This window comes from Mauremys mutica, chromosome 9 (genome assembly GCF_020497125.1).
Source record: "Mauremys mutica isolate MM-2020 ecotype Southern chromosome 9, ASM2049712v1, whole genome shotgun sequence".
In the NCBI taxonomy this organism is placed as follows: Eukaryota; Metazoa; Chordata; order Testudines; family Geoemydidae; genus Mauremys; species Mauremys mutica.
Genome location: NC_059080.1, coordinates 78126731 through 78198607, shown reverse-complemented (window position 1 = coordinate 78198607; position 71877 = coordinate 78126731). Strand labels below are relative to the sequence as shown.

The 71877-nt window shown below is 43.0% G+C and overlaps 2 protein-coding genes and 2 long non-coding RNA genes across 6 annotated transcripts in view; 2 read left to right on the top strand and 2 right to left on the bottom strand.

Moving 5' to 3' along the window:
• Window positions 1-2825, bottom strand: part of LOC123377189 — a 7182-nt gene extending 4357 nt beyond the window's left edge. The window contains exon 1 of the long non-coding RNA XR_006582120.1: window positions 2699-2825. This is a non-coding gene — a long non-coding RNA (uncharacterized LOC123377189). The remainder of the gene's footprint in view (window positions 1-2698) is intronic.
• A 15118-nt stretch (window positions 2826-17943) lies between these two features.
• On the top strand, window positions 17944-31537 carry CLRN1 (clarin 1). 3 transcript variants are annotated; one of them, XM_045031156.1, is made up of 4 exons: window positions 17944-18196; window positions 27607-27647; window positions 29274-29372; window positions 29506-29665. In XM_045031156.1, the coding sequence occupies exons 1-4, from the start codon at window positions 17944-17946 to the stop codon at window positions 29527-29529; spliced, it is 417 nt and encodes a 138-aa protein (XP_044887091.1). In that variant the 3' UTR covers window positions 29530-29665. The 3 variants fall into 3 exon arrangements, with proteins under 3 accessions (XP_044887091.1, XP_044887090.1, XP_044887089.1); XM_045031155.1 differs by lacking the exon at window positions 29274-29372 and having other exon boundaries at window positions 27607-27786; window positions 29506-31537; XM_045031154.1 differs by lacking the exon at window positions 29274-29372 and having other exon boundaries at window positions 27607-27786; window positions 29455-31537.
• An 11979-nt stretch (window positions 31538-43516) lies between these two features.
• On the bottom strand, window positions 43517-55063 carry LOC123377354. Its single transcript, XR_006582185.1, has 3 exons — window positions 53014-55063; window positions 44661-44755; window positions 43517-43708 (listed from the first exon to the last, which is right to left on the bottom strand). It is a non-coding gene; the product is annotated as an uncharacterized LOC123377354 (long non-coding RNA).
• Window positions 45038-68025, top strand: MINDY4B (MINDY family member 4B). Its single transcript, XM_045030155.1, has 11 exons — window positions 45038-45202; window positions 45723-45899; window positions 48187-48306; window positions 50898-50992; window positions 54076-54241; window positions 54693-54758; window positions 55402-55472; window positions 56296-56368; window positions 58685-58858; window positions 65412-65592; window positions 67533-68025. The coding sequence occupies exons 1-11, from the start codon at window positions 45104-45106 to the stop codon at window positions 67670-67672; spliced, it is 1362 nt and encodes a 453-aa protein (XP_044886090.1). The 5' UTR covers window positions 45038-45103; the 3' UTR covers window positions 67673-68025.
• The last annotated feature ends 3852 nt before the right edge of the window (window positions 68026-71877 follow it).

Here is a 71877-nt window from a genome sequence, read left to right as displayed (position 1 = left end):
TAAACATCTGAAAACAAAGACACACGTAATTACTACTTTTTATGAGTACTGCTTGGCTGCCTTTAATTTTAGTTCAGTTGTTCAGGTCCTGAGAGTCAGGCTTTGCTGCAGCAGAAGCCCACTAGGCACAGCAGAGAAGAGAGGGCATCTCAGATACAGCTCCCCAATTCCCCACCTGGCTCCACCCTGGCCCTGACATACATTAGAGCAGCTAGTGGTGGCTCTTCTCTATTTCGTATGCTGTTATCAGCTTCATCAGCACTACTCCTCCTAATGCTAGTGAAAATGTAGGAAAAAGCCTTCCCTCATATTCAGTTGAATAAGTTCTCCATTCATGGTCAGCCACCTTTGCATATCACCATTGTATGTGCTTTTTTTGATAGGGGCAAGCTAGGCAGAGATATTTATTTCATTCATTCTGATTTAAACACACACACACACACAATCAGTTGCTCTAAGAGCACAGATGGTACACACATTTACAAAGGGTACAGAAAAGATATTAAATCCCCTGAATAAAGAGGTCTAACTCAAAGTTATCTATTAGCATTGAGCTACATCACTGATATCTTCCAGTGCGGAGAAAACAAGGAATTTCAAAACCACCAGGCCTGAGTTGATGATTTTGCACAATGGGTCTCTAAATTGGGAAACAATATGGAATAATAGACAGCTAAATCTATTCAGTGCAGAGCCACTTCTCCTAAGGAATGAGAGAAGTAAGCTGGTGCTTGTGACACTGCACCCCATATTATTCACAGTGATATTATATATATGATATGATTATGGCATAATTATAATGTATTTTATGCAAGATAAGTCATGTGAGGTGTCATTGGAAAAGTTATGATTTGCTGAATATGACTATCCTATATGTATGCATAGATCATTTTTGTATCTGAAGTTATGAATATTGACTATGTATCTGTATTTCAAATGTAGTTACACTTGGGTAATGCCCACTAGACAAGATGCTTTCAGTCTAGATAGTGAGTGGGTAAGGGCCTATTCAGGGCAATGGCCCATTAAGAAAAAACAATAGGCCCCAGGAGAAGCTTATCTCCCACCTGGGGAGCCTTCCTGTGAATGCTACAGGCAGCCTCCAAGTAATGGCTGCTATGACTCTACAAGGACATATGATGAGACCGCATGTCTCTAGACTCCATCTTGGGATGTCAGTATTTTTCCACAGACTGATCTGGGAACCAAGCATTGGGAACAAAGGGTTCCTGCCATATGCTAAAGCTATATAAGGCAGGGAGTGGCATCATCTGGTGTTCTTCGCTCCCCACACAAGAAGACTCCTGCAAACACCTGAGGAACAAAGACTGAACTGGGGGAAGTGCTGGATCCAGGCTAAAGGGATTTTTAGGCTGTGAATGGAACACCTGGGGATTCCAAACTGTAAAGCAAGTGCAGTTGGCCCCTTAGGAGTCTGCAGCCTGCTTGTATCAGCTCATCTATTTAGTATATTAAGCTTAGTTTGCATTTTTTTTATTTGCTAGGTAATCTGCTTTGATCTGTTTGCCATCACTTAAAATCTCTTTTGTAGTTAAACACATTTGTTTTTGCTTTATCTAAAAATCAGTGAGTTGGAGTGAAATGTGTTTTAATCATAACTCAGGGGCAAAAGGCCGTTGCATATTCCTCTCCACACTGACAGAGGGGGCAAATTTTATGAGTTTACACTGTACAATTCCCTGTGCAAGATGGTATAATTCTGGGTTTATACTCCAGGTGGGGGGGGGGCCCTGAAGAGCTGGGAGTAGCCTTCCCAGGCAGGGGCTGATCAGAGAGCCTGCTTGTAACTGCAGCTGGGTGTGCCCCTACCTGTATGTTTGTTGGTGAAAGCATAGGCTGGAGGGCTTTGCAGCTTGTCACAACAGTGCATTGTGAGAGGGAGCCCAGGCTGGTGGGGCCGAAGGCTCAGTAGTATCCCAGTTCTAGGTGGCACCCCGCAGGGAACCAATCACAGTACCTACATTTAATAATGGGTACTCAAAAAAAAAAAAAAAAAAATCACTGCAAGTAAAAACCTAAGGATAAATCCTGACCCCAGCAATAACCTCTTTGTACCACTATGGCTACAGAGTTGCCCTAAACAGCCAACTGGGAATTCCCCCAAACAAAGTGCAAAGTGAAACAGTTAACTGAGTTCCAGGGTATCAGAATAAGTGGTAGCAAAATCAATACACAATATATGATCTTAAACATCAGGTGTATTTGACCATTGTAAATTAATTGAACCAAAATCATGTAGGTTAGTATTTCAAACTCCCAACAGTATCATTTTAAACACACAGTTCTCATGAACCAAGTTCTGCTTTCGAATACATCATTGACTACAGTGTAGACAATTGCAGAATTTAGCCTCAAGGCCTCCAGAAATTTAGAGCCCTCCCCTCCCCCAAACATAGCAGGGTGGTGTTACAGTAAACAATCTTCTGCCTTTAATGCTCATGTCCTTCAAGTATAAACATAAAACCCATTACCATCCATAGCCTTTCATTATAAACAACATTGCAGAGTAACATTAAATCATCACATTGCTTGGCAAGCATGGGCTCCCTGGCCTATCTCCCCAGCCCAGAGAGGATTGATACTACAGAGTCTGATTCAGGCTCTTTTTCTCAGGGATTCAACTTTACTTCTTCTAAACAACTAACATACATTCAGAATATCAATCATTCTTTCCCACCTAATCCAGGGCCCTCTTCAGGGGAATCTCTCTTCCCTGCAGGTTCTCACACTACCAGGCACTTGTTTGAACCAGTCTGTTACTGGATCCCATCTTCTTACTATAGCTTTACCAAAAGACTTTCCCCCAGAAACCCTCTAATCCCAGCAACTCTTTATCCTGGTTTTTACAATCACCTGATTCCTAGCTAATCAGTCTCAACTGAGAGATGGCTGATCCATCACATACTAGGCTGGGCCCAACTCCCCTTAAATTACCAGCCACTATGTAGCAGCTAGTTTGGTTCAAAGTGGCATAGCAGAAACCTGATTTAGAGAGAAATTACTGCTCACAAAATTGTACCTTTTTAGGTTTAGGCTCCATGAAATTGCCTCACCTGACAGATTTAATAAAGATTTAGTAATTTAATTAGTACATTCTAAGCTTGAATGACCTACCTACTGTGTCAGTGTGAAATTTCATTCAAAAAGAGGAGAGGTGACCAGAATTCTACAATAGCTTGCAGATGCCCTCAATTTTAATGTGGCCTCTAGCCCACAGAGAATATAGATCCCGGCATGCAATGTTTGGTCTTGAGCTGAGTGGAAGGACATTATTAATGGAGACACAGTAAAAATAAAAAGGTGACTAATTGGCTTTATCTTATCCAAACTAGGAGTCAATGACGTTCCTGGCAAGTTTCCAGATAAAACATGCTTTTCCCTCACCAAGGATACTTAATAAAGCATATAGAAGAGAGATGAAAAGTAGAAGTCCCTATTAATAGCAACTCAAGAGCTGAATTCTGATCAGGAATCAAAGAGAATCTGCATTGCCATACTCTGTTTCTTGCCAGAGGAATGCTTGCATGACACTGCCAGAAACTTCATCTGCAATCTTAAGAATGCAGAATACAGGTGATCATTAGAAGGGTGCTTTTGCTTCATGTCCCAACTTACTGAGTACAGTACACCTGTTCAAAGAGTGAGTAAGTTTAAGAATGATCAGGCATGATTCTCCTCTCAGTTATACTGGGGTATGTGAGAGATGAATCCAGTCCTTGGTGTCAGTTTAAATTATTCCCTTTCCATGGAAACCATGACCTGGAAGGAGAATGAAAAGTTTTTGTTTTTTTTTCACCCGAGCGGGGTTGATAGTGTTGGTGTCACTAGGCATAAATCTAGGTAACTCGGGAGGATGGCTTTGGGCCTATGTGACCCAAAGTACCTTTATGTAAAGTGCTTTTGTTAGCCTTACTAAACTTTTGTAACCTTTTGTGTTATGTGCTAATTGCTGGCAGTGGCAAGGTTGCTTGATACTAGATGTAGCCAATACTAAATAAGATAGGCGGAAAGCAGGTGCTGTAATTAAAGTTATATGCATGAGAACGTAGCCCCCACGGTGGGAAAGTACAGATAACTGATCACAGAAAAGTTGCTAACGAGCTAAAGTGGTTTTTTGCCAAGTATGACTTAACTGCTTCATGTGATTGCTATTGCAAAGTGTATTTGCTGCATGGGAATGAAAGGTGGGGGGAGAGGAGGAGTGTGGGGGTGATGGGAATGCTTAGCTGAAGTTATGTATAAAGAGAGGGAAACCGCTTGTATCGGTGTGCAGGATTTGAGATTGCTGTCTCCCTTGCACCTTATCTGGGCTCAAATAAACCTGGTTTTTGCTTCTCCACCTTGGTGTGTTTATTGGCGAAGCACACCGGCCAACGAACCACTGTTGCTGTCGCCTTGGGCCTCTGTGCCGGCAACAGTTTTGGCGTCCCTGGGTGGGCTCGAGGCAAAATTGTGCCTTGCCCGGACTCCTCCACTGGCGGCAGACGATGGTCACAGCCAGGGGTGAGCTGCAGACGGTTCGCAACGGTTCACGCGAACCGTTTGCTAAAGTTCTCTGTCCGGCGTCTAATTTTAGCAAACAGTTCGCGCGAACAGTTGCAAATTCTGCCTCCACCTCCTGCCATGAAGCTCCTCCTTGCTTCTCCTCCCCCACGGCTTCCCGCGAATCAGCTGTTCGCGCGGGAAGCCTGGGAGGGCTGAGAAGCAGGCAGGCTTCCCCGGCCCAGGAAGATGACCCTAAGGTAGGAAACGGGGGCATGTGCCCCGGCCGGTCCCTGGCCGCGGCCCGTCCCCGACTCCCCCCAAACCCCTCCCCGGCCGCCCGGCTCCGGCCGCACCCCCCCCCCGCCCTGCCGTGCCCCCACCTACCGTCCCCGGGTCCCCGCCCGACCCTCCCTGGCCGCGTCCCCCCCCCCCGCGTTCCCGGGCGCGACCCTGCCCGGCCCCCCCCGCCCCGGGTCCCCGCCCGACCCTCCCTGGCCGCGTCCTCCCCCCCCCCGCGGTCCCGGCCCCGCGTTCGCGGCCGTTCGCGGCCCTGCCCGGCCCCCCCCCGGCCCCGGGTCCCCGCCCGACCCTCACCGGCCTCCCTGGCCGCGTCCCCCCCCCCGCATTCCTGGCCGCGACCCTGCCCGGGCACCCGCCCCCCCGGGTCCCCGCCCAACCCTCCCTGGCCGCATCCCCCCCCCCGCGGCCCTGCCTGCCCCCCCCCTCCCCGGGTCCCCGCCCGACCCTCCCTGGCCGCGTCCTCCCCCCCCCCGCGTTCCCGGCCGCCCGGCTCCGGCCGCACCCCCCCCCGGCCCTGCCGTGCCCCCACCTACCGGGATGCTCGGCTCTGGACACGGCCCCCCACCTCCAGCCCGGCCTGGCCCCGTGGCTCCAGCCGCCCCTGCTGTTTTGCCAGGGGGCCGGGCTCCGGCAGCGCGTGGCGGCGGCCCCGGCTGCCCGGCTCCAGCTCTGGCCGCAGCCCTCCCTGGCTCCACCCGGCCAGCCACCTGGCTCCGGCCGCTGGGCTCCCGCCGCATCCTCCGGCCGCGCGACTCCTGTCCTGGCCCGGCCACGTCCAGGCAGCGCGGTAAGGGGGCAGGGAGGGGGTGTTGGAGAGAGGGTAGGGGAGTTTGGGGGTGGGGGGGTCAGAGGGCAGAGAACAGGGGGATTGAATGGGGGCAAGGGTCCCGGGGAGCAGTCAGGAAAGAGCAGGGTTGGATGAGGTGGTGGGGGCACTCAGGGACAGAGAGAAGGGGTAGTTGTATGGGGTAGGGGTTCTGGGGGGCCATTGAGAATGAGAGGAGGGGTTGGGTGGGGCGGCAAGGGGTTAGTCAGGGGACAGGGAAGGGGGGGATGGGTCAGGGTCCCGGGGGAGGGTGTCAAGGAACATGAGGGTTGGATGGGGCACGACACCCCCCCCCGGAGGGGGGGGGGAAGGAGGGAACCCGTTGTTAAAATTTTGGAGGGAGGAGGGAACCCGTTGTTAAAAATTTGGCAGCTCATCACTGGTCACAGCCAACGCCCGGCGCGCACCGGTGCCTTTACCGGGGGCCTCGGCAGAGACGCGTCAGGCTGACCTTGGAGGACACAACGGTGCAACGCGCTCAGATAGTGGAGAAGCAGCTGCGGGCGACGGTGAGGAACCGGTCCTGTGGATAAGGTAGGAACAGTCCAGTGCTGTTAACCTTTTGTTTGCCTGTTAAGACCTGGGGACGCCCAGTGCCTTCCCATAGGTATGGGGCAGGAACAGAGTACAGGCAGGGTATGGTGTACACCCTTAGAATGCATTCTGATGAATTGGAGAGTGTTTGAATCAGATCCATTGACTAAAAGCAAACTGAAAAGGTTTTGTACAGTAGACTGGCCTCAGTATCAGCTAGAGAGCCAGGAAAGGTGGCCACCGGAAGGATCACTTAATTACAACACGATCCTTCAATTACTCCTGTTTTGTCAGCGAACAGGTAGCTTCTGAAGCTGTTTGTATGTAGAGCTCTTGTAAAAATCCCTCATCATATGCCCCAGAGCTGCACTGGGAGGAGAACTGTCCGTGGGAACGTCTGTCTCTGCTGGGCTCATGCCATTTGAATTTATTGACTGTGCAGCAAGATAAAATGCATCGTGGTAATAGGAAATAATGGTCTTGGTGTGTGTGTGTGTGTATACCAGTGTGAGTGTCTCTCCTGTGTAAGTGCCCTGTAGGGAGAGATCCATAGTTTATGTGCCGCTAGCGGGGACAGGGCACCCTCTGTGTGTGTGTAAGTGGAAAATGGGGGAGGGACAGTCTAAACATTTTTACCTCACCCCCTAAGGGTACCCCAGTATGTTACATGTACGTACATTATGGTCCTGAAACCTGCAGGTATTTAGAGAATTGGAATTTTTATATCTAAACAATGTCCATTAGAAGGTATCTTCAATCTAGATAAGATCATACATCTCAGAGGAGCTTTTAATCACAAAGAAAAGCCTCTGACACAGTGTGAGCAATTTGTCTAGGAACGGGTTAATTTGAAACTCGGCTAACCCCAGAGATAAGGAGAAAGCTGCTCTGTGTACAAGGTCAAGAATCAGTACAGACTATGTTAAGTACAAAAAAAAAAAAAAGGGAAAAAAACTGCTTTCAGCCCCAGCTGGTTGTGGAAAATAGAGACAGAGGCTAACCAAAGGCAATACAAGTTACAGAACTGAGATTGCATTTGCAAAGCTTAACGGTTCAGTGAGATCCAACAGTTTTTGCAACTCCGAAGCCGGACAGGCAGCTGACCTGAACTGGAATCTCTGAAAGAGATGCCGCAGGAAAGTCCAGGGTGTAAAAGAACAGCCCTCCCAAGAGCGGAAGCATGTTGGAAATTCTGGGAAAAGCTGTATACAGGATAATCTTTCGTCCACCTATTCCCCTTCTCTGAATGTTATATACAGACATGAACAGTCTGGACATGTGTGAGTATTAAAGTGGCTTAAGGCTTGGGGCATTCATGTTCTTCCTGAGTGATGTGGGAGTGTTCCCAACACTCTCCATTGTTGTTTTATTATTTTTAATGAAGCTTTACAATTTGGTTATATGGTGTCCCCCCCCCCCCCACCGTCCTGCAGTGTCAGTTTGATCACCTGACATGAGGAATTGATTGGTAACAGAAATTTGTCACAGTTTGGTGAGCAATAGAGAATGGGGGAGCCCTGCAGAATTTACACCATCTATCTGTTTTGCCCTTGTTATTTTATGTTTGCTTTGTTTGGTATTGTTGGTGTTATATGTTGAGGATTGTATGATTAAAGGTGTGCCCACTCTCAGCCGCAGTAAGTCTGAGAACTGGAGGGGGGTTTAGCATTCCTCTCTCGACCCTGGTTGACCGGGAAGGGTGGCAGGTGGATCTACCCCCAGTTGTAGCAGGACTGGGCAATAAAGTGGTTGGAGAAAAGGGAGGACCCGGGTAGTCTTGTAAGTAAAAATGTTTTAGGGAAAAGACCAGAAGGGTGGGGGCTAGTTGTGAAGCCCACCCTCCTAGCTAAACTGGTAGTGGAACAAGTTTGTGTCCAGGACAGGAACGGTTCAGCGAGAAAAGCAGGATCGGGCCCAGGCGGGCAGGCAACAGACAGAGATTGGAGAACAGGCTGGAACAAGTAAGTGATTTAAGGCAAAGTGCAAAGTTAACTCTATAGTTGCTAAAGGGAACAGCAGTTGAACTTTGTAAGAACACATACAAGAAAATATGGGGTAATTCCCCTGTGTTGTCTGAAATCAATAAAGGTATTTGTATATTTTAAGTAATGATTGACTGCCCAGAAGGGGTAGACCTCTGTTTTTGTCTTTCAGATAATCAAAGAAAATTAATGCCAGCTGCACAGCATTCAATATACCATGCATTTACTAATGGAGTAAAGAATTAAGTTTTGTGTTCTATGTTCTGTCTTGTGGTGTTTGTCTTGTGGCCAGAATTGTTGTGTTTTAATATTTTCATGGGATGGTCTGGTTTAAAATCAAGTGAAAGGGTTGGATTAAAATGCAGATACTTGTTTTGTTCAACTTAGAATACAAAGTGTTTGGATACATCAGGAAAAATGTGATATGCTAAAGTCTAGTACATTTCCTTAAGAGAAAGAAAAACTTTATTGGCCAAATCTGTTAATTGAAAGTTTTTAAATTGATTGTTTAATTAAAGTTATTAAAATTTGCATATTAACAGTCTTTGGAAGCAAGGACATGAAGAGTTAACCCACTTCCCATATTGTGCATGGGATCCTTCTGGCTACCTCAGACTTCTAGCCAGCCGGCTGGGGATGGTGGAAAGCTATTGGACTAGAGGTTATATTAAGTGAACTTCTCAAAGTGGGTGTGCTTGTCCTGGCTTGTTGTTCTAAAGCTCTGTAATAAGGTTAATTTAGTAAAAGGGTATATGTGGCATACATTAAATAATAAGTGTATGTGTTCATTGTTAACAAAAGGTGTATAAATAAAAAGTAAAAGTTTCCTTTGTAGGTTAAAAGAAGCCAAAAAGGGGGGCTTGAATATACCCAAGCAGCTGTAAAATCTGCAAAGACACTAATGCAATGTGTTAGGTTTCTTTTCTCACAGGTAAAAAAGCACTATCCGAAGACCCTAGCAGCCCCACTACTCCTTGGAACCAGAAGACAGGATCAATGTAAAGGCCCACCAGCGAAAGACTGCTTTGGCTCCATATTGGAACGGCCCTTATTAAGTCCTGCTGACTACCAACACCGCTGTGATGTGCCAAAGACTGACTGCCTGGACCCATGATTCTTACTGCAAAAAGACCCCTCCACCTCAGAAGAATTTTTCTACTGATGATTAGCCTATTCCTTTTTCTAGTTCTATTGTGCTTCTGGACAGCAGGGAAAAAGGACAAGGTGACGTGCTGGTTAAACCTCTCCCTTGTCCACGGACAAATTTACTGTGCCTTTGAATTTTTCTAAAAGAAGCAAAACCATTACAGGGTGATGTACTCGTAATTCCTCCCCTGTAGAATGCTGAACTACAACTGTTTGGGGAAAGGAGAAGAAACACTCACTCCACTGACATTGCCAAAGTCCAGGAATTCCTGACCAGAAAGGACATTGAGAACTGACCCTGGTGCAGAAACAAAGAATTACACACTGGCAGGAAAAAAACTTGTGGGACCCATGTTTGGGAATGTGGTATTAATTGGATTTTGGGGTTTATTCTACAGGCTGCGCCCTGTGTTTTGGATAAATCCTTCAGTATGTATTGCCCTCCCTAATTGGATTTTGAATGACATTGCCTTTATTCAGTTTTCAGATCACTTTTACATACCCAGATTGCTCACAAGGGGCTGCCATTAGATTAGCACAACAAAGAGCCTGGGTTATTTCCTCTGGAAAAAGAGGAAATTGGGCAGATCCCTGTGGGCTGGGGCTAACAGTGTAACAGCCATTTGGAATATTCTTAAAGGCCAAGAACATGATAAGAAATTGGGCCAACCAGAAAGGGCCACTAGCCTTATTTCTGAAGTTCAGCTAACCCAAGTATAGGCTGGAGTTGGTGAGTTACATGTCATTTCCACCCTTAGTTCTATAACCCAGAAGTTACTGACAGAGATGGTATTGAATATCACTGAGGCTGGGAAGGTATTGCAGTGGGATCTAGTATGTTTAGAAATTCAGGATTTCCTGAATGACCAGCTGATGGCCATTCAGAGTGATCTTGAGCACCAGATTTGACCCACTGCCCTTACAGACATATCAGGAGTACCATCTGATCTGTGGTCATGAAGACATACTTGGACACTTTCTGGGTGGAAGTGTGGACATTCACAGTGCTCCTTCCAAGCATATGGACCGGTTAGGGTGGGTGTGGGCTCCCACATACCGAATCCTGCTGGGTCCATGGGGAGCATGCATATGGGACTGAATTATTCACCGAGACATCTGGGAAATTAAACCACTTGGTATACCTACCTGATTTATAGTCAGTGCCCCAATCCCTTAGTTGTTAAATGAACATTCCACTCTTTTGTCCATGCGTTCATTCTTGGGTTGGGGTGACTAAGCTCAAAAGAGCAGTTGTACATATTTCTGCAAAGCTTCATTGTTTTTTGTCTTTAAAGTTTGAGAAGACTCAGCCAAAAGTTTGTTGAGTATTCTCAAAGGGGGGAGTTGTTGGTGTCACTAGGCATAAATCTAGGTAACTCGGGAGGATGGCTTTGGGCCTATGTGACCCAAAGTACCTTTATGTAAAGTGCTTTTGTTAGCCTTACTAAACTTTTGTAACCTTTTGTGTTATGTGCTAATTGCTGGCAGTGGCAAGGTTGCTTGATACTAGATGTAGCCAATACTAAATAAGATAGGCGGAAAGCAGGTGCTGTAATTAAAGTTATATGCATGAGAACGTAGCCCCCACGGTGGGAAAGTACAGATAACTGATCACAGAAAAGTTGCTAACGAGCTAAAGTGGTTTTTTGCCAAGTATGACTTAACTGCTTCATGTGATTGCTATTGCAAAGTGTATTTGCTGCATGGGAATGAAAGGTGGGGGGAGAGGAGGAGTGTGGGGGTGATGGGAATGCTTAGCTGAAGTTATGTATAAAGAGAGGGAAACCGCTTGTATCGGTGTGCAGGATTTGAGATTGCTGTCTCCCTTGCACCTTATCTGGGCTCAAATAAACCTGGTTTTTGCTTCTCCACCTTGGTGTGTTTATTGGCGAAGCACACCGGGCAACGAACCACTGTTGCTGTCGCCTCGGGCCTCTGTGCCGGCAACAATAGTGTTCAGCACTTTGCAGAATCAAGCACACAGATCCTCAAAGGATATAGGCACCTAACTTCTGTTGAAATCAATGACACACCTTTAAAGAAATAACAATGGTTTGTGAAGATAAATGCATATATCCATAGCAGGAAATCAATGCCATGGAGAGAGAGGTGATTAGCTGACTGTACATCCAGCAAAAAAAAGGCATTGTACCATAGCAGAATACAATGGCTCACTGCAATGCACTGCCAGGTGCTGCTACACTATTGACAACGGGAGCACAGGAGGCCTACCCATGCTCCTTTTTGCTCAGATTACTTTTCACATCCCTGATTACCATGGTGCAGGTCCTGACTCATAGATGCATAGTTGCTTGCACACTCCTGTGGCTTTTTGCAAGATATCCCCTCCCCCTGCATAATGCTGTCCTATGCCCTTTTTCTTCCCCATGCATCAGCTCAGACAAGCGTAGGATCTAGCCTAGGACCTAATCTGAAAGGGCTTCATTTATGCCTCTCTTAATGAAGGAATGAAATCATGGAATAATGAAATAGTCTTCTGCTATAGAATATAATCTGTACACTGCATAGCTAAATCCGACTGCCTAGGGTACTAAAATTTGAAGGACAGTATATCCAGTTTCTCTCCTTCCCCATGCAGTACAGGACTTAATCGAATTTTCTTCATGTCTGCAACAAACCTACATACAAAGTCATATACCCTGGAACTCAATTGCAGAGGACACAACAAATGCTACACCAGAACAACACCACCTAGCTCTGACCCTTTAGGTAAAGTCTCTTAGAGATAGATGCATACACTTCCACAATAAATATTTATCTGTGTCCTGTAGATGTTGCTAACAGGATAACACACCACTTCTCTTTGGCATTCACACACATACCCCACTGTTCATGACCTCCATATGTTATGAAGTACAATGCATCATGCAACGTAAGAGGGGGAAGAGCCAGGTAATAGTTATTGATTGTGCTGTGAAATGTGTGCATTGCATGCAGCGATGGTTGAGTCTGAGCTAGATCCTATACTCTTAGTTCACCAAACATTCTCATTAAACTCAAGGAAAGCAGGCCATAAACTAGTCAGCATGACTCAGATGCTCAAAAGGTATTTAGGAGCTTAAGGCCTTGTCGATATTACAAATGCTTTGCCAGTATTGTACTGATATGGCTATATCAACAGAGCCTGCCTAGTGCGCATATGCCAACAGAAGGAGTCTCTGTCGACATAGTAACACCACCTCCCCCTGCATGAGGGAGTGGGGGGGGAGAGAGGCCACGAGATTGCTGGCATAGCTATGTTGGGGGGGGGAGCAGTGTTTTTTTTCCCCTGAGCAACATAGCTATGCTGACAACATTTTGTAATGTAGATTTGGCCTCATTCCCATTTAAATGAATGGAAGTAAAGCAACTAAATAGTTTGGAGGATCTGGGCCTGTCTAAACAGCACATATGAATAAAGCCTGATGCTACAAATATTTTCGCTCATGCTTAGGGTTACAACTGTGAGCAACCCCACTGAAGAAATACATGTTCAGTAGCAAGTGCTTGCAGCAATGGGCCTAAATCTCTGAAAGCTTCCCACAGCTGTGACATAATTCAGTAACAAGAAATATTAACAGTACCAACCTGCAGCTCCTGACGCCTTGTCACCAAAGAAAAGCTCGGGAAAGGTCACAAAGAAAAGAGGTACCTGAATAATACTAATAATGAGAACAGAACCCCACCCCACCAGCCTCAAACTGTCTGTTTATTGTTATAATTCTTCAAATTTGAAAACCATAAAAAAATACTCTTTTACCCACCTGTTAGTATAGGCAAAAGGTCAGGTCAGCACTGAATTGCCTCAAAGCACATTCATTCTTCTAAACTTACATCACATCATGGGGCTTATATTTGAAAATGTATTGTTTTAGATATAGTATAACTTCACTAACCTCAGTGATTTGCAGTGGGTCTCTGTCATGAGGTGTCTACACTGTGGCCATGGGGAAGCGAGGAAAGGGTTAATCTCCATCTTTGTAAAGGACAAGACTGTCACTCCCCCTATGTGAGCATGTAGGGGAGTAAGGAAGCATTAGAAAGCCTGCTTCTTTCCCATGCCAGGACTATGCATATCTACATCATTCTGCAGAGTTGCTACTCTGCCTCCTGTACAGGCAGGCTGGGAGTGGGTGGAGCCTTGGCTCTACCCCCAGACTAGTGCATGGGCCAGTGCACAGTATGTATCTATCTATCCAGCCATGGCTTTTGCATGGGCCGGTGCTGCTGAGCAGGTTCAGACAGAGAAATAATCTGTGCAATCAGTATAATTTCCTTCCCTCCTGCAGCCAGGAAGGAACCAACAACTGGATTATGACTCTCTGGTTCTGCTCCGGCCTGGGAGAGCACAACTGGGCACTGTCCTTTGCTCTGGTCTTGCAGAGAAGCCACTATTTATATTTAGCCCTCAAACTGTTATTGTGAGGAACTTCAGCTACTCTTGTAATGGAACAGGAGTATTTAGTTAATTGAGCAAACTTCCCTAGGCACCCATTTTGGGGGGCCTTCAGAGGGCATAAGGAGGCCCACCCGCTTTCTGCCCCATTTGCCCCAGTGTGTGCATCATTGGGAGTATGACAGGAGCATCTGCACCGGATGGAGGTTTTTGCAAGATGTGGGCTGACAAGTTGACACTGACAGTGGTTCTTTGTGAAAGCGTGTGGTGCCCAAGGCCCCTCTGCTCCCGTCAATGTTAGGCTGACTCCACGAAAAAAATGTACCTCACTTGTTTATCTGAGCAATTGCAGGTTAGTCTGAGTTACTTATGAAAAGACTGTACCAGTAGATGTCTTGCAGCCTATTTTCTAAGAACAATGAGGGTTTATTGGTAACATCACTTGCATTTGGGTATAAAATCTTGAGTGATATATAGGGAGACACAAAGATATCTATGTGAATTAGAGAGGGCAGGTGTGTGATACATGGATTAGCAAGGCTCTACTGTATCTTTCAGTCAAAAGCATTTCAGTTAAGATAGCCCAGTATACAGGGCAGGATTTGGACAAGTGCTCAGCATTAGCCCAACTCTGCTCCCATTTGGAATCAACAGGAGTTTTACCATTGCCTTTGATGGGAGCAGAGCACTTTTGAAAAATCCCACCCTTAATTGCCAATGGCCAGATTTCAATATCCTTTTTCCTTCAAAATACAGTGAGTACTCAGTAGTCCTATTAAAGTTGATGGAACTACTCATGGAGTAAGCTGCCACTTCATGGAAGTAAGGATATCAGAATATGACCCTAAATTAGTTGGAAACTTAACCTGAGTAAAGAGTTTGTGCCTAGCACAATGAGGTCCCTGTTCTTGTTGAGGTCTCTAAACATTATTTCAAAAGAATTGTTAAATTAATGAAATAATAATAATACTTCAGACCTTTACTTTTGTGAGTAGTGTCATGGACTTCAACGACGCTATTCATGGACCATTCAGGACTGCTTGCATGAACAAGAGTTTGCAGGATTGGGCCTCAAGTTCTCAGAGACCTGAAAAGTTAATATCTGCCTCATATACCAGAAGATTTATTGTATTTATTTAGATTTATAAATATGCTAAAAGGAAACTATCCATACACTCTAGTCCTCCTTGACATACTTTAAAAATATATTCTAAATACAGTGATTTTAAAAACAACACAGCATAAATCCGCTTCCCCATCAAACAATCCCCACCCTTATGGTTAAAAGGACCTAATTTTCCTTTCAGTCACATACTGCTATAGCAGTATAGCTTCACTGACTTAACAGAGGTCACTCCTAAATCACACTTGCGTAAAAGCTGAATTAGGCCAGCAGAGTACAAACCAAGTGTGGCTAAATTTAAGATTATAGGCAAGATTCCCCACTCTTACTCATGCTGAGAAGCCTCTCTGAAATCATGAGTCTTGAGCCTGACTGTTGCGGGGCGACGACTCACTGGCGCAGCGCCTCCTGAGGGCCATCTCAGGAATTACCTCTTGCCAGCCCGCAGCGCCCTCTGCAGGCTAGTGTCTTGCCTGCTGCTGGCCCCATGTCCCGCCCAGACCCCGGTGCCCTTTGCCTAGGGGTTCTGCCCACCACAGTACCCCCTTGCTCTGGGCCTCCCCTCCCAGGAGAACCCCCAACCTTCTAAACCCACCTTACCTCAGTGGCTACTACCAGTCATCATCTAGCCCCCGCTTCCTGGGGCCGACTGCAGTCTGTAAACCGCTCATCACTGGCAAGTGGGTTAGGACCTCCTGCCTTTGCCTATCTGCCCCTCTGCAGCCCTAGTACCTATTTGGCCCTTTTTGCAAGGCCTGCAGTCTGGGGCTTTTCCTGGCTGGAGCTCCCCAGCTCCCTCTGCCCTTCCCCAGCACTGCTCCACCTCAGGTGCCCTGCTCAGCTCCCAGGCAGCCAGGTCCTTCTCTCTCAAAAAGCTAGAGAGAGAATGTGGCTCTTAGCTTCTGGCCTACTGCCCTCTTATAAAGGCCAGCTGGACCCTGATTAAGCTGGCCACAGCCGTGGCTGCTTTCCCCATCAGCCTCCCTTTTCCCAGCTGCTTTAACCCCTTCATGGCCAGAGCAGGGTGACCACCCCACTACATTGACCCTGAGAGTTTATTTGTTTTAGATATTTTTTAAATTAAACACTAAAAAAATGAGTGCCAGACTCTGATACTCTGGCTCATGAGGAATAATATTTTACTCCACAAGTAACACTATGGACGTAATGGAACTCTCTGTGGAGTAAGGTACTACTCAAAATGAGAAAGGGGATCAGAATCTAGCCTTATCAAATACAATTCCCACAGGTAAGGGCTTTCCGTTAACAGGTGGTGCTGTAGACCAGCCCTGAATGCTAACCATACCACAGTAAATTGATCTAACTTACACAACTTCAGTTACATGAATAACGTAACTGAAGTCGACATTGTTAAATCCACTTACCACGGTGGCTACACTGCGCTATATCAATGGGAGAGCATCTCCCATCAACTTCCCTCACATTTCTCGGGGAGGTGGAGTACACAAATTGATGGGAGAGTGCTCTCCCATCAATTTAGGGTGTCTTCACCAGACCCACTAAATCAACACTTGCTGCATCGATTGTAGCAGTGCCGATCTACTGGCAAGTGTAGACATACCCTCAGTTCTTTCATTTTTAAGCTACATGCTTTCTTTCAAATGATTCCCAGGAGTTTTTGTTTTGTGTGGTTTCTGTGCTGTTGTACTTGTGATGTTTGTGTAATATGTTACCTGGAAGAGTTCAGGGTATTCCTCATAACCAAGAATTTTCAAAAACACGTATGCATTTAGTGCAGAGTATAGTAGAAGTCTGATTCTAATGATAAAGCAGTGCGCCATCTCTTGGTTACATCTACTATCACAACCATGAGCAAAGGTTTATTTAAATTTAAACCATACAGAAGACTATCCTATTTTAGGTCTTTTTGATGCACAAACTTGTACCAGTTTAACTAAAAAGTCTTGTTTTAAATCCAGTTACTTAAACCTGTGCAAGAATTAATGTAATGGATTTAGCTTAAGTTAGTAAGGAATCAGTTTAAGCTTAATTGATATAAGGTGCTCTTAAACAAATTTAAGAGTGTCCATCCAAAGGGTTTGCACTGAGTTAATTAAATCCATTTCTAAACTGGTTTGGTTAAACTGGTGCAACTTTTTAGTATAGACAAGGCCTAGTGTTTTACAAAGAGTGTTGAGATGGCAAGTAGTCAACCATCCCAGGTTACTCACCTATGCATCTGGTCCTATCTGAGGCCCTGATCTGGTAAACACATAAGAACATGCACATAATAAATGTATGCATATGAGTAGTCCCACTGACTTCAACTCACATGCACAAAAAACTAGGCATATGCATAAGTGTTTGCAGAATTAGGTCCTAACTACATAACTGCTATGAATAACATTACTGTATAAGAGTAAAACAAATGGAAATTATTTCCTTATATCTAAAACCCAAATTCAAATATATATTGGTCCAAAATCCACCAACAGGCTGGCATCCAGCCACGTATTTTAAACAAAGTACTATTTAGCAAAACACACTAGCCCTGTTGTAAAGGAGATCTTGATGGGGAAAAGGACATTCCACCTAGGATTTCTGTCTCAGTCTCTGGTTCTCTGTACTGCACACGGAATAGTGAAACAATCAGAAATGCTATATGTTGCTAGTTTTCAGAGTTATCACCGGAAAATTAAAACCACCTACAGAAGTTAACTTTTGGACGGCTGATAACGTCACCTGGCAACCAAACCTATTTCTGTAATTTTCAGCTCACCCAGTCAGACAAAGGAGGAAGAAGAGGAGAAACATTCATCAAATTACACAGAGGATTCCATCTGTTATCTTAAACCTTTGTTATCAAGTAACACAGAGGATATGCTGAAAAACACTTTGCAAACAGTTTTATTTTACAGCTTTTTTTTAAGTGTTTGTATATAAATTAGGATTATATAGGGGGAAAGAGAAAAAAGAATTAAAAGCTTCTTTGCCGGGAGATTACTTAGCATTATAGCAGCATACTAGTACTATGAGGGGATGGGCTATCACTCAGTTGAAACTCCAGTTTTCGGGTTGGATAGTATGTCTGCTTTGCTGATGTGATGAAGATAGTTTTGCTCTCTTATTAAGTTTTGTTCCTTCCCTAGAAAGGACTTTGCAAGCAGCCATGCCAGCCCAACAGAAGAAAGTCATATTTTGCATAGCTGGGGTGTTAAGCTTTGCTTGTGCTCTAGGCATTGCAGCAGCTGTCGGAACTCAGTTATGGATCAAAGGAACAATACTGTGCAAAACTGGAGCTCTGCTTGTCAATGCTACAGGACCAGAACTGGAGAAGTTTATTGGTGAAATTCAGTATGGGCTTTTCTATGGGGAGCGTGTTAGACAATGTGGGCTAGGAGGGAGACCTTTTCGATTTTCATGTAAGTAACAATGACATTTGAATTATTTAATACCTTAGTGCATACTACCATGATAATGAGCAGACAAATGCTTCAGTGTGTTCTTATTTACTTAAGAGTTTTAACGAGTGTGAAATATTCTATGATAAAATGGTATTATTTCTGAAGTGTGTCCAACTTAACATTTAAACTACCTTATTACTAATATTAGTTACGATATTAGTGACAATTTCAATGCACCTGTACTATGGTTTATTACAACAAATAGCTATGTCCCCCTACTTTTTTGTTGCTTTGAGAGAATGATTTTGTTGTCTTTTTTATGTTCTATTGTGAAATCAACAGCAGTAAGGTAACAGCAGCCCTATTAGAAAGCCAGTGTAAAGCCTCATTTACTGCTTTTGAAGAACATAGCAGCAAAAACTAACAATCTGCTGCATTAATTGGGAAAACATACTGGGTTTATGCTAGTAGCTGTTCAATTAATTGACCTGCAAATTGAATTGGGTATCTGACAGATACAGAGTTTAATGGAAGGAGATTGTTAGAAATTGTTTTGATTTACATGCAATATTCATAACCTGTTCATCTTCAAGGATAAAATGAATAAATTGATCAAGTGAACATACAGTTTATATATAGCAACATCTTAAATGGATAATAACAAATGGAGCTTTGTTTTATGTATGTATCTCACAATATGCCACATGAAATTATTATTACAAAAGACAATTTGGAAGCAGTCTTCTGAAACAGTACTAGTAAATTACTTGCATGAATCATCTGTGATGAAGTAAGGTTACCAGATTATGCATCAGAAAAGATTTACTATATACTATTTTTGCAGAGGTAGTAAACCAAATTCATTTAGTTTACTGTTAAACTTTGATATGTCTAAATTCCTTAATGGGTCTATTTAAGACAGTTCTCTTTATTACTTTCCTGGCTGTCACAATATGCTGATGTTCTACCCTGCAGGTTACAGTTTGGGATGAATTTTCAGAGCATTCTACTAAATCCCAAAGAATTAGGTTTCATCTGTAGATATTATTATGAACTGCAAATGATAATGCAGATAGCACAACAGAGCACTGACTGTATTTAGTTCATGTTCATTAAGGTAATGGAGTTGTTAAGACTGGTTAAGGATAAAGCTGGGAATCACATGGTTGGGGTGGGGGGGGGGGGGTTGTCTCCCCAGCAGTTTGGGATTATGTGAAGCACTAATGAGTTTTGGCAAAAGTTCCAGCAGAGAGCCTGATTCTGCAATGCTTACACTGAGGAGAATTTACTTAGACAAGTAGTTCTACTGGCTTTCACTCAAATAGGGACTACTAAGCATGAGTAAGGGTTGCAGAACTGGGCCCTGAGTTATTAGAACACTTGCATTGTCCTCATATTGTAAAGCAAAATGGTTATAATACATTTTCCTAGCCTAGGCTGGCTGGGTTTATGGAACTAGTCATTACCAAAATGATTTACTAGTCTGTTCTGAACTGGTCACTTCTAATCTATCACTTCTGCTTCTATACAAAGAGAAATTATGAATCTGCTCTTAATAGGTTTGTAATGATTTATAATAATACATCAAAAGATCTGAAAGTGCTTTATTAAAGTGGAGTTTAGAGCTAGAAAAATACTGCATCAAATTTTCCATAAATAGGTACTCCCATTTTAAATGAATTTTCTCCCTTGTTGTACTTGCACTCTGAGGGGTTTTTTTATTTTTTTTATTTTGCAAGGAAGACAAAGGCGTTTTCTTAATTCACATTAGAAAATCTGGGTTAGCTAACATGCATTAAAATAGCAGCAAAGACGCAGAAACTTGTTTTTTAGCTTAAATTAGCAACTTGTGTTCAACCCCTGACTCCCCTACAGGCTTTAACTCAAGATGCTGTTGGCCAAGTTAAAAATCGAGTTGCTGTGCTTTTACTGCTATTTTAACCTGAGTTAGCTCTCTTGGGTTAGCTAATGTGAGTTAAGAACTCACCTTTTTATTTTGCACTGGAGATATACCCTTTGGATGAGCTTTCTGGGACCATTCATTCAAACGAACTTTGGTGAATATTTATGGCAGTAAACATTAATTTCAAAGTTGCATTCACCAGAATGTTATTCTTCACACCTACAAGTAACTGCACCCAGAAGTGCATGCATGCACATCCAATCGATGAACAGAAACAATACTAGGTGAGGTATGTAACTAATCATAGCTAAACACAGTGTGGAATGTTAAAAATTGAGCGCTGGATGATCCATCCACAGTGAACTATGTGATCATTCCACATGGGAAAAATATTCTTTAAAAATTCATCAAATACATTTGAGTAATGAATAAATATGAGGAAATTGCAATGTTTGCACATATTTCATAAGCAAAAAAGAGGCTGCGCTGAGAATAATACAAGTAACTCTGGCAAATATTATCATCCCCATTTTACAAATGGAGAAAATGAGATACAAAGATTCAGGATTCTGATTCAGGGATGCACCCATTTTCCTGAGGAAGGGCCCTTAACCATGTACTTAAAGTTTAAGCATATACTTCACTGCTTTCCAGAACTGGGGTCTAAGTGACTTATTCAATAACATAAAACATAAAACAAATCAGTAGAGAGTCAGGACTCCTAGCTCTCATTTCCCTAAGTGAACCACTAGTATATGCTGCCTTCCTTTTATCTAAATTAAATATGTCGCATTGCATTGTTATTTGAATAGATTTTCCCCTTGTATTACAAACCCATTGTAAATCCTATTTACATGCCCAGGAATATTTCATTGTAGCGTCCTCAGAAGAGAATACCAGGAAGTGATTACTGGCCCTAGTGTACATCTGTAGAATCCTGCTAGGATGACCTGCTGCAATCAGGTTACAGCATAAATCTTATAAAGACATCCCTTTGGAAAATCAGTCACTAAAGCATTTTTCTCTGTGTGAACTTTCACAGAGAGCGGATGACGGAGGAGTTAATGTTCCCTTTACAAATAACTCAGATTATTTTTTAATTAGCTGAAAGAGCAAATGCATGTGACTTTTGTGTTTAAATATGATAAGGTATCTTAATATCTGCATCTGAGGAAGGATTTCACCTGCACAGAGCCCAATTACTGAGATACATTAGTAGACATTCTCCATATCTGTGGGAATACACACAGAGTCTACACAAATTCTCTCTGGAAGTCATTATAAATGTCCCGGGAAGTAGTATGATATATGTGTCCACAGTTTAATGAACTGAAGTACACTGTAACACCTCTGAGAAGAAACAGTCTGGAAAATAGGTTAAATGATTTAGTTCTATGTTTGTTCCCATTAAATGTTCCCTACTGACCACTATATCTCTTTTAATTGTAAAATGAATTTGGTCTTCCAGCAAACCCCGTTAGGCTGGGAAAAGTCTTCTGCTTCATTTACTCTGGCTGATTCTCATCAGTTTCTGGGTCGGCAGTTCATTTTCTAAAGGTCATTGGCATTCATACCTAGCACACAAATTCATTCATTATAATGAAGAAATGTTTTTCTTTCAATACAACATCACTGCTGAATTTAATTTTTCCTGATATGTCACCTATACAATTTTAAAATTCTAGATGTAGCTGTAAAGGGAAACAGCGAATATAATGCAGCTGTATGTTTACTTAAAATAAACATTGATCTTATTAAGTTTGCAGTATTGTACTTTATCCCAAAACATTCACTAGTGCTGAAAGACTTAATTCTGGAGAACCTTATTTGTGATAGAATGTGTGATATACACTTTTAGAAAGTCCACATGGACTAAAGACTATGTTTTTCCTAGTTTATGGCTAACTTAATTGGCATAGTGCTAAAATGTATACCATTTACATGGATACTACTGTGATTAGTGAGTACTATTTTGGCTAGTAAGAAAGTAAATGTGTAATATAAAGAATAAATTAAGGGTTTCATTTTCAGAACTATGCATGTGCTGTGACTGGGACTGTGCATGAAACCTGGGTATTCAGATGTGCAAATGTCTAATTAGTGGCTTGCAGCAGAAATAGCATTTGCAAACACCTGATTTATACATGCAATTGCGGTAAATGTTCTTGCAAATTAGGCATGCAATCCTATACAGATGCTCCCTGGGTTACACAAACCCGACTTATGCAAATCCAGATTTACAGAGAAAGCTCCATACGTTCCGTAAACTTTTTTATTTTTTGCATAATTGTCAGGTATATGTTCCCGACTTATGCAAAATTTGACTTACCCAAGGCGTTCCGGAATGGAACACTTGCGTAAGTCGGGGAGCGTCTGTACAGAGTTTTGGGCATGCACACACATTTTGAAAATCAGACCCTAAATAGTAAGGAATTACTTGTAACTGTAGTCTGATGTCTTGAAGGTAAAACAGGCTTTGCTCCTGCCTGGTGGTGTTGGCAGCATTATCAGAGAGGTTGTTTGTTGCTGATGAACAGCAGTTCTGTAACTATTCTACTAATGGTTATAAGTGTTTGAACTGACCTTTATGTACATGGCTAGTTTTAAATGCAAAGTTCTTGATAAGTGCTGGAAATATATAAACTGGTATTTGAGGAATTCCTGTGTTAATAATTCTGACTTTATGAGATTTGATTCTGCAGTTGGACACATTTCATCACGGGATTAGAGAAACATTGATGAGATTGTACCCCTCAGGGACTATCAAGGCAAGCTGATAGAAAACCATAACTACATAATGCCTATGTCCATCAACACCGGTCAAGACAAGTAGAGTTTTTATCTGATCTTTTTAACAGTGCTTTAAACCATCCTTCTCACAATGGGCTGAGAGGGGGTAACAGGCAAGGAACAGGGAATCTGAGTGCCTTGACTTGCCGTAGTGTACCATTACAATTTTAAACAATATTAAAGGTTAAATTTAACAACGCTGCAAGCAAATTTTACAAATGTTTGCTTAAATATAATTAATTTGCTTTTAATATAATCATGGATATAAATGTTGCATTACCTGCTTTTTTATGCTTACTGCATTGCTGGCTGCAAAACTGTTTGCTGGTAAACATTTTACAAGGTAGATTAATTTATGTGAGGCTCCTACTTAGCTCTTTCTCAGCATGTTATAACCACAGCAAGACAATTTGAGGAGTTATTACCCCCAGTTTAATCATGCCCCTGTGGATCGGATGCAGTTAAGTTTGTTTTATGATTAGTTCTAAAATATTCGTTGTCACCAAACACATAAGTGATTAAAAATTACTTACAGAAAATCTGATTCACTATCCACCCTGAACTGGGTAGGTATTGTCATAATTTGAACTAATAGCTAAAACTTAATACAAAAGATGCTAAAACTATATATAATTCTTAACATTTTATTTTATGTGTCTGTGTCTGATAAAATATGCCTTGTTTTTATCTAAGCCTCAACATCATTTCCAGTTTTGCAGGCACAGTTTTTATCCTTCAGTAATAATTAAGTATGGGTGCAAAGCTGCAGGCATAATTGTGCCCTTATTTATAAGCATTTAGATGGGTAACTGCTTGCTTTGTAGATGTCTTTAGGTAGTCAGGACAAAGAGCACAATTGCACATGCAACAAATTGTAGCCAAAATATAGAGGCCATATTTTAAAAAGAAATAGAGACTTCCAAGTTACTGCTGCTTAATGAGTTATTGCATACAGAGTACTGTGCCTTGTAACAAGTAGCAAAGCAACAACCTACCTTCAAACTCCATGGGCCAAAATTTACCAATAAGAGGATGCAATCTGACCAAACTGATTGAGTTAGCGGCAGAGGTGAAAGTAAGCCAGTACGGTCCGGGATGGTGTACCAGCAAGAGCCAGTACACCACTGACAATATCGGCAGGGGGCAGCTTCCCCAGGCCGCCGATTTAAAGGGCCTGGGGCTCCCACCACCGCTACTGCAGCAGAGCCCCAGGCCCTTTAAATCACAGCCAGAGCCCCACTGCCAGAGCCCTGGGGTCGCAGCAGCAGCCGGGAGCCCCAGGGCTTGGGCAGTGATTTAAAGGCCCCAGGGCTCCAGCAGTGATTTAAAGGGCCATGGGCTCCCCGGAACAGCCAGAGCCCTGGGCCCTTTAAATTGCTGCCAGAGCCACACTGCCACAGCCCCGGGATAGCGGCTGTGGCCAGGGGCTCCAGCGGTGATTTAAAGGGCCCAGGGTTCCCACTACCACAGCGGAGCCCCTAGGCCTTTAAATCACTGCTGGAGCCCCACTGCCGGAGCCCCAGGGTAGCAGTGGCAGCCAGAAGCCCCCTGGGCTCCAGCGGCAATTTAAAGGGCCTGGGATTTAAAGGCCATGCCTCTTCTGGATGAGGCCCCGCCTCCATGCTCAGGACTCTGGCGTACCAGTAAGTCCTTTAAGTTACTTTTACCCCTGGTTAGAAGTGTAAAACCAGCATGAGTCAGAGCGGAAAAAGGCCCACAATATCTATACATCTTATTTTGCCACCAGTTCCTTCCTCCTTTATTCTGGCATCCCATTTTTAAATTATGGCTTCACTGTTTCCTTTTACTTCTTTAAGTCCCTCCCTCTTTTACATGCAGAACTATGTTTTCAGACACAAAATGTTCCATTAAATGTTTTACTTAAAGAAACTCAGGGGAAGTGTTCTGATCTTATAAAATACCCTTGACTTTTGTCAGTTCCTCACTTCAGGAGGCCATTTGGAGAATTCATGAAGGGAGATTCTCTAATGTAAACCTAGTGCATTTGTTCCAGTACATTGTTATAGTCCATAAACAAAAAACTTCATTTAAAAAGGGATTAAAGTAGGTTAACTGTGATATTCCTCCAATGCAAAGCAAGGAAATACCAATTTTGCACTGAACCTCTTTGAGGAAGATTCAGGAACCCTGATAACAGCAAAGGCAACGTTATTACCCTCACACTTTCATAGAGCTCAGTCTTCCTTTTTTCCCTCTTTCTTCTCTTCCTCCCCAGTGCATCCTGGGAATTGTAATTCCTGGTTTCAAGGCTATGGAACAAATTAAGAATAATTTACAAAAACAAACTGGGGTAGCTATTGGCATCTAGGTAGATACAACTCAGCATTCCCCTTAATAATAACCATTGTAAAACTTTAAACAGTCATTTCCAAACCATGACTTGAGTCTGCTAGCAAAGTCTTCCAATCTTTGTCTCACACTTCTCCTAATACCTGGAAAGGCAAGAACAAGACTAAGCAGTGGAGCAATTCTTACTACTATAGCTTGTCCATTATTAGTGTCATTGATGTTCTCTGGTCCAAGGTGGAAAATTAGCACTCTATTCTTCAGCTGCTTGAAATGACAATCTTGAAATGTTCCATTTCTTTCTATCTATTAACACAGCAGAACCTCCTTGGATTTCTGCTATCTGCAAAGGACATGAATATCTTGAATGTCCTTTTTAACTTTGTGTGGTAGCTTCACATAATCTACAATTTGAAACTTGTGAGGTTTAGCACCTTTTTTATGATCTACATACTGTCCGTCTTTCTGCTGTTTATTCTTAACACATTCACAAATAGTTTCATTGGAAGGTTTAATTGAAAAGGACGAACATGTGAGCCCTTGACAGATAGTAAGTTGTGTATTGGCCTGGTGTCCTCTGAACAGTTCAAAGGTTGATACTCCTGTTGTTGAGTGCGGAGTGGTCCTGTAAGCAAACAGTGTTTCAAGTAAAGCTTTCGAACTGATAAGTTGCAAACATTCTTTCACCAGTCTGTTCATTCTCTCAACTAAACCATTAGCTCTAGGATGGTATAAACAAGCAGTTTTGTGCTTGATACTATTGCTAGTGAGGGAGTGCTGCATTTCAGAGGTCAATTGCATTCCATTGTCAGCTACCAGTTCTTTGGGAAAATCCTTCTTGGGAGAAGGCTGACATGAACTTAATCACTCTTTAAGTGGTAACCATTCCAGTGAATGTATCTTCCAGACACTTTGAATGAATCTACCATTACTATGGCAAACCTTTGCATAACATGCTGATCTTCAAATGGTCCTATTATGTTGAGAGCCATTTTCTCCCATGGACAGCTTGGATAGTCAACTACTGTGAGAAGGATGCTGAAGGTTTTCTGTGACTTATCTCTACTAGCATAACCCATTCAATTCTTGATTATTTCCTCAACTTGCTTGTTCATCCCTAGCCACCAGAAGGCTCGTCACAGTTGTCTTTTGGTTAGACTCATCCCCAGATGTCCTTCATGTGCCATGTGAATCAATCATACTCAGAAGTGTAGGCACAAGACAGTCAATTCTCAAAATCCATTCATTTACACATGGGACAGCTCATGTGAGATGTGTCTATATGGTTGCAAGTGTTCTGGTGTCATTGTCTTGTAAGGCCATCTATTGAGAATGTAAGCCTCAATACAAGTAAGTCCTGAAATACATTGTTTTCTTTCATGACTGTTGCCCATTCTCAGACTGCGATCACTCCTAAGGTTGTAGCAGATATTTGCGCAATGACAATCTCGTCATTATCTTTCTCTATTTACACTCATGATAAGGTATGGGCAAGTGAGACAGACAATCTACAGTAGTATTCTTGGCACCTTCTCCCCTCCAGCTTGATGTGCAAGTTACACTCTTTATCACCACCATTGGACCTGGTTTTCCACTCTCTTGCATCTTGTGTCATTATTTAGACCTGTGCAAACTGGATCTGATTTACCACTGCATTCTTCCAATTTTATGACAGGCTAACTTAACGGACATTAAAAACTTAATGCCAAATGGGTGCCAGTTACATTACTTTGCAACTTACATACAGCAGGATCTGTTTCTTGACCAACTTATGCCCAACATATAATGTGCACCACTGTTTACATCAGTACTGAAATTGGCCCAGAGAATTTGGCTCAGGGTGTTGCAATGTTGTACTCTAGTCTGCATTTTATTTCTTCCTTAGGCACTGTGTAACAGAAGGAATACTTACAGATGTTGAAGCATTTTAGTTTGTTCTAATAACATTTGGGAGTAGGGAGTGAACATTTAGTATGCTGATTCAGGGCATATTTTTAGCATTTAAAAATTCAGATATGTGGAATTTACCTTAAAAGCTCAACACAAATAGGGTTGGCTCAGACAGAATGCTCTTAAAAGTTTGGACATCAAAAGGTAAGGTTTTGAGTTACTCTCCGGGCACAGAAAGGGCAGCAATTATTAATACATGTAGTTAGATGTGATCAAGAAGGTGAGACAAGGTTTCCTGCAAAGCTAGTCTCTCTCTTTTGGCCAATTTGCACTTCTGAATTCCACAATGTGCTTCTCTTTAAACATCCTTGCAAATCCGTTATAATTAAATGTGATGACTTCATTTTCCTCTTTCATTGAGTTCTGAGGAGCACAATTTAAAACAATAAGCACAGAGCAGCACAAAAATCCCTGCCCAGATTTTTAAAATAATTTTGTCTAATGTTTGTTGTAATTTTTTGTTCTATTTTGTTTTTAGTTTTTCCAGATTTGCTCAAAATTATCCCTGCAAGTATCCATGTAAGTGTCATTCTCTTCTCTACAGTACTGATAGTCTTTGCTCTGGTGGGAACAGGTTTCTTCATGTACAATGCATTTGGCAATCCCTATGAAACTCTGCATGGTCCAGTAGGGTTATATCTTTGGAGCTTCATTTCATGTAAGTACTTTAGTATAGTTCTGCATTTAAATTAGTCACTTATTCATATTTAATGACTTAAGATGAGTGATCTATTTAATAAAACATGATGCTGTACTGAGAACTGTAGCTGCATTGAATCTGAACCTGCAAACTATAGCCAGGTGGAGAAAGGTATTCCATTTTGGAGGATTGTGCTATTTTAAATTTTGGTTCAATTCTGATTCTGAACAAACCCCCAAACTTCAAAATGCTCCATAACAGGGGAAGAAGCATGGCCACTAGTCAGTCTGCAGCCACAGACCTTGGAAGCATGGTTCTCCAGCACCCTACCAGACAGGTCCCAAAGGGCCAGGCAGGCAAACTGGCTGGATTCTAGGTAGAGTTTCAAAACTTGCCTAGCAGGCAAGGTTCTATTTGTCAAACTCGAACCATCTCAATGGAATGTTTTATTTTTGATGAATCGGCAAATTCTGACACCAAAAAAATTGTTTATTTTTTTTATTTGTTGGGGAAACCACCTGGGAATCCTTGGGCTTGTCTCTCCCCTTCATTCCATTGATGTAAGTCACATAACTTCACTGAAGTTCACTGGTGTAACTGGGGAGAAAAGGGCTCTGTCTTATTAGCAAGAACCCAGGGCCGCCCAGAGGATTCAGGGGGCCTGGGGTCTTCAGCGGCGGGGGGTTCTTCTGCTCCGGAACCCACTGCTGAAGTGCCCCAAAGACCCGTGGCGGGGACCCCCCGCCGCCAAATTACCGCCAAAGACCTGGCACTTCAGCGGCGGGTCCCGCTTCAGCGGTAATTCGGCGACAGGGGGTCCTTCCGCCCTGGGGCGGAAGGACTCCCCCCACTGCCAAAGACTCAGAGCGGAAGAAGCTCTGGGGGCCCAGGCCCCGTGAGAGTTTTCCAGGGCCCCCGGAGTGAGTGAAGAACCCCGCTCCAGGGGCCCCGAAAAACTCTCGTGGGGGCCCCTGCAGGGCCCGGGGCAAATTGCCCCCCTCTCTGGGCGGCTCTGCAAGAACCATAGGCCTGATTCTTATCTCAACACCACTGACTTCACTGAGATTACTCCTGACTGACATCAGCACGAGATCAAAATCAGCCCACGGCCTTTCTTTGCCAGGGGCAGATTCATTGCCAACATTTCACATTTTGTAAGGGTTGCAATTGGAAAACATCCTATTTGAAGAAGCCCATTAGGGACATGAAATCTACTGCCACTTGCAGTAAAGAGAATGAGGCACATTAGACTCTAAACTAGAGTAAATTTTTACTATTAGTTTAGCTGGAGAGAAAAAGGTGTAATTGTGCTAAGAGATGTTGCTCATTAAGACCGTGATCAGCAAAGTATTTAACTACATACTTACCTTTAAGCACCTGGGCAGTCCCATTAACATCAATTGGACTATTAATATGCTTATTAGTCAGGTTAAGCACTTGCATATGTGCTTTGCTGGACTGAGGTCTTATACTAGACATAACACTTGGTATGGTTGGCTATTTAGGTCCTAATCCAAAATTCACTGGAGTCGATGGAAAGAATCCCATTGACTTTGATGGCCATTGGATCAGGTCCTGAAAAAGAAGCCCCCGGGAAGGAATCAGTTAAGTGACCATAAAATATATATTGAAATGTTAATGAAAATGACATTTTACTTTTTGGTTATTTGTATGTCGTTCATAAAGATTTGTTGTTGGGAAATTCTTGGAGCAGTGATGTTTCTTGTTCTATTTCAGGTTCTTGCAGTTGTCTCATCATGATACTATTTTCTTCAGAAGTGAAAATTCACCACCTCTCTGAGAAAATTGCAAATTACAAAGAGGGAAGTTTCATCTTTAAAACTCATGATGAACAATTTCAGGATTCATTCTGGATCATCCTGGTTTGCTCTTTGGTGCACTTTCTGAATGTTTTGCTAATACGGCTTGCTGGATTTGAATTTCCTTTTTCAAAATCTGAAGAGTCAGAGACAACTACTGGAGCAGTTGATCTCATGTACTAGCCTGATGTTGATTTTTAATAACATTTCAAGCAAAAGGGTTAATCTCAGCCACTTTCAACAATGACCAAATATATCTGGTTTTACATGATTAATTTGAAATACATTAAAATCAAGAGGAGATCTAAAATAAATGTCAACACAGTAAATACAATAAAGGCATAGTATGCACGGTCCTCATTAGGACTAGATCAAGAGATCCTTACTCCCATCACGTAGTACCTTATGACAGTAGTCCCATTTGGTTCAATGGGATGAGAGAAAGAAGATATGACAGAGATCTGGGCCCTATGTACTTTAATAATGGAGGAAGACATAAACATATAGGCAAACATTTCCACCAGCAGTACAGCATTTGCCTATATCCAGTGGTGTACTGGAATGACTACTACTAATGTTTTATGTATCAAGACTGGACTAAGAATTCCACTCCGGCCAACAAATGAGGAGTGGTGATTGCACCATAAAGCTGCAAACACCAAATGAAAGAAAACAGAATGTATTGTTGTAGCTTAAGTAACAAATTTAGGGCCCATACCTGCAAAATAAGAAGATGAATTATCTCTCTCAAGTGCAATGACCATGAGTAATGTTCAAAAACATACTGGGGGGCAGGGGTGGTTATTCCAAACAGAAGTGGAATGGGATCTACAGAATATGTAACCAAACTAGAAGGCTGCATACCCAATTGATTGCTGTGCCTTAATCGTTACAAATACTCCATATTTTAGGGTCCAGTGGGAGCTGGGTATTCAGCACCTCCAAGGCTTGCTGAGTACCTTGCACTATTGAGTCCATAAAAGAGAGACTGTTCTATAACCTTATATGCCTCCATCCCTCCTAAATTGCTCAGAAAGAAGTCTCCTTTCTGCCTCTTGTTTCCTCATGTGTTGTCTGCTGCCTCCACTTAAAAAAATAAAAGAGAGAGAGGTTAACCAGACAAAGGATTTTTGCAATACAAGAGTTTGAACAGCAGGTGATTTTTTTTTTAATTCGTTAGTGCAGAAGCTCCATTTTTTTTTAAATACTTGTTCTCGGTGGTTCTGGTAAACAACATTAGAGGAAGATAGCAGACAACTTAAACCCACACATATTTCACAGATACCACATCTAGCATATTATTGACAATCCCAGAAGACCATAGAGGGCAGAAATAGAAAATACAACCTGTTGCTTGGTTGGAGAAGGGGCAAATTAATTATTATTTGAACACATACAGGATGAAATCCTGGCCCTACTGAAGTCAAAGGCAAAACTCCGACTGACTTCAACATCTGAAGGGTTTCACCCATAGTAAGAGATTCTCTGTCCTGAAGACTTTACTTTCTAAACAGAAGGAGAGTCAAAGGGTAGGAGGGGAAATAGTGGCATAGAGGGGGAGGGGGGCAGTGACTTGCCCACGATAACAGAGGCGGTCAGTGGCAGAGCATGGAATACAACGCAGGTCTCCTGCCTCCTACCCCAGTGCCCCATGCCCCATTGTCTTCTAAAGCATATCATACAAATTGGAATTTTAATTAGATGCAATGCACACTGTAGTATGCCACAACCAAGAAATATCTTTGATATGAACAATTAGTAAGTGTACAGACAAACTGAAAATCATTTTAATAGGATTGTTGATAAGGAAATACAGTAAGTGAAAAAAGGATGTTCTGTTCTGGTTGTGTGTGTTATAAAGATTATCTACTTTACAATTTTTTTCAACATCTTTGAAATTTTAATGTAATGGATCAAAAATACAAATAAGTTTGTTTTGTATATTTTTAAGAGAGCTTTGTATGAAGTGGCCTCCATAGCAGATCCTGCTGCAGGAGCAGGACCCATATTTGTAAAATAAAGAACAAAACAAAAAGTGGTCAGTAAAAAAAGTCAATATTTTCAATACATTTTAGCTACTTGGAACCAGAGATACTCTATCACTGAGGTTCCCTGTAATGGGGTGCACTCACCTCATGAGAGTGCTCCCTGGTCAACTGCTGCGTGAGCCTGCTTTTTTCTCAGTTCAGGTGGGTGTTCGGTGACTCAACCTTCTTGCCAAGTCACACACAGTCTGTGTGAAACGCAAGTAAACCCCTTTGGGGTAAAGAATCCAATAGGGCCAATCATGGTACCCTTGGTTGGTACATCTCTTCCTGTAGCCCTCCCTGGGTTCAGTCCTTATCAGTCCCATAGCCTTCAAATGTCCCTCCATCCTGGTATGGGGCCATGCCCCCAGGGCTTCCTCTCTGGAGACTCTTGGCCCACTCTGGGCCTTTCTGATCCCAGGGCTGTCCAGGGGCAGGGGGGCAAGTGGGGCAATTTGCCCCAGGCCCCAGGCCCCGTGAACTGCTCCAGGTTTTCGGTGGCACTTCAGCAGTGGGCCCTTCACTCACTTCAGGTCTTCAGTGCAGCTGAAGACTCGGAGCGAATGAAGGACCCGCCACTGAAGTGCTGCCGAAGCCTCGGAGCGCCGCCTGGTGAGTACAAGCGGGGGAAGAGAGAAAAAGGTTTAGGCTGCTCTACCGCTGCATTCTTCAGCGGCAATTCGGCAGCGGGTCCTTCCCTCCAAGAGGGACCCACTGCTGAATTGCCACCGAAGACCCGGCCCTGCCCCAGGCCCCCTGAATCCTCTGGGCAGCCCTATCTGATCCTAGCTCTCCAGCTGGGCCACTTACTAGTTCAGTTCCCCTTATGGGATTTTAGCACAGTTCAGTATTCCAGCCACTTCTACAGCAGCTAATGAGGGGACTGTGGTCTGCCCACCACTCCAGGTCCTAGCTCAAGGATCCTACGAATAGTTGCCAGCCACAGAATCCCTTTAACTAAACTGCATTGCCTAGACCACTTTCCCCCAGCACCTTCATGACTGCTTCACCCTTACCAGTTAAATTTTGTATTCAGTCTCAGCAGCCAGCCAGGAGCACCTTCTTGCTTCCCGAGTCCCTACTTGCAACTGCTCTGTCCATGCTCCTATACCTCCTCCAGCCAGCCAGAACACCATTTTTGCTCCTACCGCTCCAGGCAACAACTGACTTGCTCAAGTGAGCCCTGCAACTGCTTTTATATGGCCCTGCTGGGCCTGGATTGGCTGCTCCTTGCAGCCTCCCTCTGATTGGCTACTTCCCCCACAGCCGCGTTAGGCAGCCTGGAGGACTTCTCTACTGCTCCTTTCTGGGATGGCATGTGTAGGACTGTAAGGGCTCCCGCAGGGGGCCTCTGGGCCTAATACATCCTGTCACATTCCCAAACAAACATTCTCATAAGGTGAACCACTTAAAGAGAGTGCTCCAGGGACCACCACCTCTCCCATTCACCGTTGTGAAGACCAACACCATTCCCATTCATGATCATACATCATCCTCATCCCCTTTGCAATCACAGCAATTGTTTACTTAGAAACTATTCATGTGTTTTAGCAGTTGAAAGCACAGGTGAGATCCAGCATCATGTGACCAGCTCTTTCTTGCTATGGACTACCAGCAAGTGCTCTGCAAACCACTAGCAGTAAACAGGATTCAGATTGGGAACCTCTGCCCTATGTCATTTTGATATTCACATATTTTGTGATCAGAAAGCATGAAGCAATTGTATGGTGGGGGTGAGGGAAATAGAGAAAATATTTTAAAAAGTTTCAACATCATAATTGTATTTGCCTACATGTGTATGTGTTGGGAATGAGGCTGTAATGTTATGTATCAACATCCAGCTCTCTGGAAGCCCAAACTCTGTAGTATTAACTCCAAGACATACTCAAGATCCCAGTTCCTTGTCAGTGCCCATTATGGAGGATGCCATTTTCATATGCTGTAGCCCTGATTTTCCTCTCACAACAGTCAGGAGTAACTGCAGTGAAGTCAATGGAGTTCTGCTGGTGTAAAACTGAAGTAAAAGTGTTAGGTTAAAATCTGTTTGTTATGGTTTCTCCATTCACCATCTTGAATTTGTTGAAACAACAACTAGGTCTCCATCTTGGACACCCTCCTTCACGGAGAGTTTGGCGCCCTTTTTGCATTTTTCAAATTAGAGCGGGAAAAGGTTAAGTCATGTAACAGCCTAGTCTGCCCAGCAACTGCAGATTATTTAAGGGTAGTGTAACCGTTACTCTGGGCTGTCCATCAGAATGGCACGCACTCTTACCCACGAGCAGCCAAGAGCTATTGCCCAGCCAAACCAGGACTTGTTAGTGATTTCAGGTTTCATCTAGCTTCCAGCTTCAAGTCTTACCTGCATGCAACCGTTACACATCTAAGAAAGAAGAGTCCGCATACCACACACAGGACAACACCTTCAAGAACAGACAATAGAGGAAGAAGATATAGCTCAGTGATTTGAGCTTTGGCCTGCTAAATCCAGCATTGTGAGTTCAATTGTTGAGGGGACCATTTGGGGATTAGTCCTGCTTTGAGCAGGGGGTTGCACTAGATGATCTCCTGAGGTCCCTTCTAACCCTGATATTCTATGATTTAAGAGGACATCAGCCACTTACCTGAGCAATCACCTATTCCTGTGTTCTGGCTTCTGTTCCTGAGTTCCAGTTCCACTTCAGGGAACTGGTCATCATTGTCTTGTCACACAACAGTTCCTTCCTTGGATCAGCAAGAGAGATGGTACTATGATTGCCTTTTATTGTCCCTCAGTTTCCCCTATTGTGTAAGGGTTTGGGGGCTCTGGAATTCATGTCAACATCATCATCATCATCAACAATCAAACTATTATGTTCTGTATATGTTTTGGGTCCTTGTTGTTTAAATCTTGTTGTCTAATAAACCTGTTATGTTTTCACCTTATCCTGCTTAAGTCTTTAATCACAGATTATAACCATTGCTAGATGCGGATGGGGTGGGGGTAGAACTTGCAGACTAGCTATCTTCTGTGAAGTTAGAGAAGTAAAATCAATTTAAATCTGTCTCAGGCTAATAGATTTAAAGGAGAATCAGGTGTGTCATATTCCTGGAGTACATAACACCTTCTCATGTCATTCACTTATCTGGGTAAAGTGCTTTGAGATCTTGGGAAGAAAGTTGCTATGGAAATGCAAAGTATTATCTTTATAAAATGATTCATTTTCTAATCACAATGGCCTTCTGTGAAAGCCTGGAGGTGAAAAGCCATTTCCCTGCTGGGGCAGCAGTGTTGACATTTCCACAGAAACTGTAGAAAGAATGCTAACTGCACATGGGACAGTCAGTGCTGAGAACACTCAGAGTCAGCGGAGCTGTGCTGTGCCCCCAGACAAGAATTCCTCCTTCCATGGGGAGGCGCTGCCTGTGATAGGAAGCCTTTGTAATTTGACCTGACACTTACAGGTAAGAAAGAAGGAAGTTAAAAGGCAAAAGGGAGAGCATGACAGAGAGGAATCTTCCCTGATCAGTGGCTACAGTACATGTGTACTGGGACCTGGCGGCAACCAGCAATACCAGGTGCTAATGAGGAAGAAGAGGGACAATTATAACATTTTCAGATGCATTTAACTAATTTTGGCTGCCCAAACTGAAACACCTGATTTTCTGAGGACTCACAGCTACCACTGGAGCAGAAGAAGGTGCAACATACTATACTGTCTCTTCTTTAGCCAGCCAACTCCACAGGCCAGCGTGAAGAGAGGAGCGGAGCCATAACCCCCATCTCCTCCCCACCTTCTTCGGAGTGACTAGAATGCCTCAGGATGCCAACAGGAAGCAGTCCCTGAACTCAGAAGAGAGCAATTGGGCCTAGCTCTTGCATGGGGATGCAAAAGGGGGGAAAAGGCCACTTCCCCCTTCTGCACCTCTGAAAGGGTCAACCACAATAGGGTCCTTTGTGTGACTAAGGGTAAGTCAACACAGCAAAAGCTGTGCATGGGCTAGCCCACCTGAGCTAGTTCAGGCTTCAGCGCTAGTAGTACAAGCCCAGCATGGACCCTAGGTATGTTCTTGGCTTGTTAGCTTGCTCTGAAGCTCTCACTCTGCTGACTTGACTGCTGTTACCCGCACTAGCTGGATTTAAGCTTGCTCAGATAGACTAGCCTATACACGCAACTTTTGCTGGGTAGACATACCCTAACTATAACAGAAACAATGCAAAACCTATTTTCTGTCCCTACCATCTACAATAGAACTGACCAGTATTAAGCTTCTCAGTTAGGATCTCAGACAACCAGCCCCTTCACATGGATTGAAAGAATATCCCACCTACTGAACATAAGAATGGCCATACTGGGTCAGACCAAAGGTCCATCCAGCCCAGTATCCTGTCTACTGACAGTGACCAATGCCAGGTGTCCCAGAGGGAGTGAACCTAACAGGTAATTATCAAGTGATCTCTCTCCTGCCATCCATCTCCACCCTCTGACAAACACCGGCTAAGGACATCATTTCTTACCCATCCTGGCTAATAGCCATTAATGGACTTAACCTCCATGAATTTATCTAGTTCTCTTTTGTACTCTGACTCAGCCCCTTTCCCTGAGCCACTAGATCTGTGCCTAAATTCTATGTCTCTCACCCCTGCAGACAAGGAGAAAGCCCAGAAGTTGAAGGATAGCAATGAAGAGCCACTTATGGAAAAGATGAAATCTAAACATACCAATCACTGCTGCATATAGCATGTTGGAATTACACACACTGGACTGGCTTGTGCTGTCAATTTTTAATCCAAACTCCCCATGGAAATCAATGAGGTGCTCAGCACAGGAACAACTGGGAGAGTATAGTCCAATAAATACACTGGGCAAAGAAGTGCTAACCAGGGATTATAAAACCATATGGATTAATCATAATAGCAGGCATTCTTCCTAAATGACATGTTTTCTAGTAACTGAAGCACACTTTTAATGAAAGGTTACCCACTGAGTGATTTATAACTTGTTTCCCTATATAAAGAAAGGTGATTTATTCCAAGTATCATGATACAGGGAAAAGTCCTAACTTTCCATTTATCTTCCAAGTGATTACAGTTCTTATTCTCATATAAAATACCTACCACGTGAGGGGAGAAACAATTAAAAATAAAACTAATTTGCTCCTGTAACTAACAGGAACAACTTAGCTATTACTGATTGTTATAAATAACAGATGGTGCAAGGTGGGGAAAACAGATTCCTCTTTACATTTTACTGCTGCAGACATTATGAAAAACCCTTAAAACACTAATTCATTGCTCCTGGCATCTGTTAATGTTAAAGTAGTTCTGACTTCACCAGCCAGGGTTTATTTATTACCCTTAATAATCCACCTGCCTAGGAATTAACTCTGCAGCTTCTTAGCTGCAAAATTTCTATGATGGAAGCTTCATATTGAAACATATATATTCAAAATTAATACATACTATAGCTATATACATGGACAAGATGACCTAATAGAGCTCTGCTAGCTCAGTTTCAATGATTTTGTGAACTGAGCTGAACTTTTTTTAGGCACCCAATTTAAGGATGTGACTGGCACACAAAATGACTTTCATTAGCCTGCTACATCTAAATAATTTTTCCCTTCTACCCATTGGACCATGCTGCCTTTAGAACTCTAGACCTGGAGTCAGAAGACATGCCATTGGCTCAATAAGTGACCTTGGATAGGACATATAACCTCTCCATCTTGAAGATGGCGAGAATAACACAGCCTTCTTTGTACAGCATTTTAAGATCTATCTACAGATGGAATGTATTATTTTAGTGCTAATATTAGTATTAAAACAATATAGCAGGATGGGGATTTTTTTAGAATAAAGAAACGTTGCGACTGAAATTCTCTAAACAACATATACTGAGGGAGGCGGGGGCAGCAATTATGCAAAATCCCCACATCTGGGCTGTGTGATGATGTACAATATATATCATTGCTCCTATAAAATGTTTTTGGTACATATTCATTTAATGTGACAACATTTTTTAAAAATTAAACAAATACTGGACTAAATCTTGCTTAACTACACTCATGTATATCTAGAATAACTCCACTGACTTCAATGGAATTACTCTGGATTTACATCAGTGTAACTGAGGACAAAATCTGGCCCAAAGTGTAAAAACACTTTAAATACGCTCTTTCTCACACCCACACAGACGCGCATACACTGAAATATAATTCCTGTTTACGTTTAGGTAAATGATTTTTTCAGAATCTTTTGACTCCTAGAGTTTGCAGGTTCTGCTTGAAGAACAACATGTGCAGTTCTCAGTTGACACATCGAGCTGTGTGAGCAGGTGCCTTTCACAGTATGATCAAACAGTGATGAGCTGCCAAAATCATAACAACCGGTTCCCTCCTCACCCCAGGAGGGATCATGCCCCCCCCTCTTTGGTTTTTTTTGTTTTTGTTTTTTTTACACACACCTGACTTTACAGTCAGGTGTGTAAAAACCTGCTGCCACGCCCGGACCCGCGCTGCCGGAGCTGCAGCCCGGCCCGCCGCCACGCCCCGACCCGCGCTGCCGGTGCCCAGCATCTGGGTAGGTGAGGTCATGGCCAGAACCAGGCAAGCCGTAGCCAGGCGGCCGGGGCCGCGGGGTGGGCCGCGGCCAGAGCCGGAGCCGGGCAGCCGAAGGGGGGGGGATGGAGGGCTGGGGGGGAACACGGAGCCGGGCGGGGGGGGGGACTCGGGCCGGAGCCAGGCGGCTGGGGGGGGGGACGCGCGGGCCGGGGCACACCGCCCTCCTCGTTCCCTCTACCCCTACCTCAGCGTCCTCTTCGGAGCCTCAGCGGGAAGCCTGCTTGCTTCTCAGCCCTCCCAAGCTTCCCGCACGAAGAGCTGATTCGCGGGAAGCAGGGGGGGAGGAGAAGCAGGGCGGAGCATTCATGGGAGGAGGTGGAGGCAGAGCTGAGGTAAGCTGGGCCGCAGCAGGGAGCTCTTGTTAAATTTAAATGCCCTTTTAGAACAAGTTCTCCCACGCGGGACAACCAGTTCTAAAATGGCTTCTAAATTTAGCAACCGGTTCGTGCGAACCGGTGCAAACCGGCTGCAGCTCACCACTGTGTTCAAAGCCCAAACACTGTTGCCTTACTAAGATAAGAACGTTCAGCTCATGCCATCCCCGAGGAGGGCTCCTACCTCAGGATTGCTCAGCCCACACCCTAGATTCTTCCTTTCTAAACAACCACATCCCCTATATCTAGGTGAGTGATGAGACACCTGTTTCAGTGAATCAGCAGAACCCACTTAACCATTTGGAAAACAAAGTTCGAAATGTAGGACTAATACAGTTCCACTGAACATGAGGGTGGTTGGTGTCACAACTGGGATGAGGGCAGTGGTCAAAGCAGCACTTGGTTATCGGGAGGTCAGAGTCCCAGACAAGCTAGAGGGCAAACTGAGATTCAGACATCAGGAAGCAGGCACGATCAGGTTAGTGGTGGGTCAGAGTCCAAGAGTACATCTACACAGCAGCTAGGCACCCAGGCCTGCCCCGTGCCAGCCATCTGAGGCTCTTGGGGCTCAGGCTGTGGGGCTGTTTCATTGCTATGTAGATGTCTGGGCTTGGGCTGGAGAAGCCTGACCTCTAGGATCCTGTGAGGTGGGAAGGTCCCAGAACTTGGGTTCCAGCCTGACCCCAGAAGTCTGCACAGTAATGAAACAGACCTACAGCCTGAGCCCCACAAACCTGAGTCAGCTGGCATGGACCAGCCTCAAGTTTTTCTCTGCCACATAGACATACCCCAAGACAGGCTAGAGAGTGAAGCGAGAGTCAGGTAACAGGAGGCAGATAGGATCAGGTTACCAGGAAATCGGGGTTGGGCACCAGGTTACAGACAGCAATTGAACAGCAAAGTTGAGGACAAACCAGGGACAAAAGCCAGAGTCTATCACAAGCACGGTCTGGAGCAGAGACAGGCAGGCAGTCTGTGTGGTTGCTCCGACAGCTCCCTTCTATGGCTTCCTGGTTTAAGTACTGGTATCGGCCAAAAAGGAGGTTGTCAGGGGCCATCACTCAGGTCCTGCTGGGCGGTACTTCCTGCCAAGCCCAGCCTCCAAGGTCCTCCTTTAGGAGCCTGCCCTAAGTCTCCTGAGGTAATGAGAAGGTGTCCGTGGCCCAGAATCCCTATAATCCCAGGTTTCAGACCTGCAGGTTCTAACAGTGAGGTGTGAGGAGGGAGCCCTGGATAAGCAGAGCAGGACATTTCAGGAGCCCCGTGTGTCACAAAGCACTACTTCAAACCTGAACTTTCTCTAGGGTATGGGTGGCAACCCCACAAACTACATGGATCCACTAGCCTAAAATCCTTGAGTGGAGGTGCACAATGGCTCTAGTACTAGTGAGCAAGGAGTGAGTGGCTGGATACTGGGTTGAGGTAAAGGAGTCCATGTCTCTCCATAGGTTTTTCCATACTTGGGCTTTGCCCAGAGGATCATAATCTGGCGTAAAGGGTGGTGATACTACACATAGGTGAGCTCTCCCATTCCTTTCTATGTGTCTGAATATATCATAACTACCAGTATCAAGTAAATGTTACTAACCATCCATTTCAATGGAGCAAAACATGTTCTGAACTTTGCTGGGGACATCTATACTGGCCTTTTATAAGGAAGAGATAACTAGTAAGCACATTTAGTGAAGCAATAACATTATCCTTCATTAAAAACTCCAGGCTAATGGATGATGCTCAACTTCACAACAAAACCTCTAATATTTCACCTAATGTTTCTAAGTGTGTATGATGTACTCAATAGCACTTTGAATGGTGTAATAGAGAGAGTTCAGTAACAATGGCTAATTCCTCAGAACCTAACCTTTTTCAAAAGGAATCAGCTTTCAGGTGCTGGTAAAGCTTCTTCTTAGATGTCTCTACTTTAATTTTTGTTAAAAATAGTCTTCTACAATGTCTCAGGATGAGCAGTGTGTGCATTATGATGTCTAAAAAATGCCTGCATCCACTGAGCACCTCCTCTCAGACAAGTTTTGATGTGTCACAAAGAGGGGTGTGTACAATATGGTGGAATGCTGTAGGGTGTCAAAGTACAATAGTCATTATAGTGCACATAAGCAGCCATTACACTTGACTGTTACAGTTCCTTGATGAAGGCTATTTTACAAACCAAGAGCAACTGTAAGAGGGGGCGTATATAAAAACAAAATAACAAGAAATTTTTGTTGTAGAAACTGTTAAGTGTCAATCTCTTCATACCAACATCTGTTTTACATTATTTTGATACATTTCATTGGTCATTTAAACACTGAATAAAACTGTAACACAAATAAACTGGCCTATAACACATCCTAGAAGTGGTAAAGTCAGTCTCTAGGGGAGATCCACTTTTTATTTATTTATTTAAGACCAAGGTCGATAGTGCAGATTATAGAGAAGACAAATACTACAATGTTCACAACCTTTAGGAGGGAAGGGTTAGGATAAAAGATTGTTCTGTTCCTTTACCTGATGTGATCTTAGATTGTCCCTTCCTGACCAAACCCCACAGGAAAGGGTTAAGAGGGAGAAAAACTTTGCAAGGATCTCCTCACAATGTTGCTCCCAGATCGTTCTTGGTGGGGCTTGGCAGGGATTATTATAAATTATTATTTGTATTGCAGTAGCAATTAGAAGCCCCAATAAGGATCAGGATCTGCTTGTGTTATGCACTGTTCAAAGACAGAGGACGACACAAAGCAGGGGAATCCTCCTCCCTTTGCTGAATGGCCATGGGTCTACTTCACAGAACCCTTGGAATCCAGAGCAAACGAGAGCTATCCATGTATGGCTCTTGTGCCTTTCACTAGCCTTAAGGGCTGGGCATTCCCACCCTTTCAGTGGCCTCTCTCTACATTTAAACATCCCTGTGATTATTGACCCATTGTTTCTGGCTTGTTAGGTAATTGCTCATATTGGACTCAGTCTTACAAGCCCATTGTGGATGGGGGCTCCCACTATGTCCAACAGGAGTTGTGGAGATACATACATCTCATGAGACTGGGCCCACTGTATATATCAAAACTGAAAAACAGGGGAGTCACTATTAATTTGTATGAGAAAAATCAGCTATGGGCACAGGAAATGCCAAACCACCACCTAGAAGGATTTATGCTGTCAACAGCTGAGATTTACACAGATCTTATTATTGATGCCTTAAGCTAAAGTAATTTATTCACCTTCTTTGATTAATTATTCATTTTTATTATGCATAGCAGACTTGGAAGGTTAAGGAGAAAGGGTTGCACTAGTCAGTGTCAGGGCTTTGGCTCATGCTGCTGCCTGGCTTTCACAAAGCTAAATCGCATGGCCCTCTACCTACCACAGAGTGCTCAAAACACAGCAGAATCACCCCACTTCCACTGCACCAGGGACAGGCAGGGAATGTGAGGCCTACTTTGTAGCATCGAACTGTGGGGCACCTCTGTAGGGGAGAAGGGGGGGGGAACCTGAGGCAGAGACAGGAGCAGTGGATCTGAAAGAAAAACTCTCCTGCTCCCTTGGTCAGTTTTAGAGTTACTCTCCCAGACAGAGTCTAATTAGGGCTTGTCTTCACCACAAAATCTAGTCATGATGCAACAAGACCTTGAAGGGTCAAGCTAATACATGCAATGCTGACACGACCTTGCAGTTGGTGTAGACGAGGGCAAGTTGTGGTGGAGGGAACATAGATTACTTTAAGCTACCTTTGCTCCCTCTAATATCGGAGAGTAGCCCCCAGTAAAACGTAGAGCAGCCTCAAGGAGTTGCACTCTGGCCACATGCCCTCTTGACACACATCTATGCTAGAGACTGCATAGGAGGACAGTGCCAGGCTGTTCTGCATTAGAAGTACTCCACAGTGGGGAGATGTGGTTGGGGTTTGCCATCGGAATGGTGTAAAGAGGCCAGAACATGGCCCATAAGCAGGACTCCTCCTCAGGACTGAAGATTATAATTTCCACCTCCCCAATGGCATTTCCCTACATGAAACTCTTTTACTTGGCTCCTAGAACCAAAATTGGTCTTATGTAAGTGGCTCTCTGGGTGTATCTGTGGGACAGTTCTGCACTGTCATACTCATTCTCCCCTGCTACATAATATTCAAGGATTGTGGACTCTCCGAAGTTGGGGAAATGCAACCCATTTTTTGCCTCTGAACTTGACTTTTGAGATTCTAGATACCTCTGCATAGAGGCTAGTTTTTGTCAGACACAAGGATTCTGGCTTACTTCAGCTTGTCTACATAAACTGCCCCATTAGCTTTAAATAAGCCTCAGTATGGGCTGACAACAGAGGTCAGTTTTGGATTACTAATATCAGAAGTCTGCAGAAAAGAAAAAAGTTCCATAACAAATCATTCCTGTGGGAGAAGCCTACAATTATCAGATGTGGAGATACTATATGACCATTGCTCTTTCAACAGTCAACTCTAAACACTGACAAGTGGGGGGCAGACAAAGACAGGGTGTCAGTCTTCAGCTTAAATTTAATCTTTTTACTAGCTTGTCTCCCACAGTAACATCACTTTGTTGAATGTGTCGGAGTTTATAGGCATCTGTTTAGTAAATGTGTTCCTTAGGAAATTTATTCCAGCACCACGCATTCATTAAGGTCCAAATCGTGGTCCCTTTGTAGTCAATGGACATTTATTAGCCATCAACTTGAATAGAATCAAGATTTGGTCCTTACGTAGGCTTCCCTAAGTGCTATATGAAAATAATCACTTTGATTACACTCTCTCAAGCCTAATGCCATCAGGTTAATTATTCAGATTTCTCTGAAACAGACATGTAATTGCAGTTTGTTTTTGTATAAATCTGTGTCTTGGATTAAACATTCATGCTATATATACAGTGAGCAGAAAAAAAACAGACTATGTCCCACTCTAATAAAAGTTTAATCAGGGTCTGATAGTATGAGCTAGGACACTTCATATAGGCATATGTGCCAAGAGGGTCACTTCTCTTTTAGATACAAGGGAGTTTATATCCTGATTTTTAATGTTTGCATCCCTTACTCTTGTGCAGAGTACAGATGGACAAGGAGGCATCCAGTGGTGAACACAGCTTACAACAAATGGATATCCAGCAAAATTTCAAATCTAGATAAATGGAGAGAAATTTTTAGTTGCCACAGGTAAGATTTTTATTCTGCTTTGTTTTCACATATTCTTACAACCAGATAGTCTTTTGTTAGGGGTTTTACAAATTTTAATGCTTTATTTCTCTGTCTGCATTCTTAAATGTATTTTAAAAATGCAAGTATAATTCCTTGGTTTTAAGCTTTTTTCCCCACTGGTCAAAGAAAATTGTACTAGGTTAATACTGCGTTTATTTTTTTCAGCTGAGTTTTATTTTCACTTGCAGGTTGGAAATCAATAATACAATTCACCAGGTAACTGTTTTTCTCAAAGGTAACATTTTTGTATTTGTCTGCCCTTTTTTGTGATTGCGTCACTAGGCAATTGCATTTAAGAGATTACTCATGTAACATGTAGCACATTAAATGCTAGTATCCTCTTAACAAAATAATAATCAAACTGTAAAAAAGCCTGTTTTAGCAATTTATTCTTATACATTTTTCCTTTGAGAAGGAAGCCTTCATATATTTGAAAGAGAAATTTTCATAATCAGGTTCAAAGTAACAGAAGAATCTAGGGTAATGAACTTTTTTGTCTAACAGTCAAGAGTTTCTTGGTCAATTTTAAAACCCAGGAAAGAAGACACAGGTGTTCAGAAATACAAAATGTATGTATTTGTAACCATTACCCAAAACCTTAAATTGGAAGATGTCAAAGTTTAGGCAGAGATTATATATTTTTGTACTGTAGTCATTAGAATGTGCTGAAGTTATTAGCAACCATTGATAAAAAAAAAGTGAGTCAGACAAGTAAACTGCATATTAAACAATTGAAAACAATAAATATGTACATATAACTCTTTCAACCTCATTAGTATTTAGGATAATATAATCATTTATGGCTATAAAACCAATATATGACCTTAAATATCAAGCATGTTTAAAATAAACTAACTTGAAATTAAAGGCATCACCTTTATTGAAGTCTGTTCTTAAATGGCTTCCTGGAACAAATTTATTCTAAAGCAGAAATAGCTCTGAAATTATTATCTTCATTATTGTTCATGTCCTAATAGGGGAGAGTGAAATAATTTAAACTCTTTAGAAATCCTATTCAAAACTAAGTGTATAAAGCAGAATGATGACAAAATAAAAATACATATTAGATAAATAACATTTTGTTGGCAGGAGGGTTGAAAAAACACTCAAAGTGCCTATGTGACAGCTTTGTCTTTTTGTTTGCAATAAAGCTTCTCTTTCAGTAGTTGCCTATGACTTAGATGATTTATTCACTAGATAAGAATGAGATCTTCTCCTGTTCTTTGGTAATCCAAACAGCTAGGAAGGCAGTTCTCTTGTCCAAGGTTCAGCTGTCACTGGGTAACTTCTGTAACTGCTTTCATTACACTGGAAAACTATGGACATCGGTCCAAAAGTGCAGCAAGTCAAAAGACGAGTAGATTCAAAGTTAAGTTATACTGAAATATTGCAGGAAGAGGTAAAGAAAAGCCAAACAGTAAGTAGCAAAGTGTTTGTTGTATTCCTTTCCCAACCCCCAAAATAGAAATGCCCTACCTTGTTGGGAATTTGAGTCTTGAAAGTGATTTTGTGTGTGTTAGTTACCACAATGCAAAGAATGGAAAATTTTAGGAATTATGTGGCTTGAAACAGCCTTTAGAAAGATAACTATACACAAAAATTGCACCATTTGAGCAGTGTTGCACAATTCCATATCAGTCTGTCTCTTTAAATATATTGTTGTATGATTTCAAACCTAGAACATCAATGTACTGATCATTTTAGAGTTTCCTTTTAACTATCTGGAATTATATGACAAAGAATATGTATTCTTAAGCTTTTACCACTTTTTTTTAATAACTTTAACTTCATCATGTCCATGTTGTTATGAAAAAAGGACACGTGACGGGGCGGGGTGGGTGCGGGGAATAATTTAGTAGGACCAAGCATAGGAATAAGCTATCTTCTAACTGCTGCAGCTGAAAGAATATATAAGTCCTGTTCATTTCTCTCTACAGAAATACCAAGACAATCACAAATCTGATTATGACAACAAGGATGGAACTGGAGCATCTGAGTTTAGAAGTTCCAAAAAGCAGGGACAGTTTCTATCCAATATCCCTTTCTCAATCCCCAAACAGCTTACAGTCTCTTCAAACCTGGGCGGCCTGCCTATCTCCCTAGAAATGGCCATGGTAAGCATATCTTGTCAATTAAGCATGAGCTGTAATTTAACCTCACCAAATAAAGAGAGACCTGGGAACCTTATCTGGTGTTATATGAGGCTTAGATTATTATTGGATTCAAGGATGCAGTTTGTTGGTATTGATAAAAGAAGAATATAATTTTAATTATTTATTTATTATGCTTTTAAAGAACACAGTTGCTGTACAAGCCACAAAACTGATATAATACACTGTTTATTAGGTACTATGACAAATACTAAAGGATAATGTATTTTTGCTATTTGGTATTTTTGTTGCCTAGTGCGGTGGTGCTCAAACTTTTCCAGTCACACTGCCCCCCTTTCCCCCCAGCAACAGAATTTGTCTATACACACACACCTCCGTTACTGCACAGCCAAATTTTCCTCAGCAGCAGAGCTTCAGCTGAATGTGGAGCTAAGGGCAGAACTGGGGATGGGAGAGGAGCTGGAGCAAGAGGCAAAGCCAGGCTGGGACCCAAGCAAGAGGCTCAGTGGAGCTGCAGCTGGGCTCAGAGTTAGTCTGGGGGTAGAGCAGGGGGCGTAGTGGAGCTGTGGCTGGAGCTCACGTGGGGGCAGAGAGGGAGTGAGGGTGGAGCTGGACCTGGAGGTGGAGCAGGACTGGGGGCTGAACAGGGTTGGAAGCAGAACTGGTCCCCGTGGGGGCTGGCTCCAGCCCTATGTGCCCCCCAAAAGTTCCTCTCTGTTCCCCTGGGGGGCACTCCACACTTTGAGAACCACTGGCCTAGGTGTCAGAACACTGGTCATAAATTCAGGAGATTAGGCTAGTTTTTTAAGTCACCAAATATTCTGGGGCATGATCCTGCCAGTCCCTCATATGCAGAGTCTCCGTTGGCTTCAATGGGATTTCTGCAGATGGGGAATTTGCAGAATTGGTCTTTGATGCTTACAGGCTGTAAGGATCAATAAAAGTCCCAGTCATCTATCAATGTACAACACCCATGTAACATAAAGCTCAGGCATTTAACACAAAGGGTAAAATTCTGACAAGAGATCTGCATTGGTGAACACACACAAAATAGAGAGTAAGGGTCAAGTCCTGCAAAGACTTATGTATGTGAACGACTTTGCTTACATGAGTAGTCACACTGACTTCAAATGTATCTCTCCACACTGGATAAAACAGCCTGTGTGCATAAATCATTCCATCTCTGACGTGGAGTAGCTTAATCAGAGGCTGTGCACAGAGGGCCCCATGATGTTTGTCCAGGACCACCCTACCCTGACTGGTACGAGGAACATGCTCTCTTTTGGATAAACCACGCTCCTTTTTTCTATGCCACACTCTCACGAGGTGAACACCACGGGCAGGTGTTCCCATTAAATATTTTCTGACTAGAAGTGCAGCACAATAAGTGATCAGTGCATAGTGGCTTTTTATCCATTTTGAATGGGCAAACACGCATGTACATTGCTTCACTCATGCCAGTCGGACTAAAGGGATGGAGGCGTTCCATTAGTGAGAGTGAGCAGCCATGCCAGTTCTATGCTTCGCCTTACACAGGAGACTTCCCAAGCAGCCAGCTGAACTAGCTGTATGACCCCTTTGCATCTCTGGGGTGAAGTCCTGGCCCCATTCAATTCAGTGGGAGTTTTACCACTGACTTCAGTGGGTCCAGAATTTCATTCCTGGAATTACTTAAAAGAGTAACAGCAAATCTGAAAAAGTGGATCCCTTTAAAGTAAGTGCTATAACCTAAAATTAATAATTCAGCCTAGAGCTATATTTTATTGTAATTGAGACCTGAAGTAAGTAATCATGACTAACCAAAAATGTTTCTTTTCCTTTCATGTCACAGGGCCTGATTCTCGCAAAGGGTACATCTATATATGAGCTGGGAAGCGCAATTCGCAGCTTGCATAGATGTACCCATGCTACTTCTGCTCGAGCATGCACCTAAAAATAGCACAGTGTCATTGGTGGCATTCCCCCACTCCCCCAAGTACAATCCCACCTGGCCCTTTGGGTACGTACTCAGGCAGCTAGCCATGCCCCTGCCTCTGGCACCATGAATGCACTGCTATTTTTAGGCACAGGCACATGTAAGCAAGATGGGAATTATATTCTCAGCTTAAATGTAGATATACTCTATGACCACTTTACACTGCGTTGGCAATGTGAAGGAAGATGCCTTAAAGTGAATGTAAATGTAATTTACTCCTACTTGAAGGCCCCTTTACATTGCCAAAGTGGTGTAAATTGGCCTTAGTGTAAATGAGAAGCGGACCTATTCTATCTTTATTCCTCTCATTTTAAGGGGCTCCGAAAGATGTTATTTGGAAACACATTCCATGTCTTCAGCTATGAATGGAAAAAATCATGTTTCAAGTTCCACGCTCCATATTCTGACCTATCCTACGCTTTGGAGGCAGAAAAGGTAATTTTTTATATGTAATGACTGACCATGTATTTTCAGTATCACAGAGTGAACTGCTGGGATTTGCAAATGTACTCCAATTTTACCTGACTCTAATTCTGTGTGATCACACCTGAACACTGTGCTCTATTCCAGGCATCTAAATACCAGAAATATGAACAAATCAGAATGGGTTCAGAGGTGATAATTCTGGGTCTGAAGAGAATGATTTATGAGGCGAGATTACAAGAGTTGAATATATTGCATGGCTAAGCAATGACTGAGAGGGAACAAAGCTTCCCTCTCAGCCTGCAAATGTCTAAAGGCTATAGATACCAAAAAGAGAGCGGATTTATTTATAATAGTACTAGAAGTAATGGGGTGAAATAGAGTTTGAGACATTTCTGCACTTTTCCCTTTTTATGCCTTTGGCGGCCTCTTTAATTTAGAGATTTCCAGTATGATTTGTAATGAAGTGCTCTGTTCTTCCTCTAGGCAGTGAAACTGCACACAGGAATCTAACCATAAAGAGAACTCTTCAGTTTACTCCCCTATCTATCGGTGGGATTTTCCTTCCTGTTTCTTTTGTCTTGCTTCTTCAAGTTTTTTTTTTCTGTAATAACTGTCCAGATAGGATTAGTATTGCTCTTCTTTTGTTTGTATTGTTATTTTGCACAGAATTACCAGCTCTGTTTTGCTGGTGTTCAGATCCCCCTGTTCATTTACCTTCTTCTATTTATAAAACTTGTTTCTTCAATTCAATCCCTTCAGATTTCCTCATCCAGTCGACTCTCTAGTTTTTCTCATGATTTCTGTCATTCCCTAGTCCATAGAGTCAATCCTGAGGTCTGTATTTCCAACTTCTTTTAAACTTTTTAATCATCTTTTAAATAGTCGTCCGTTATTTTTTTTTCTCTCCATGAAATGCACTGTAGAGGCCTTATCATCATATGCAAGCTCCCCAATATTTTCTCTAAGGGCAATTCAAAATATGTCCTAGAAGGGAAGCCCCAACATGTTTCTAGAGCAGGGGTGGGCAAACTTTTTGGCCCAAGGGCCACATCTGGGTGGGGAAATTGCATGCAGGGCCATGAATGTAGGGCTGGGGCAGGAGGCTGGGGTGTGGGAGGGAGTGTGGGGTGTACGAGAGGGCTCAGGGCAGGGGTTGGGGTGCAGGAGGGGTGCGGCAGGGGTTTGGGGTGCGGGCTCTGGTCCGGCGCTACTTACCTTGAGTGGCTCCGGGGTGGCAGCAGTGCGCAGTCGGGTTAAGGCAGGCTCCCTGCCTGCCTTGGCCCCGTGCCGCTCCCGGAAGCAGCCAGCACCATGTCCCTGTGGCCCCTGGGGGGCAGGCATAGAGGGCTCTGCACGCTGCCCTCGCCTGTGGGTACTTCCCCTGAAGCTCCCATTGGCCGTGGTTCCCCGTTCCCAGCCAATGGAAGCTGCAGGGGGCAGTGCCTGCAGACAAGGGCAGCACACAGAGCCCTCTGCCCCCCTGCTGCTCCCCAAGGGGCTGCAGGGACGTGGTGCCGGCCACTTCTGGGAGTGATGCGGGGCCTGCGGCACTGTGGGGGTGCCAATTCCATGGGCCAGATCCAAAGCCCTGACAGGCCGGATCCAGTCTGCGGGCTGTAGTTTTCCCACTCCTGTTCTAGATCCACATAAGGAACAAATGTGATAACGTTTCACTTTAATCCAGGTGGCATGTACCTAAATTTGAAAACATGAGCAGTCCCAATGTAACTTCAATGTAATTACTAATGTGCTTAAAGTTACACACATGCTAAGTGCTTTGCTGGGTCAGGGCCTTAAAAGAAAAGCAAGACGACTGCAGTAAGCAATTAATGTTGTGAATGTCCACAATCCACTATTTATGTAGTGATTCTTTCTAGCAATTCCATTTAACGGCACTAAAATACTTTTAGCAAGTCCAGCCAAAAAGTTCTAATCTTGAAGGGTCTGTTATTGCTTAATTTATTAATTTAGGCCTCAGTTGCACTTTGCAACAAGCCCTGGGTAAGGAGCTATTTGTGCTACTCTAGAAGCAGATCAGGAATCAGATTGCAGTTCAGAGAATCTGGTCCCTCTGGTGCTCTGGGAGTCTGTTGGGGAGGGGGAGAAAGTAGCCAGATGCAACCTGAACCTGCCCTATATCTAGAGCAGATTGCTGTGCTAGCTACTCAAGGCTCCACCCACACTCTGCCCCTGCCTGCCCATTGCCCAGGATGAGAAGTAGTGGCTGAGCAGCAGCTGCTCTCTTCCCATGTTGCTACGCACCATACAGATAGCTGTAGCCAGCACGAGGAAGTAAGGGGGACATAGGCATATAGCCAGGGTCAAAATTGTGCCCTTTCTCGGATAGCGATTTCCTATTTTTAGGCTCTCTACTTACTTTTCATTTATCTCCAGAGCTGTCAGTAGCATGGTGTCCATTCTGAAGTCTCAGACAGGCTAGACAAATTACTGATGCTAGTACTTGAAAGCTAAAACTTTGGTCAGAGACTCAGCTGGAATTATCATAAAGTCCACATAGTGCATGGTAGTTTGGTCCCACTAGTATATGGGGTAAGAGGTTGGTCTTTTATGGTTTTTTTAACTCTCTGAAATTCTTCTAGGGAGGAGCAAGAGCAGTTCTGATGGCTGTACAGGTGTATATCATTAAATACTGCTTGTTCGTAAGAAATAGAGAGGAAAATATTCCCCTCCAAGGGTAAGAAAATGTACTTTCCCACAAAAAAATACTAATTACTTAAATTATTTGGACATAAACAGAACGAATAGTGTTGTCCTATATGTTATACAGAGACAGAGTCTATTTTTCATTATGCTTCTGCAAATCCAAGCGTGAAGAGTAGAATCTGGTCCACTTGCTATAGATTTTTCTCTCAGAAACCTTTTAGTTTTATGGTCAATGGACTTGCTTGTTTGGCCCATTTTGAGTTGTGGTGACCAGAACTTACGGACAATTTCCATGCTACATGGCCAGCCTTCGTACTGGCAACTGAAATTAAAAGCCTCTCCTGATCACAAGCACATTCTTTGTCAGTGTTTGAAAGGAGAAGGCAGGGGTCAGCAGTCATTGCAAAGGACACCAATATGGTAGCGCTAAAATGAATGAAAGCCCTGTAAACACAGGTGCCATCCCTCTCTGCATATGGGGTCCTTCTTAATGATAACAAATGCATGTGCTGACTGCACCGTTTGGTAAAGAGCCAGATTTGGGGTTCAGGCTGGCTAATTGGCTGAATATATTGTAATAGGAATGCACCGGTGTTTTTAAGGAAAAAAGTAAACTGTTTGTGCTCCTTTCTTAGCAAATCCTTCCAGTTTCAATGTGACATCTTCCTTGACGGGTCCAAAATCTGAGTAACCACATAGGTTTAGATTTTCATCTGGTGTAAACTGGCATAACTCTACATTAGCTGAGGTTGTGACTCATGGAGTTCATGGGCCTGATTCTTTTCTCACACTGGTGTAAATCATGGTGACCTCCATTGAAATCAATAGAGTTACACTGGTGTAAAGGAGCTGAGAACCAGGTTATGTAGGTTGACAAGTATTTTGCTATGACAACCACAAAACCACTAAATCAGGGGTGAGCAAACTATGGCCTGTGGGCTGCACCCAGCCCATCAGGCCTTTTAATTTGGCCCTTAAGCTCCTGCTGGGGAGTGGGGTCAGTGGCTTGCCTCACTCTGGAGCTCCAGCCTGGGAGCTGGGTCGGGGTCTCGCCGCTCGGCTCACAGAAGCAGTGGTATGTCCCTTCTCCAGCTCCTATGTGTAGGGGCAGCCAGGGGGCTCACCGCATGCTGTCCCCACCCCAAACGCCGCCACCCGCAGCTCCCATTGGCCTGGAACCACGGCCAATGGGAGCTGCAGGGGGAGCACCTGCGGATGGGGCAGAGTGCAGAACCACATGGCAGGCACCGCACCTCCGCGAAGGAGCCGTAGGGGGGCATGCCGCTGCTTCTGAGAGCTGCGGGAGATGGTGCCTGCATATGGGGCAGCATGCAAAGCTGCCTGGCCACGCCTCCATGTAGGAGCCGGAGAAGGGACATGCCACTGCTTCTGGGAGCTGGTTCAGCTAAGTGCTGCCTGGAGCCTGCACTCCTGAGTCCCCTTCCACCCTACACACACACACCCCAACCCCCTGCCCCAGCCCTGATCTCCCTTCCACCCTCCGAACCCCTCAGTCCAGGCCTGGAGCCCCCTCCTGCACCCCAAACCCCTCATCCCCAGCCCCACCCCAGAGCCTGTACCCCCAGCCAGAGCCCTCAATCCCCTGCACCCCAGCCCCCTGCCCCAGCCCGGAGCCCCCTTCCACACCCTGAACTCGTCATTTCTGGCCCCATCCCAGAGCCTACACCCCCAGCCAGAGGCCTCACCTCCTCCCACACCCCAACCCTCAATTTCATGAGCATTCATGGCCCACCGTACAATTTTTATACCCTGATGTGACCCGCAGGCCAAAAACTTTGCCTACCCCTGCACTAAATACTATTTGAAAATAACTCAATGACTCATATAATGTGTTATTTAGAGAATAAGTCAACAAGAATATGGTCAACCCAAGGGCCCAGTCCTTTTCCTGATGAACCAAAAAACCCCATTGCTGTCAATGGGACCAGGCCCTAATTTTTCATAGGTTATGCCATGCAGCACTGAACCACACCCACCCCCAAAAAAACCAGCCCAAGGTTGAGAGAGATCAGGCAGGATTTAACATGTTACCTCAGTTCAGGTGATAGGGCAAAGAGGGTAACCAGGATAGCTCTGTAAAGCTGCACCTGCTATAAAGGCAGATCTTTCTTTCTCTGGCAGTGACAGACTCCAATAGCACCCTGAGAGAAACCAAAAGAGAGAGACAAAAACATGAGCAAAGAGCTAACAGAGACTTTTAAACCCCTCTCAGTGAGGTGTGGAGGGGAGCTGATACAGTAAAGTGGAGTGGGAACGCAGCCGAAGGGGTGGGAGCCAGTGTGGCATGGTCCTCCCTCTCAGAACTCCTGAAACCTCTTCCAGCCATGCTCCCCATCCCCCTTTAATGGCGACAGATAACCATGCAGGAGCTAATGCAGCTGCTAATAACACTGACTTAGTGTGGCCTGGACAGCCAATGCAAGCACGATTCTAAGGACAGGCAGAGGCAGTGCTGCAGAGAAGCAGGTACCTCAGGGCTGTCGCTTTCATACTTTGGCCTCCTCCATCCCTCTAAGCTCATCCCCATTAGAGGATCATTTGCCAGAAACACTTCAAGGTTTCTTAGGTCCTCTGGCCTCCTCTCACAGATTTTACTGTGGGGATAGAATTTGGTTGTCAATTAAGGCCAATCTAAGTACATATTTTATTGTGTCAGGGATCAGGTTATTACATGATAGTATCCTGACCATGCCATAACACAGATTAGAACCTTAACCTTCACTGAATTGTATCGTAATTCTGTAGCATGATTATAAAATGGTTCTAACACAGGAAACACCAAATCATGTCAGGACACAGGGCACTCGTTTATAATAAGAAACCCCGTCAACATCATAATGTTTGTAACAGCCTTGGCTACACTCAGGCACTGCCCTGATTCAGCAATCGCCAGCAGCTGGTGTAGCTGCGCTTGTGCTGGTCCTTTAGCTCATTTGATGCAAAGCCCAGTATGGCCCTGTCCATGTTTAGATGCCAGCACTGAGTGCCGAATCAGGGCTATCTCCAAGCGTACACAATGCCCTAGAGTTTTCCTGTGGTAGGTTCATCTGCCAGTTTCATGCCTTTCATATTCTTTTGTGTCCTGCATTACAGTTTATGTGAAATAAGCCAAACAGAACAAGAAAACGCACTTGCAGAATCTCTGGGAGATATTCTGTGGACAGCAGGGGAAGGTCGAAAAGCCACTGTATGTCTTGTCACCAGTGATACTTACTTTACGCCCAATATAGACTACAAAGTAGATAACTTGACTGAAAGAGTAAGTAAGAAGATACAATTTATAAACAAGATTTGCAGAAAAAAGCGGTTTGGGTTTTTTTAAAAACAAATATAAAATCTCATAAACCCATGTCCTACCTTATGATACATTATAAATTATAAGCACTTTAAGATCCATGTCACAGTTGAAGCTCTGAAAGGTATTTCTATCTCTTTATAAAGGCTTTATATGAATCCAGAGGCTTTAATTCTTTTTGATTAACAACTATGATTTCTCCCACCCCCCTAAAATGGCAAACAAGTTAACTTTATAACTGTTTATTTAGTTATCCTGTATATAATTGAATGCCTTAGTTCAGGCAGAGTCAGATTAGATTCCTATATTATTCTTTTGTTTGTCTGAAAGAAATACAACAGTGGGTTGAAAATTCCACTTTTGGATATAATTAATGTCTTCTGTTCTATTTTTTTCTTACGTTCCTGACTTACAGCTCCAGCTGTTTGAATTTTCTGGGAAAGAAGCAGCTCAGAAATTTATCTGTGATCATATACGATGTGTAAGTGAGGAATAAGCAATTTCTTATGTTGAGTTATTTTGCTGCTTCCCACCCATCCTATTTCTTTCATAAAAACTGATCTTGCGGTTGGTTTATAACATCATATTTAATGTGATCTTCAGAAACTCAATGAACTTGTCATGAATCATTTCTGATTTTCACTAAAGGAAATTAGAACAATACATTACTTGGCTTGATCCTGCTCTCAGTGAAAGTAATGGGAGTTTGGCCAGTGACTTCAATGGGATCAGGATACTCCACTCTATGTAATGAGGAGCTAAATTTTATGTTAATGAAAAAGTGGTTTGTAAAAATACAAAAAAATTGTAAAGTCACTAAAATCATTTGTTAAAATCTGCATACAGAGAAAACAACAAATGGGAATGTAGTTTGTTCTGTGAAATAATAGAAATTATATGAAGAATTTCTATTACGCCTTTGAACCTGATCCTACTCTGCTTAATAAGTCAGTGGCAAAGCTCCCATTGACTGCAGTAGTAGCTCATGCATTTCGTCCAGTATTTTCATCTAAGATTGTAGCAGAAGGTGCAAGGAAAACAAATCTGAAGAGTTAACAGAGGAGGTATCTCAACCAATCATGGGTAACTGCCATAATTCCTTCTTTGTTGTTGTTTTTTATCAGTTCAAAGATGAAGGAAGCCACGGTGTGATCTTATTTCTATATAGCTTGCTTTGCTCTAGGACATTGGAAAGGTAAATTATGTCTTTTTAAAACCTTCTATACACGTTTAGCAATATTTTATGAAGTGGTCTATTTCCTTATGACACTGGGAGGAATTAGGAGAGGGAAGCCAAATTACACCTTTATTGTACCAACTCTTATCACCTAGATAGTGATGATAGTGACTGAAAGTCAAGGGGACTTAGACACCTAAATCACTAAGGGGTTTGTATACACTCAAAAATTATCATTTTAACTATACTAATATAGGTAAGTGGTACAACCTCTATCCCCACCCTAAGAACAGATGCAATTATATTGGTGTAAAGGTGTTTTATACTGGTATAGTTATTCCTGTGTAGGATAGAGAATAAGCTGTATTGATATAAGGCACTCTTATACCAATATAACTGCATCCACATCGAAGTTGTATCAGTAGTTAGCCATACAAAATAGATGTGTAGTCCAGCTTTTAGGCACTTCTCAAAATGTTACCCACTAACATTTTGGTTCAATTCCTAAAGACAGGTATTAGAATTGTTAATAATAGTTATTAGAAAATGCTAGAGATCATCCAGAACCAAACCTTGTGACCCAAACATACATCAATTTTGGGAAGTTTGGGTCTGGGTCTAAATTTGAATTTTGCATCTCATATCCAAATCAAATAAAAGTTAAACCTGGGTGTAAAAATATAGCTAGATCACCACTGCCATGCCTGTAATAAAGGGAAACAAAAGAACCCTGAGGAACATATTGCCATTTTAATTTTTCTTGACAATCATACACTGATGTACAGAGTCATTCCTATCATTCAGCTGACACCACAATAATACTTTGTTTTTGGTTGCACAGGCTCCAAAAAGACCTAGATTTTACAACATCTCATCTGTTACAACTCAGTCTTGGAAACTTCATCTGTAGACAGGTAGGACTATGTGATTTTCTTCCTAAATGGTTCTCATCAAATATGCGTAATCAGTTTACCGAACATTCACCATTGTTAGTAAGATCCATCTAAAAGTAGATGGTTCCACTTCCAGATATGGTCAAAGGGTATTTCTGAAGCTTTAGAATCGTATTGACTGTCTTAACATTGGTGTATGCATTTTAGGTCAATTTCCATTATTGCTTCTAGTCTTTTCAATTTCAGGAAGAATCCATCAAGGTGTTCCCAATTACAAAAATATGTTTATTATTTCTTAGTTTCAATGTAAAATATAAAAAAGGACATCTGTACACAAACTCTAGATGTCCTGGCCACAATTAAATTTGTAGTCACAAAAAATACCACCACAAACCAAAATACAATGAGAAAATAGAACAAACCAGCCAACAGAGAGTAGATGCTATGCTTTGGCACAATAGATCGTAGAATATCAGGGTTGGAAGGGACCTCAGGAGGTCATCTAGTCCAACCCTCTGATTAAAGCAGTACCAATCCCTAACTAAATCCCCAAATCTCTCAATGGCCCCCTCAAGGCTTGAGCTCACAAGCCTGGATATAGCAGGCCAATGCTCAAAACACTGAGGTATCCCTCCCGCTTCAAAAGTCCATTGCCTCTGCCTCTACACAAGCCCTATCAAACAGATGATTTTTACAGTTCATGGTTCATACAACTACCATAGCTGAGTGTTGGTCTCCCAGAATTTGAATCACTAATGTTACCCAGGATGAAGATGATTTCCTACATCATTTGGTGGCTGAGGTAGAAAAACAGTCATAACTTTTACTATGTTTCGTTAAAAGGCAAATGTTAGGCCATAAAGGCAAATGTTATGGGCCAGATCCTCATTCAATGGACATAACATGAGTTCCACCAGCTGAGGATCTGGCACCTATTATTTGCAGAGAAGAAAGCAGATTTACTGTGTGTTGGATGTCTATGTCCAGAAATGACAATGAGGATTGAGAGTCATCGTTATGGCATTTACTGTCGCAGGGTGCTGTGTTTTATTGCCAAGGGTATTGCTGGGCTGTGTAAAGCTGCAGGCATTCTCCTGATATCTGCTATAGTGGCTTCATTAGTCATTTTTCCAACTCCCAAAATTATGTGGCTTTGGGGGCAAAAGATTATAAAAACAGGAAACTAAGTCTAAAACCCTGCAAAATTAGAAAGATTCACAAGGGGCTTGTTTAAGTTTGGTATTTTTTCAAAAATAGGGCCAGTTTTGGATTTTTGACAAAATGCAAAAATGCTCACATGGCAAGCATTACAAATGTATGTGCAAATATTTTCCTGCCTCTAGTTGCTTGACTCAAAAGGCATCAGAAGGTACAGGTCGCCTACCTGGATTGATCTTCAAGTCACGCTAAAGGATAATACAGAAGTACAAGCAGGAGTTAGGGGAAAGTGAATAGATATATGTGCTTGCACAGCATAAAATAAGCCTCAGTTATTCAGGGACGCTGAAACAGTTTTTATAGTGGAGGTGCTGAGAGCCATTGAACCAAACTGTAAACCCTGTATATGATGGAAACCATTTCCAGCCAAGGGGTGTTGCAGCACCCTCTACACTCCCAGTTCCAGCACCTATGTAGTTATTTGTGGAAGACATTAGTGACAAGCAAGATTTCAGTGCCTAGGGTTCAGAATCATAGCAATTGCTTTTCCTCTCTGAGGACACTTGCAAAACAAGTGGAAATGGGAAGAGAACAGCAAGCACATCCTGGTGAAGTAATGGACGGCAACCTGTTGTAAGTAGAAGTCTGAGTTTAGTTTTGCTGCCTGCCCATATTTTCATTAATTAATATAATGAATCCATCCCCACATTCCCATAGACACACTGGGGTTTTTACTCCTGATTATACAATTTTGAAACTTCCATCAACACAAGCATGGTCTAGCAAAGTGAGCACTGGGTTCAGAGGCAAAGCTTCTGAGTTCTAGTCCTGGCAATGCCACTGACTCACTATGTGACCATGGGAAAGCCACTTAACCTCTTTGCATCAGTTTCTCTATCTGTAAAATGGAGTTCATAATACTTATCTTTGTCACAGGGAAGTGTGATGTCTGGCAGGCCCTATGTAATGGCAAGTATTATTATTGTCATGTAGATACCAGGGTGACAAGTGTCCTGGAAATGCCCAAGACAGATGTGTATGAAATCATGCTTTTGTGCCACTTATACTATATAGAGGGGAAAAATGAGCTATAGGAAAGATGAACAACAGCAAGCAATTCTACAGCGTAGTTTCTGCTCCGCTGCCTGAAAGTGTAATTGTAGGTCATTCCCCCTCTAGGCAATTCTCAACATCATTTTAACAGGCAGAGCAAGTCCACATGTGTTTAATGGGTTCCAGAAATTTGACAGTGAAGATGGAGTGCAAGAACTATTGCATGGAGTCCTGGCCCGCAGTGATGTGGGCTATTTACACTGGAACAAGGAGGAAGTGGAGCATTACAGACCCCTCCAGGTGAGAGCATATGCAAATCACTGAGCTGCACTGACATTCCTACGCTCAGATCCCCTGGCTTTAGACTGTTACCGTTAGTACTATATATCATCAGCTTTCCCCCTGAAAATTCATTTATCCTCTGTAGACTGGGGGCTTACCTTCACTGAAAAATAAAGTGTGTTCTTAATTTGAGTTCGGTAACTCACGGTAAAATACTAATGAAGACAAGTGATGTGAAACCTGCAAACTGCCTTAGAAAGGTTCCTGTTGAGCAATATACTGAAAGCACAAGGGTTATTGAGGGTGGGGACCACATCATGGCAGTGGAAAAAGGCAGCGGAATGGGGGAATAGGCAATAAGTGATGAAATAAAGAGTTTGAAGGCTGGGTAGTTACAGGGTTGTTGTCTCAATGCCATCGTGCCATGTAGCTAAAATGTGCCAATAGTGACACATACAAAACAAGCATAAAAATAGATCATAGGCACATAATCTGAGTGTAGCTGGGCAGAAAGTAGGTGGAGTCAGTGGGAGGAGGGACAGGGGAAAATGAGGATCATGCAAAGAAAACATGGAAATATATTCATAGAAAGCCATCTGAACTAATGCTGACAATGTCTGCATTAAGCCAAAATGCAGCCAGGCAGTTAGCCAGGCCCCCACATACATTCTCATCATATAAGTCACACTCCACTCACTGCCAATACACAAGGGCAATGGATGGCCACACATTTATGGTTACTGCTGGACACAGACACACGCATTCTCAGTGTACAGCTCCCACACTTTCCCACCTGCCTCCCACACTCAATCCCCACTGCTGGGTGCCCATATGCTGAAGCTTTAAGGCATACTCCTGCCCTCTCCTTGTGTCCAATCCCTGGCCTGCTGCAACACAGGAGCTTCCACTTATATGGCTAAAACAACCACACTTTGCTCAGGTGCCCATACCACCAGCATACCAAGGAGCTGCTGTATAGGTTCCAGTGCTCCCTATTCTTTTCCTTTGTTCCCTAAGGGTTTTTCAGCACCCTTGTTCATGCCACAGGAGAACAACCCCAGTGCTCAACATGTGGCCTTGCAAACTCCAGGGCTTCAAAGCTACAGCCCTCAGAGTAACACATCAAACACAGTAAAAAATTGGCTGAAGAAAGTATCACTGATGGGAAGAGTGAAGACAATGAAACACTTTGATGTACATCTAAAGTGTGGTCTCATGGATAGTGTATCTGACTCAGTCATGATCCTCGGGGCTCTAATCCAGTTCACATATCCTGTCAGTGCCTCCATTTCCCTTTTTGTAAAATAAAGATAAGATTTACCTACCTCTCAGAGGTGTTGTGAAGTTTAGTTGGTCACTATTTGCTTTAAAGATTCAAATACACTTCTAGACCGTCAATGCTGGGAAACTGCTACTTCCATCTGCTTTTTGCTTACTCCCATGGGAGTTTAAAACAACACAATCTTCCCTTTATGAAGATGGGATTTAAGCTGCTTGAAGAGTCTTTTAGTGTCTTGGGACATTATTTTAAGGCCTCGAGTTTCTAGGGCCCAGATCCAAATTTTGAAGCCTAAATATCTTTGTGGACCTGAGCCAAGGTTTTCTTATATTAGTTCCTTTTTTAAGACTGAAATATTTTCACAGATCTATTTAATGCAGAACGAATGCAAACATGACCCTCTGGGGTTAATTTCACTTATCCAGAGAAGACTCAATACATGTTCTTTCTTTCTTTACATGTGTTACTGTCACTGTCATGCTCTTGAGGCTTATGTACATCAATAGCATAGTGATCATTTGAAACTTGACTTACAAGACATTGTTGTCCAATTCACTTTTTTCAGCAGACTTGCATTACTTTCTAGATAGGGTGCTTTTCCTCCTCCCCAAACAAGAGAGAATATACAATAATGCAAAACGTAAAGCTTCTTTTCTTATTTTATGTATGAGGGATTATTTACACCATCAAATGCTAGAGTTAATCTTACCTGTCTTTCCTAATAAACCACTACTGCATGGATATGTCTAGGGACTAGAGTCTATAAACTGTTTAGGGATTTCTTTCTTCTTCAGTACTTAATTCTGCCTGACAGATTTGGTTCTCAAAGTGAGGAATTACTCCGTCTCTAGATTGGTCATATCTCATTTCACCTTGGTAAATCATCTTTACACACCAGACTTAATGTTAATGGCCATTGGATGCAAGCTGTTTGTCGATGAAGCACTGGTCTGAGACTGCCAAATATATATCATATGACATCAGAGTCCAAACATAATGGAAAAGCAATAAAAACAAAGTTCAAAGGCCACATCCAGAGACATGAAATTTGCATTTCCCCAAGTGACCCTCACAATAGCCTGCCAAAAGAGACAGAAGATCTTTCATGAGAGGCCAATTCAGCCCTGTAACCAAGACAAACGCAGGTTCGAGTAAGTATTTAATTGAGAGAGGAAAATCAAAACGTGACAGATTGAAATTTCAAACCACGTGGCCGTTTATTAACAAGGGATAAGTTACAACTTGGGCGGGGGGGAGGTAATTTATCAACTAGAAATACTATCAAGATAAACCACACAACTTGAAAACAGTCTATTTGCATCTAACAACAAGAACTAAACGACCTATGATCAACCGCTTACTAAAATCCAAAATAGACATGCAAACTGAGTAAACTGTGTACGCATTAACCGAATGTTGTGAAATACACCAACTAACCACAACAGTAATCGATAACAACAATTTGATTGTCCTATACTGTATACACAACTTTGCACCAAATAAGGGAGAAAGAGAGAAAGAAAAAGAAAAAAAGGAAGAGGCTAAGCAAACAAAGTGTTTACAGAAATTAAAATGCACATACCACACTCCAGGCGCAGCTAACCAGCAGTAAGGACACAGAGTGCATGACAAATTGAGGGGAAGTAATCCTAACACGACACGACATGAGCCGGCAAAATCCGGAGGATACCCTGGCTGAAAGGGTGATCAGGCCTTCCAGCTAACACGCGGGCACTCCTGCCGTTTTTGGCGTGAGATACAGTTTTATTCGAAGATTCTTACTCGTGTCAGCGTCTAATTGGTCCCTAGCTCCTTCACCCTCCAGGTTCCGAGCTGGAGCCTTCTACGTCAACAGGAGCTGCACCCGGCACACTACTCTTTTGCACACAACACGCTGGTATTGTAGCACACGGCACTAACTTGACCCACAATTGACCAGATAGAAGGTTCAGGAATAGGCACACGGCACTATAATGTTGCACACCGCACTACGGTGTTGCACACGGTACCAATGTGACCTTTTGACCGACAATTGGCCATACAGACGCCATGTTTGAGCATGAGTTTAGGGTTGCGACACCCTGTTGTAAGCAGACACAACTCCATCTAAGACTATGGACTTATGTTCTCTCAAAACAGGGCTGAATTTGGCCCATTCTCTCTAACAGCAGTATTTACTACATTTTGTACCATTTAGAGAGCACCCCCATTATTTTTCTGCTTTAAGTTATGGGGGCACGTTCTGATTTCACTTATCCCTGTACAAATCCAGAGCAACTTAAGTGGTGTTACATCACTATAAAACCTATTAGGGCTGTCAAGCGATTAAAAAAATTAATCATGCGATTAATCACACTGTTAAACAATAATAGAATACCATTTATATAAATATTTTTGGATGTTTTCTAAATTTTCAAATATATTGATTTAAATTACAACACTGAATACAAAGTGGACAGTGCTCACTATATTTATTTTTATTACAATTATCTGCATTATAAAAAACAAAAGAAATAGTATAATTCAATTCACCTAATACAAGTACTGTAGTGCAAGCTCTTTATCATGAAAGTTGAATTTACAAATGTAGAATTATGTACAAAAAAATAACTACATTCAAAAATTAAACAATGTAAAACTTTAGAGGCTACAAGTCCACTCAGTCCTACTTCTTGTTCAGCCAATTGCTCAGACAAACAAGTCTGGTTACAATTTGCAGGAGATAATGCTGCCCGCTTCTTGTGAGAACAGGCATTCATATGGCACTGTTGTAGCCGGCATTGTAAGATATTTACGTGCTAGATGCATTAAACTTTCATATGTCGCTACATGCTTCAACCACCATTCCAGAGGACATGTGTACATGCTGATAACGGGTTCTGCTCAATAACGATCCAAAGCAGAGCGGACCGACACATGTTCATTTTCATCATTGGAGTCAGATGCCACCAGCAGAAGGTTGATTTTCGTTTTTGGTGGTTTGGGTTCTGTAGTTTCCGCATCGGAGTGTTACTCTTTTAAGACATCTAAAAGCATGCTCCACACCCCGTCCCCCTCAGAATTTGGAAGGCACTTCAGATTCTTAAACCTTGGGTCAAGTGCTGTATCTATCTTTAGAAATCTCACATTGATACCTTCTTTGCATTTTGTCAAATCTGCCGTGAAAGTGTTCTTAAAATGAACATGTGCTGGGTCACCATCCGAGATTGCTATAACATGAAATATATGGCAGAATGTGGGTAAAACAGAACAGGACACATACAATTCTCCCCCAAGGAGTTCGGTCACAAATTTAATTAACGCATTATTTTTCTTAAGGAGCATCATCAGCATGGACCCATGTCTCTGGAATGGTGGCCGAAGCATGAAGGGGCATATGAATGTTTAGCATATCTGGCACATAAATACCGTGCGATGGCAGCTACAAAAGTGCCATGCGAACACCTGTTCCCACTTTCAGGTGACATTGTAAATAAGAAGCAGTCAGCAGTATCTCCCGTAAATGTAAACAAACTTATTTGTCCTAGCGATTGGCTGAACAAGTAGTAGAACTGAGTGGGTTTGTAGGCTCTAAAGTTTTACCTTGTTTTGTCTTTGAGTGCAGTTATGTAACAAAAAAAAAAAAATCTACATTTTTAAGTTACACTTTCACAATGAAGAGATTTCACTACAGTATTTATATGAGGTGAACTGAAAAATACATTTCTGTTTATCATTTTTACAGTGCAAATATTTGTAATAAAAAATAATAATAAAGTGAGCAGTGTACACTTTGTATTGTGTTGTAAAATAAATCAATATATTTGAAAATGTAGAAAAGCATCCAAAAATATTTAATAAATTTCAATTGGTATTCTATTGTTTAACAGTGCGATTAATTGTGATTAATTTTTTTAATCGGTTAATTTTTTTGAGTTAACGGCAATTGACAGCCCTAAAACTTATATAAGTAAGCAAAATGAGAATTATGCCCAAGAGAATTCCTGTGTATTTACACCAGTGTAACTGAGATCAGAACCTAGCCCAGAGGTTTCTATGAAGAGACATTATGAAGCAGGTCCTGGAGGATACTGCAATACTCAGACTACCTGTAAACATACTGGACTGGGAGAGTTCACTGCTACTCGTGGGGAGAAATAGATTACATTTTAGAAAGACTTCCTTGTTGCAGTGTTCAGCCCTTCAAACCCCGCTGAATACTCCTTCCTCTCCACAGTCACACCACATCATACCAATTGTGGCAAAGTACCTGCTTCTCCCCTGCTGGCTCAGTCCCTTTTTGCCTTGGAGACACAGGCTTGGGCAAAGTAAAAGCCTCCCCAGTCACGCAGGGTCTGGCTGATCCTCCTCTCAGTCAGCCCCTTGCTGTTTTGCTCCCCCTCTGGGGACAGAATGCAGTCTTCCTTGCTGGAAGAGGGCAGAGCCTTGCTGCACATATTTGCTGGCAGCTTCTCTGCTTCTCTCACTCCCCCCTGTTTCCCTGCCAGGGAGGGTTTAAAAAGGTCACCAGCAATTGGGGCCAGCTGAACCAAATTAGTTCCCTGGTAACCCCTGTTCCAGCTGAACCTAATTTCTCACAGCTGTCTCTCCTCAATGGATAGGGAGAAGCCTTTTTAATCCCCCTGGGACTAATTCCTACCCCCCCCTTTGTAGCCATTTGGCCTGGGTTTGCCACACAATGTTTGTTTTCTACATTTTCAGATGCTGATGTTAGCTACTTACATTACCACATAGAACTACTGGCAGAATAGCACCAATGTTCACTAGCAATTGCACAAATGCACTTTAGAATGTACGTAGGACTGCGGAATTGGTTCTACAATTTGTTGAACTGGCCACAACCCGTTCATTATCTGACCCTTTCTTAGACCATTTGGAACCCTATTATGTCAGTGTTATTTTTAAAAGCTGATTCCCATAAATATATTCCCAGGCTTAGGATTTACTGGAGGTTTTTTATTACAATATCCATAAAGCAAAGTGCACTTCTCAAGTTAAAACATAGTGGGTGAGATCCTCAGTGGCTGTAAATCAATAGACATGAAAGCACAGGTGAGAATTTCATCAGAACTGGAGTTCAACTTGCGACATATATCATTCATACCACCTTGACTTATTTACTCATTTCCTGATTAAAAGGTATCTGTAGAGATATTACTAGAGGAAATGGACAGTAATACCTCATAGTAACTCTGTATTCAGAGCAGTAAAACTAATGTTCCTTTAAAGCAACACAGACATTAAGTGCCTATTAATAATGAAAGTATATTTGAAATACCCTTTTCCCCCTAGGTTGGAAGCATGCTGAAGACTCCTAAATTACCCATCTGGCTGTGCAACATCAATGGAACATACAGTGTTCTTTTCAGCACAAACAGGCTGCTCTTATCTGACTGGAAAATGGAACACATCTTTGATCTTTACTTATATAATGGGCAGCCATCACAGAAAAAAACAGTACATCTAACAGTAGGTAGGCATTTAAGCTTATCAAAGGAAGGTGTTTAAATGTATATCACTGTCAGTGTTTAATAGTCTGTTCGTGTTGTCTAGGGAAGATACAGTAAACAATGCATAAGAGAAGGCTCAGATCAAAAGATGATTTTAAGAGACATAATCAGTTGGGTGGGAATAATATTCTTGAGCAGAAGCTTTATTATTGGGGCGATATCAAGGGTGACCAGATGACCCGATAAAATCGTGACCATCCCGATATTTAGGTGTTTGTCCCACATCCCGACCAATCTTTGGTCGGGACGCAATTTGTCTCATATTTTGCTCCGCCGGCAGCACTCGTTTTTTTTTTTTCCCCTTGCTCCGCCGGCAGACCCCCCCCCCCCATGTGTCCCAATATTTTCTTCCTCTCATCTGGTCACCCTAGCGAGATCTAAGAATATTGTCAATAGAATTGACCATTTTTTAATCTATATATGAATATCAAGAATCCTTTGAGATGCTGAGCATCCTCGATACCGACTGATACTAATAGGAATTGAAAGCACAGCATCATGCAGGACTGGGATCATATTATTATTATTATTATTACATGTATTACAGTAGTGTCTTGAGGCTCCAACCAAGATCAGGGCCTAACTGTACCAAGTGTTGTACAGAAACCTAGTGTGAGACACCCCCTGCCCTACAGAGTTCACAATCTCAACAGACAAGGGTGGAAAAGAGAAAGTGTTATTATCCACATTTACAGATGGGAGACTGAGGCACAGAGAGATTAAATGACTTGCTCAAGGTTAGTGGCAGAGCAAGGAATTGAATCCAGGTCTCCTGAGTCCCAGTCCAGTGACTTAATCACAAAACTGTCCTCCCCTAATGTAACAATGGCACAGATACATCATGAAGTTGCAAACCATGGGCCACATCATCCATTTGTGTCTAACATGTACAGAAAGAGAGGAGTGTGCTATGACTGCCAGTCTGCTGCTACTCTACTGCACTGTACGCTGCTGAGGCCAGGTCTTTTGGGGCACAGCAGTTTAATTGGGCCAGGAACTAGATCTGCAGGAGGTGGCTCAGTGACTGCCATTCTGGTTGGATGGCCCCTAGAACTGTGACTCAAATATTATACTTTCATTCCATGCACTACATTGTAACCCTGCCTGCAGCCTTCCCATCATCCTGTGCCCCATCACTGCTATATAAAAGCCACTAGGGGAAGTTATGGCTGCTCTGATTTAATAAACTGTATATCCTGAGCTTTGCATGCTGCTGCAGGTGCAGACTTTGGTTTATTTTCAGTAATAGCCTTCCAAACAGTTAATGGCTGGCACAATAACCCATGGGAAAGCAAGACTTCATTCTGAACCATTTCACTGAGTTCATAATCAAGTAATAACAACCGATGGGAAGGGCTTCCCCAGACTATTTATGATCAAGGGGAAGGATTGAGAGCTCAAGGCCTTTAACATAGCTGGTCTTAAACTGCCAGGAAGTGTACCACCCAGAGATCATTACTGCTATTGTAAACTAGGGTCAGATTTTTAGGATGTGAGGTCCTTGTTCATTTTTACACCAACAGTTCATTCCAGTTGCATGCCCACATGCTTGTAATGCCCACAGACTTCAAGCCTCACTTTCTGAAATTCTGACCCCAAAAACTGAACATTTAAAATAGTTGCCTTTGGAATTATAAACTGTTGGAAAGAAATCAGTTATGTTAAATTTAAACTGCACATTGCCATGAGTCTAGAGTTTCATCTGCAATAGCTGCATTTGCCTTGCAGTTCTAGACCAGCACTGCATTTAGAAGAGCAGAATATTAGCACACAGGCCCATTAGGCTTCTAATGTGGAATTTTAAAATCTGATGAGCAGTTGAACAGAACAGCCAATGGAGCTATAGCAATTAGACTCATGTTGCTGGGGGGGTTTCACTGAATTTGTGGCATTGCTCTTTCAGACACTCATTCTCATCATTGGGAAAAGAATCACTGTGAAGAAAGTGATCCAGAAAAGAGATTTCCTTCTGTGGAGATGGCAATCAGAACTAAGTGGGAGGGAGCAGCCATCAACTGGAATGGGGCTGTCCCATTCTTCTGAAGAACGAGACTGCACAAATGTGGCATCCACTGCCCTGTGACTGGCTCTGTAAAGTACTGAAGGCCACTGAGAAAAAGAATGCTTTGTTACCATTAGAACAATCTTTGATATCTTAACAGGACCCAGCTTAGACTAGTATTATGTCTACAATGAATCAAATATGAGGCAACTCGGAGCACTTATGAAAGTCCCACTCGAAGACTTTAAATGTGAGAATGTAGCCCTGCTTCAAATATTGGATGAGATTCATCCCTGGAGTTTCAGGGTGGTGGGGAATAAAACTGCACTGTGCTCACTGGAGTTGTACCCTCGTGTCAGGACTCAGTTTCACACAGAGATACATTTGACCTAGTGCAGGGGTCCCCAATGCAGTGCCCGCAGGTGCCATGGTGCCTGCCGGGGCGTCTAAGTGCACCTGCGTAGTGGCCGGCGGACGAGCATCTGCTGAAATGCCGTCGGCAAGCTGCACCATCCAGAGGCATTGCCGCCAAAATGCCGCCGATTTTCGGCGGTATTTTGGCGGCGATGCCTCTGGATGACGCTACTTTTCAGCAGCATTTTGGCGGCGACGCCTATTGACGTTGCCACTTGTTGGCGGCATTTTGGCGGCGGAATTTCGGCAGATGCTCGTCTGCCGCCACGGTTCTCCATGGCTTGTTGTCTGGCGCCCACCAGACGAAAAAGGTTGGGGACCACTAGTGATTACTACAAGGTCTTTTGTGGACAGCTGTCCCTTCCCTGTGTGCAGTCCATCTTTTCAAAAGGCAAAAGTAGGATATATGCCGGAGCCCTGCACCTCCGCTGTGGCCCCGCCTCTTGCTTCTCCTCCTCCTCTTCCCCTGAGGCCTCGCCATCTGCTCCTCCTCTTCCCCCTCTCCCAGCCAGTGTCCCTGCCTCCCACCCTGAGACACGCCACCCAGGATAGGTGGAGAGTCCCAGGCTCCCCACAGCAGCCTGGGCTACCTGAGCAGCTCTTATTACTGCCTGACTCCAGCTTCTGGCCTGGCGAGGGGAAGGGGCCTTGGTGGGGGAGAAGAGGAGAGGGGGTGAGGCCTTGTGGCAAGTGGGGGGTTAAGGCCCACCTAAGCCGCCCCCCGGAAGAGGCTGGTGCCACCACTGAGCCTTGGGCAAGTGCAGAGCAGTGCCAGAGGGATTCTGGGACAAATGCTGTCCCAGAGTCATTCAGCCTGGGACCAGGATTTGAACTCTGCATTTGAGGACTGTCCCACCCAACTCGGGACCTAGCCATATACTGCACACACCAGCTTAACCTGTAAGCAGAATCTCTACCACTTTGCTAGTAAAAAAGTTAAACTATTACTATGGAATATCGATTTCTGGAACAACAGAGCCCTGGCAACTAACCAACTGAGTGCTACCATAACAGGTATGGAGGAAACAGAAGCTGGTAGTCCATTCAAATGAAACTGTAACAGGGAATTAATTTCCACTGTAAGTTAATTCTTATTATAAATTCTTGAAATTCCCCTTCGGACTTTTCTGACAATACATTTTAACTAGACCAATTTCTTTATAATTTTGGTGAAATATAATGATGAGAAAAAACACTCACTCCTTAAAGGCAGTGGGTCTGAAGCCCTGACTGTGAGCACCAATCCTTTAGCAGTCTGCCTCAGGAATGTGCAGCTCAGGGCACGAAAGGGTTAGTTTCATCCAACCCTTTTGAAAATTGCATTTTAATTTGAATGAGAGGAAAGACAACATCATGTCAACAAGTCAGTGGTAGGGCTCTGCTATAGAACTGGTGACTGATTCCTGCCTCAGATACCCAGACACAATGGAAAAACAAGGAATAGAGTATTCTAGTGACTGCATTTTACAATACATTTCCTCTCAGTTTTCGTGTCGTTCTTTGTCTCTTTTTCTCTGTACAACACATACAAATATTCTGTTTATATGTATAAGCATGTAAATGTTATGTAACATGACATACCTTAAAATCTAAAAGTAAAAAGTCGTATGATATTAACTGTTCCATGAAATAAATAAAAATTTGATCTTATCAGAATGGTGTCCTTTGACAGATATACAGTACAGTATAAAAGCGTAAAGAACTTGGTACTGAGAACAATTTGCATGTATTGCACACAAAAAAAACCCATGTAAATTAAACATTTTTAGCAATAAACAACATCCTAAAACACCTGCTTTAAATAAAATCTCTTGCATTAAATGTTATTTAAGCTCTCCACAAGGTGGTGCTGCTATAGCTATTAATTTACCCTTTACTTTAGCAAAAATGGTACAAAAACTCACACAGGGGAATCTGAGTATTTTGCCAAAAGCAATCTCTTCAAATTTTTGTCAGGTGAATTCCGTGATTTTAGTGACCATGAGACTGCATAATGTGGGCAAGCTCTGTGCAATATTCCCATGTAAACTTGGGAAATGCACATGACTTGTGATTTGCAAACAACTCACTACTTCCATTTTGGGCCTGGAGCACCTTCCCAAACTCTGCTCATCAAACCACCTCCTTTGTCTCATTCAAATCTCCCCTCCCCCGCCACCTCATCTCTGCCATCTTACCTAAAAGAAGTAAGAAAGGGAAAAAAAAGAGAACAGAAACATCAAGATGTGCACATGCCTCACTGAGCTGGGAAACCACCTGATCTCACTGTTTCCCTTTGATTTCCTCTCTTCTGCCCCTCCCCTCCCCACATCCTTGCCTGGCGTCTGTTTATATCCCCCTTGTTGCATCATGTCTAATCTAGGCTGTACTTTCCTCTGAGCAGGGACTGTGTCTTCATTCATTTCTCTGAGGCTGCTTAATTTTTGGGTGCTCTAAAAATAACTAACAAACCACAAGATATGGTGAGACCAGTGGCTATTAGTTAAGCCTGTTTAAAAAAACAGATGTGGAGATTAAACAGCTCTGACTGCTCAGGGAAATTCTGCATTCAAGAGTTTAATCACAATTAAAATAACTGTGGCTTTCCACCTTTAGCACAGAAATTTCTTCTCAGAAGACAGGCTCAGGCTCCAGACTTGCAGAGACTCACACACCTACTTATCTTTACCCATGAGTAGTCTAGGCAGGCCATTCTTCCATTTTTAAGCCAGACAGTCTGCTTTTCTAAGGTTTTTCCCTCTGGCCAGTACAGAGACAAAACCAGGCATGGATTTGTCTGGTGTCAGATGGGGGAGCCATTCTGAAGAGCGCACTGGGGCACCCCTGCTGGCATGATCTTGCATGCACAATGTGTGAGGTCATGCTGGCAGGGGCAGGGTGGTATACTCCTCAAAACAGAGTCCCCCATGTGATATCACGCAGGGGAGGACCGCTGATATTCTGGGAATGTATGAATGGCTACTCTAGAGTAGTCCCAATGACTTAATGGAAGACATGGTTACTGAAATGGGATTTCTCATGCCCTTAAAGTTAAGTAAGTGTATAAGTCTTTGCAGGATCAGGGCCCAATTCAGTAAGTTAAAGCCATGACAAAGTATTTCACAAACAAATCCAGTCAATGCAAACAATGAAACTCACAACTCATTTTGGTATCTTTCCTGAGCCAGCCTCAATATTCAAACAATGTAACTTCTTGAAAACTCCTGGATGAACTGGAAAGTTTATTACTCCAAGAGCAGTCAAACAGTGATGAAGATTATTACAAAATGGCTTTCAAGAGCTGGACATGAATTCAACTTTCTGACTACCTATGGTTGGTGGCACATCCCATGTCAGAGCCCCGTACAACATGAGTGGGTACATTTTCCTGACTGTTCTTTATAAATTGTGTTTCATAATAGTAGCTAGCCACCTCACACATTGCATTTCTAGGGGATGTTGCATGGTTTAGGTGGGTGAAGTCACTTGGGGTGAAATCCTGCTTCACTGAAGAGAATGGAAGTTTTGCCATTGGCTTCAATGGGACCAGGATTTTACCCCTAGCATTCAATATTGTGCTTTATCATAACAATAGTTTACACAAGCCGAAGGAGAGGAAACAGCATCCAGAAAAGCACAGCACTGGGAGTCTGGGTTTCCATATCTGTCACAGACTTGCTTGTGGATATTTAGCATCTCCATGCCATCTGTAACATGGGGGGTAATATTAGGGTGACCAGATAGCAAGTATGAAAAATCGGGACAGAGTGTTGGGGGGTAATAGGCACCTATATAAGAAAAATCCCCAAATATCAGGACTGTCCCTATAAAATCAGGTCATTTGGTCACCCTA

Excerpts from the sequence above, each read along its gene's own strand:
- MINDY4B (XM_045030155.1), top strand. The coding sequence starts at position 45,104 with ATGGACATCGGTCCAAAAGTGCAGCAAGTCAAAAGACGAGTAGATTCA. Across the intron at positions 45,203-45,722 it reads AGGTAAAGAAAAGCCAAACA|AAATACCAAGACAATCACAA; the intron begins GTAAGTAGCAAA and ends TTCTCTCTACAG. Across the intron at positions 50,993-54,075 it reads GAAAATATTCCCCTCCAAGG|TTTATGTGAAATAAGCCAAA; the intron begins GTAAGAAAATGT and ends CCTGCATTACAG.
- CLRN1 (XM_045031154.1), top strand. The coding sequence starts at position 17,944 with ATGCCAGCCCAACAGAAGAAAGTCATATTTTGCATAGCTGGGGTGTTA. Across the intron at positions 18,197-27,606 it reads GAGACCTTTTCGATTTTCAT|TTTTTCCAGATTTGCTCAAA; the intron begins GTAAGTAACAAT and ends TTTTGTTTTTAG. Across the intron at positions 27,787-29,454 it reads TCTTTGGAGCTTCATTTCAT|ATTTGTTGTTGGGAAATTCT; the intron begins GTAAGTACTTTA and ends TCGTTCATAAAG.